The sequence below is a fragment of the Aedes aegypti genome, chromosome 3 (assembly GCF_002204515.2).
Source record: "Aedes aegypti strain LVP_AGWG chromosome 3, AaegL5.0 Primary Assembly, whole genome shotgun sequence".
Classification (NCBI taxonomy): Eukaryota; Metazoa; Arthropoda; class Insecta; order Diptera; family Culicidae; genus Aedes; species Aedes aegypti.
Window position 1 is genome coordinate 139518591 of NC_035109.1, and position 72089 is coordinate 139590679.

At 37.1% G+C, this 72089-nt stretch overlaps 1 protein-coding gene across 1 annotated transcript; it reads left to right on the forward strand.

Annotated features, from left to right (window-relative positions):
- The first annotated feature begins 1130 nt into the window (after positions 1 to 1130).
- Positions 1131 to 37456, forward strand: LOC110678702. The gene is made up of 2 exons (XM_021851916.1): positions 1131 to 2840; positions 35627 to 37456. The coding sequence occupies exon 2, from the start codon at positions 36243 to 36245 to the stop codon at positions 37434 to 37436; it is 1194 nt and encodes a 397-aa protein (XP_021707608.1). The 5' UTR covers positions 1131 to 2840; positions 35627 to 36242; the 3' UTR covers positions 37437 to 37456.
- Positions 37457 to 72089: the final 34633 nt, after the last annotated feature.

Consider the following 72089-nt stretch of genomic DNA (forward strand, 5'->3'; position numbering starts at 1 on the left):
GGTTATACACTAGATAATGAATCATATTACTCATGATTAACGATTAATCTCATACATAAACATCATCATTTTTATCATTTGAACATTATAGCAAAATAATCACAGTTTTTAATCGCAAATCGAGACTAAATTTATAATTAATAATTAACGTTCTAATTCGCACACTACTGGGCAATCGTATATCTATATGATTCAAATGCACATTTTTCTTAGTATTGCTATTTGCTGATCCTATCTCGTAAAATTACTCCCGGTACTTGATGGTCCCTTGAGTATTGACTCATGGAGATTCAACTGTATCTGGTTCCCATGGTAAAACGATTAAAAACGAACTTGATTCAATAAAAGTCAAGGAAGAATGGAAATTCATTTACAAAACTATTTAAAAAATATTTCTCCCTTTTTTCACAGAGTGACAGAGATCTCATAAGAAAATTCCTACTAAGTTTTCTAGTTCTAAGAACTGGAATCATTCTGTGATTGATCCTGAAGAAATTGCGAAATTTGGTTAAAAGACGGTTGAGAAACATTATTGTGAAATCGAAAATTTTTATCAAATTTGACATCAGGCACGTAAGAGTTAATCATAATCATTAATTATAATCATCAATCATACTGAGTTTAATCATCAATCATAATCATTAATCACTTCAAATTGGAATTTAATTATTAATCATAATCATTAATCATACCGTGGTTTAATAATCAATCGAAGTCATTAATCATAACTTCAAAAATTTTAATCATTAGTCATAATCATAAATCATAGTAAAATTAAATTTAATCACTAATCACTTAATCAATCACTGGTACCCGTTAATCATTAACGCTCTGAATGAATACTGTGAACCGATCCCAACTTTAGGAGAATGATTTAAAGCGTGCACCCGCGGAAAATTTTCCCGATAGAGAGCGAGAGCGTGAGAGAAAGAAAAACATCGCACCCTCTCTCAGAGCGGCAAGTCGCAGTGGGTCGGTCTCGCGCGCGAGGAAGTACGCACCGCACACGGTGTGCCTCCCGGTCCGGATTCTATGACTTTTAATTCGAGTGTCTTTCCCGCTGCTCATTTGCGTGAAATGCAGAGCAGCTCGAAGTGGTTCCATTCGGCGTCGAGCTCGGTGGCCGGTTTAGTCTTCGCTTGGCAGCAGCACGCGTGACAACGATTTTCTGCGTTTGCGGTCGCGAAACCCTTTTCACTTTGGTTGGTGCAGACGAATTTTATTATAAGCTGAATTTTATCATCGCTCTGAACGGAAGCATTGAAGTGTACGAATTTTGTGTCAGAGTGATTCCGAACGATATACCGGAAGATTAGGAGGGGTTAGTTGAAACTTAGCGAAGAATTTTCCATTCGGCTCCGAAGTGGATGCTGAATTGCGTGAGAATTGTTTTGAAGATCTGAAAGTCAAGGTGCAGTGACTTGGAAGTTGTGGAACTGGTTAACGATCGATTTCGGAGGAGGTTGAACAAGTGTTTTGTGTTTCTGGAAGTTTTTGAAAGATTGGTTGATTCAAAGGCTTGGAGTGATCCAAACAGGAAGTGAGTGAGTTGTGGTGCAATTCTGGAAGATGTCCCTCCGGGGACAACGGTACGGGTCTTCACGCGAGTGGGTCACTTTGCCACCGGTGACGGAAAATCGAGTACAATTTGTTATGTAAATCAGATGATTCTCGCTCGCAGTTTGACGAAGAGGACCACGCAGCAGTACGACGGCTCTCCGCGAGATCACACTTTTACTTTGGCTCACAGCGGTCGAGCAACGAGGACCAAGACCAAGTCGGCGACATCAACAGCGGCTTCTGTACCGAGAGGAGCTCTCATTAAAAGCCGATTGGATATTTTGAGAAATTAGTGTCGGACGGCTCTTATTTCTGTGTTTTTCGTCTGCGGCGGTGAACTGCGCGGAAAACTTACCGAGTTATTTTAACTCTTCCTTTTTATCCACCGCAGTAGACTACAGCTGTTGGGCGGAGGGTAGTTCATCAAAACTGACGAAGGCCTATTTCGTTGCGGCGGTCACAAACTCACGGTCAACTGTCGCAAATGGAAGATCCCCGCATCACGTGAGGCACGCTGCAATACGCTACAATTTTCGGGGTCCACGTCCAAAAAAACGTTGCATTCTGTGCGGGTGTACCGAAATTGTTATCAGTTATCGAAGGATTGTTTCGTGCGGCTTTCCGCAAGACCGGCATGCCGTTGGTGTTCGCGGAATTTGATTAATTAAACGAAACTCGAGGCGCAGTGGAAGTGATTTGTGCGCGTCTCTCATTCTCTTATCGGCCGAAGTCTCGGCAGCTGTGTAACGCATAAGTGGTGTGCGAAATTGCTGTGCAAATTTTACCGCGATTGTTTGTTTTTCGCCTTACGTAGAGAGCAACTCGAAAGGAAGAAGAGTTCATCGAAAAGGGGTTCAACGCCAACATCGACCGATCTGCTAATCATCATCCGGACGCGAAAATAGTGCGGCTGTGGTTGAAGAAGACGCTTTCGTACTTTGTTGCACGAGGCGAGACGAGGCGGTTCTTATCAGTGGTGGGAATAGAGCGCACCTTGCACCTCGTGCGCTGCTGAACAGCGTTCGGTGGTTTGCGTATTTCACGTTCGTCTCGAATATGCGTAGAGTGGCGCTCGGGCCGATCGGATGGTAGATAGTAGTGGTACTGTTGGGGCAAAGGCTTAGCAACTTTGTTGCGCGAAGAAACGAAGAGAAACGATTGCGCTGCGCGATGAGTGATGACGAACGAGACTATCGAGGACAACTTGTCGGTGGCACAATGAATGGGCGATGATGTGTAGAAGTGTGACGAAGAAAGGTCGCAAGTGCGAACTTTAAACGGTAATTATTTTGCTATACTTTGTGATTTATTAGAATATGATGTTTGTGGTGGGCTCCACTTAGTTAATAAACCATAATAATTGAGCACATCTGAAGGAATCATCTCAACATGTTTCTGAGATATTTGCCGATCGTGTTTTTTTTTGTGGAAGTCAGTCACAATCAGCCATAATTTCGTTAGCAAATTTGTTGTTTTTGTTGAAATTATATAGTATTATAGAATCGATGTAAAATGTACAGTTACAATTTCGCATTAGCAAATAGTTCAATCATTGGCATGCAGAAGGTCTTCGAGAATAATTTTCAGTATAGGTAGTGAGTCGAGAACTTATTAATATAAAAGTTGATGTTGTAATTGTCACTTTGATTCAAACTGCAACATTTTTTATCCAACGGGTCCACTGATTATTGCTTGAATTTCTCTCACTTTAAATTATTATCGTGCTTGCCACACTAACCTATAAAACTGGCTTTTTTTTCATAAGAATGTAATCGTTACATCATTAAAAATAAATAAAACAAAAATAATAAAATACAAAAATATCATGTTTGAAATTCCGAGAACATGGAGCATGTTGGATTTTTTTTTAAATTGGACAAAAATCTTATTTATTTCAAATTTTTGAGGTTAAGCCAAATTTTTAAAGTTTCCATACAGTTAGTATGGGGGGCCGCAGTTGTTCAGTATGACCAAGCTGAGGGACATGGTTTCGAATTCCACCGGTCGAGGATCTTTCCGGGTCGGAAATTTTCTCAATTTTCCAGGACATAAAATATCTTCGTGCTAGCCACAAGATACAAGAATGCAAAATTGATCAAATGGTGAAGAAAGCTCTCAGCTTATAACTGTGGAAGTACTCATAAGAATATTCGTCCCAGTTTTTCATCCCAGTTGGGATGAAAACAGATTTTTCTGTGTTTCTACCGAATCAGATGAGATTCGAGCAAATAATATGATGTATGAGTTTCACTAAGTTGTACTATTAACTTAAAAGCAGGAAAGCCCAACGATAAATCTGTATAGTTGTATGATCTTCAAAAAAAAAACTTTTAAATCAAAATGAGTTAATTTGGAATTTTGAAAATATGATAATGATTAGCAAGTAAAGCAGCTTGATTCTAGGCACCTTTATGAGTTTCATTAATTGTCAGAACTATTTTAAACATAATTCTTGCCAGAGATGATCGATTTAAGTTTCATCATGAGATTGTCGATGAGTAAGATATGTATTATTAAAATTTCACTGCTGTGTTCACTTTTTGATAGGGGAGAAGCATTATTTTCCGACCTACATCATCAAAACATCAATTTGCATTGAATCTGACAAAAATAATGGAATGAAGCAAATTTGTATGCTTTGGAAATCCCGAAATCATTTAATAATTTAGCCCACACTACTTATAAAGAATCTGCCCCAAAATTTGTAAGCATACTCCGGAATTTTAAATCCTGCAAAAGATTTTATGAGAATCATGATCCGGAATGTTTCAAACTCCTACTTTGGAGAAAATTTCGGTCAAAGTTTAGTGAGAATTCGGTATAGCATTTTATAAGAAATGTGCTTAGTTTGCTTTATCTCATTTCAGTTTGCCAATAACATTTCGAAATCCTATCTTGAAATCAATGAAATTATTGTTGAGTATTTTCAAAGAAATCTGCTCAAAATTATATTATTAATACGCCTGAGTATCTGAAAAATCTCACATAGGATAACATTGTCAAGGATTTAAAGAAATTACGTTTTAAATTCTTGGAAAACCCTGATCAGAAATGGAATCATTTTGAATATTCTGTGGAAATGCTGCCCACGTTATCTGTGATATTCGTGTTCAGAAATTTTTGAGAATCCTCTTCAAGATTTTGTAAAAATCCTGTCATTTTGTTTTTGAAGACCAGCCAAGAATTCTGCGTGAATTACTCTTAGAATATTACCCTATGATTAAGTGAAATTATGTTTGAAAATATAGCCTTTTGGCGATAGTTTTTGTCCAGATATCACTTATCGAACGTTGAACGAGACGTTTTCAAAACAAAATGTTATTCTAACAAGATTAATCTAATCAACTTGTATCTTTTATAACGAATATCAAATCGATCTTCTCAAGTCAGATAGATATGTAGAAAAATTTAAATCTAGCTACAAATCAACCAAAAATTGTGGAAATTTTAAATAAAGACTTTGAGTAATTATTAACATTAAATATTTAAGATGATTCGAAAAGCAATTTTAACGATTACCGAGCTAAAATATTTGCTTGAAACTAAATGAAACACAAAAACAGTTAGCCTTAGCATGTTCCAACTTCAACTTGGTGGAATAGCCAATGGGCGTAATATGAAAAGTATCTTCAAAACATCACAAAAACTACAATGCATTATTCTTTAAAAATAAAAAAGCCAACAATATTTTTGTGTGGGTACTTTCTGGAACGTTTGGTATTTTGGGACAGATGGCTTGACTCCGGGACTGCCCGCACAATATGGAACGTCTGGTCACATTAATTCAGCTTGAACAAGAGTTACTTAAAAAATCTTCACAATCTTATTGAATCATAGTTTGGATTCTTTCAGAATTTTGGGCAGTAATTTCAATCTACCCTTATAGAAATTTACACATTTACGTATGTACAGGTTTCACGACAAATCGTCAATAGGGTTCTCATAAAATTATTGACAAGATTTTCTCGGAACGTTGACAAATCTTAGTAAGATTCCACAGAATTGTAGGGAGGTTTGAAAAACTCACATAATCCTATCGGATCCGACAGAACTTTGTGCAAGATTGTAATAAAATTCTGGACAATATTTTAAAAGATTCAAGATTAAGATATTTTGAATTAGGGGTTTTTACAAAATGAAGTGCTGCATTCTCACAGTTTTTTTGTGTTCTGAAAGTAAGATTTAATATATGTCTTGATGTTTAAACATTCAAAAATATTTGAAATGTAAAAGTTATCGAAATTTGACGTATTGCCAAATAGGGAACCACTATGGCCATAACTGGTACACTTTCCCTATACGAATTTCTAATGATTTTGTAGATATACATTGAAAACATCCTATGCCACAACTTTTGAGCAGATAAAAAAATCCTAATATTTTTGCGCATTTCTTTCACCACTGTACCATCGCAGAAGTTTTTGCAATCCCGCACTTTTATTCGCATTTTCGCACTAATGAAGCCACACTTCGCAGTTCAGTAGTGAAAAATAAACACAATATCATGCATTGGTTTTATTCGTTGTCCATGTTACTATTTTCATAACAATAATGTCCAATTTTACGGATTTTTCTTTTTATTTAGAAGACATTCATTCATGAAAATATTCAGTTTGAAATAAAATCGCTAAAGGAACTAAAACAGATCGCGTTGTGTTAGGGAACATCAACTAAAGAAGGTATCGACATACAGGGTGGATAAAATATGCTAGATTGAAGGAACAGTGAATCGAGATAGAGAAAATATAGCGATACAAAATGTGTAGGGCAAATTTTATTGTATTTAAGTTTTATTAGAACATGAGCATGGTCATGGTTGACAGTCCACAATTGCTACTACGTTATTGATAGAGCAACTGTACTTGCACAATAAGAAGGCCGGCTTCAGAGGCACGTTCCCCGCCATTTGGGAGATTTGTGCCATTTCCAATTTCTAAAAACCACAAATTGATTACACATATTACGTAACAAGGGAATCCTCAAAATTTAGAGCCAAAAAAATGACATTTTACCCGACTTATTTTATTTTTCCAAACCCGGACCAGACCCCAGACAATAATTGTAAAGCTAATCCCGCCCCGACCCATCCCGAAAAAAAGCTGTTCAAACCCGACCCGAAATCCGAAAATGTTTTTTAAAACAAAAACCGAATAAAACCCAAGTTCAAAAAGATGATAAATTAATCTTTTCTGATGTATACGAAAGCTTTCCAGTTGTTACTCTGTTCACAATTCTCATCAAACCCGACTTTTTTCAAACCCAGGTCGGTTTGAAGGCTACCCGACCCGAACCCGAAATATTTTAAATTTTCAAACCCGGACTCGACCCGAACCTGTCTATTCTGCACATCCACGAGAAAACACTAGTAGTAGTGATGCCAGAAACGATCCCACTCGCTTGGCATTCTCCGAGCGCACTGCTTGCAAAACGCGAAATGGCAAAACAAAAAAACAATTTCAATTTCATTTTTTTGGGGTGTTAGTTCTATCAGGTGGTGTTCAGACGGTATCTTTTCAAGCTTTCAAAACACTGATGTTGATCATCATTCTATCGCTTTATGTATGATATAAAGCCAGCTTCGTCAGTGACCTCTTTTATTCGAATGTCAATTGTCCAGAGCTTATGCGTCAACTGAACTTGAATATTAGAAGACAGATACGTTATGAATGATCCCGTAAAAAGTGTGTGTGTCGTTTGTTGTCACCAAAGCCTTTGAATTTGATATAAATAGTGATACATTTAGACAAACTTTTTTGAGTATGCTTTCTTTGTAATATTAGATTTTTGTGATTTTAAATCAACTAAGTTTTGTCATTTGGATGTACAAAACCGGTTGACGCACGAACATAAATAAATAAAATAAACAAAAAAAGTTTTGATAAGGTATCATATTCTCAATTTGAAAAACCGGTTGAAAATTGAATGTCTTAAGGTTCATTGCATAAAATGAATAGGTCTTAGAGATTTCAATTTCATTGATCTTCGAAGCTTCGGTGTATCTTGAGTTGACAGTGGCATGTTACTGAAATGATGTTTTTTTTTTTCAGATATATTAAGAATAATTCGCATAACTTGAACAAAAGTAAAATTTAATAAGTGAATTAAAAAAAATGGATAAAATAAATTTAAATTTGAAAAAGTTATGAATGAAAACATTGATAGAGAGTTGAAGGTTAGTAGCAAAACATAAAAAACTGGATCTCGGGATTTCTTACACGAAAAAAATGCAAATTTTCTTCAGCTCTCCGAAACCGAAGGGGTCAATCGGAACAAAAATCTGATAGTTTTTCACTTTGCGGTCTTTAAAATCATTTCGTTTGCAAAAAAAAAGCCTTCAAAATTCTGCATGAGATTTTCAAATAGTGGTCAATGGGCGATCTCGGATCTTATATTTTTGTTCTCTTTGTTTACTACGGCTTTACATCTCTGCCGTCAGTAGAACCTTAACGTCGTAAGTGACTATCTGGATAGGATTTGATTTCTGGTCCAGGGCGTGAGAGGTATGTGTTCTAACTACCATTCAAGTCCCGTTCTCTGACATTAGAAGATCATTTTTTTCTTCTGAAGTGAATTGTTTGTATTCATCGTCAAACACGTGAGGTTTCGTTCTACTTCGTCGTAAGCGCTATTATTCGTCGTATCAAACTTAAATTGTTCCACTACGACGGATATTCCAACTAACCTACAACATAGATTCATTTTCCAAAAGTAATTTTGTGAAAGCTGTCATGGTTCGTACACTTGTACACCAAATATGCAATAAGACTACTGTATTTCGATAAGTAACATCAGTTCAATTATCCACTTTGCACTTTTTCACCGAAATCGCATGGACGAACATGATTTTTTTTAGCGATCGACACCAGCACACCACTTTATGATACAAGTTTCTTACCGCCCCCCCCCCTCTGTGTGACTTACTTCGCCGGTCACTTATCTTCACTATGGAAAACCTTAGTAGGTACTTCTTCACTGAAGGATTTCATTCCAATCACACGCCGTAAAGCTTTTACAATTGCATTAATTCACGAAACTTTATGAAATTTCCTCAACGACCGCGTAAAATTTAGAATGTAAACAAAGATGATTCCGTCGTACTGAGCAAACAAAGCTTGTGCGCATCAATGTGTGCGCGATGCTCGGCGTAAAAATACGGTTCCTTTCATTGTTTTATTTTCGCTGCACTGTGAGCAAATTTCATAATTGTTCGGTCAAAAGGAATTGTGTTTAAATGTTTGAGCTGAATTTCGATGGCGAACAATGAATTTTAAAGGAAATTAATATAGGTACTTCATCATGCTGAAGAAATGGAGGAGATGCCCGTAGGTCTATATATTCAGCCATTCCATGAAAAACCGATCTGGTGGGTCTCCGAATTCCGTGAAAATTTGCTTTTTTGTTCCTTATCCAAAATAAGGATACACGTATTTTTGGATTTTTTTATTAAGGTGACCATTTCCGAAATAGGGTGACCAGAAAAATCGCGATTTCGCAAAATTTTTATTTTTAAAAATATTATAACTTTTGAACCGTTCGACCGATTTTCAATCTTTTTGGACGAAATGAAGGTTAAAGATTTTGACTTTTCAGGAAAATTATAAAATTTCACAAAAATTGTGTTTTTTACATGAAAAAACTCAATAGTTTCCGTTTTTTCGTGTTTTGAAGGCCTCGGGACCAAAGGGGCTATCGCTGTTCTCATTTTTTCTTGAAAGTTCAATTTCATTACATTATTTTCATGGAGACGATCAAGATTTACCAAAATCAAATTGTACAATGCGAAAGCCGTTTTGAGAAAGAATTGTTTGGCATCGGTTTGTATCAGCATCATTCACTGCAATACTTAGGAAATTGCAGGTTCTCACTGATCAAAGCTTAATAACGGTGGATACTAGCACGTCGCCCTATTTGCAACTTTTCTTATGTTTAGGTTGAAAGAACTAAATTTTGCGTGATATCATTCTGAAATTGGGGACCTTGGAAATTAAGTCGACATTGAGTAAATGGGCACAACTAAGGAATTGCGTTGAACCAACCTAAAAGTGAGTTGAACCGCGTCTCCGTGTAGGGTTCGAAGAGTGTCGTTCTGCAAACAATAAATAGAGCATTCTGTAATAACTTCCCAAAAGCTTTAGTGTGGCACTGTTATAATCGGAAGAGGGCGAAAGAATGTGAAAAGTTACGCCGCAATTATCCTTAATTGATTAATTTGTGTTTTTTTTTATTCTAACATCAATTTTTTGTTGCATTGGCATGTATACATGTATTCTAGGGTTTTGGTACCGGGAGTACCGGTACCGAAAGTACCGGTATTACAGACCTATTTTTGGTACCGAAATACCGGTACTGGAAAGCATTGAGTACCGGTATTTTCGGTACTGATGAAAAATCCACTAATCATTTGAATCAATATTAATTTTTTCACAATAAATGGAACGTAAGTTATGTAGAATTCGTTGATGGCAAACTTCTTAGGTCGATCAACGAACGTATTACATAAAGGCTTATTCTAACCAGCATCTTTTCAGCACTGAAGATGTTTGATATCCGCGCATAAAAACGTTAGAAGCACCAATTATCGATTGTTGAATACAAATGAAGCTGCTGTTGATGAATATCAAGTTTTCTAGACAACTAGGATCAAATATAACGAAAGCTTTCAGGATACTAAAGCATTCAAAGGTGCTTCAATTAAGGCACAACGTGGTTTGACTGGTTATATTGTTCAAGGGCATTTTTAAAGACTGCCTAAAAATGTCCTTAAAGCACAAAGATTGATAGCAATTATTAGGAATAATTCGTGTATCACGAGAATACCAAATTTAACGATGCATGGGCAACAATTTGAGCAACTTCCGGACGGACTTAGAATGAGCTTTCTCTGTGTTTGAAAGTTATGTTACAAAAATTGAACATAGAACATGCTTTGCATATATTAATGAATGAAATGAAAGGCGATAAAATGGAAACAGTCCACAAGTTATTAATTTTGAACGGTTTTTCGCATCACATACAATATTACTCAGGACGTCTGCAACTTTTCCGAGCAACTGTGGACGGTTTAAGGATAGATTTGAATGAATGTGGTCCCTCACGTTAGACAGAACTTGTATTTCAACACAGATTTTTGTTTAGTTCATGATTCAGAACGGTTTACTAATTACTCTTTTTTTTAAGACCTTATTTTGTTAGTGATATAGTTCATAAAAATTAACAATAAGCGCCAGCAACCTTGTATTAATTGGCAAATTTGAAAACGTTGCGGTTCTGTTGTCCAATACTGTATGCTTTATATATATTACAAACCTTTGTTCCAGTACCGGTATTTTACCGGTACTACCGGTACTGAGAGTTACAGTACCGTAGAACCGGTACTGGTAAAAAGGGGTCGGTACTAGGAACCCTAATGTATTCGGAGAGTTGTGGCCTTGAGATCCAACAGATCGAAGGCTTAAAAACGATTTAGCATATACAGCAATGGTTTGAATTGACGTTTTGCTGGCTAATATCGAGCATGCAAGTTGTATAAGAGCACTATATTAGCACGCAATGCGAAATAAAGCGTTTTATGGTTACTTGGGAAGCCATTTCATTATACCTTTATGCAGTCCAGTACTGCCCATAAAAGCATAACTGTCCCATATTGATTTTCAAACCAACATATTTTTTCATCGCAACATTCACGTTTTTATATGCACTTCATAAGGCATATGAAAATTTATACACTTTGTTTGAAAATGTTGTGGAAAAACATGAAGATGGTGCAGTCTCATATTGGAAAATAAAGGCATAACAGTCTCTATATGAACTTTGAACCCCAATAGCAACTTCAAAACTGGAATCATGTTCAACTTTATATTTTTTAATGATCAATATTAGCGAACTGAGTAGTCTGTGGGATGAAGCTAAATGAATATTGCATGCAAAAATTTACTAGAAAATTATAAACATTAGTATGAAAATGCAAACTTCGAAATTTGAGCGCTGTTTTCTCAATGCCTACTAATTCCATATGGGACAGTTATGCCTTTATGGGCAGAGTACTACCACCCAACATTTGACGTCAAACGATAGCAAATACGCGAAAACCGATGACGACCTACATTCTGCAAAACCAAATACGGTCGATGCTCCGCGAAAAGCAAAGAAAACACAATTCTCATGCGCATTATTTAGATTTTAGTCCCATGAGCCAAAACCGCACGCAAACATCCCAACGATTCAACCATAATCGCTTCTCTTGCTCTGGTTTCTCCCGCGTATTCCTACCGCGCACCTACAACACAATCATAAACCACCACCGCTGCGGATTCTAGCAACTCTCGCTCCTAGGGTCAATGGCACTTAAGTGTGTACTTTCGTTTTCATTTATCACTTGGCTGTAATAGTACCCGTCATGTACCCAAGTCAAGTCATTCATTCGACCATTCATCCATCCATCCATCCAACCATCCCCCAATCCACGCGCTAGAATTCCGTTCGTCAATCAACCGGCAGACGAAAAGCCATGTGATGTGTGACAATTGCGCGTTCCGACGCACACACACAGACACACGCAAGTGGGGATTGGGGCACGAATTTCGCGACTTTTCGAAACGCAAACACAATGCCACCAACGACGACGACGACGGTCCGCAAGCAATGATGGGGGACAATGCGAAAAATTCGCACAAAATAAAACAATTACCGCCCCCGCCGCTGTTCATCGACTACTGACTGACCAATCACCGCAGTGCGGAGCGGGGCGACGAAGTTTGCTTATCACAACCGCGAACCAATACCTGCACAATGCCGGCACACATTAATCCATTGCGATGGGGCAGGTTTTTAAATATGCCCATGTAGCTCAATTAATAATTTAATTCAATAATCATGCGGATTGGATTACCGAACAACTTTTACCGGTACATTTCCTAAATTTTACTTTCATATGTGGAAAATTGAAAACCTATATTTTTATGAAGCACAATCAATTATATCAAAAAGGATCGTTTTTAATATTCCATTGTAGCGAAAACCTTTCACCATCACGATGGTCTATTTGATCCGAAAGGTTCCCCAATAATGGTCGGCTACTGTTGCCGATGCGAATTTCATTCAAGCGTGCGAAATTTGATCCACCACCGAAAGCCAAACCAAATCGAAGGAGTCCACATCGGATAGCTCAAAGAAAGAGTAAAGGCTGTGGGGCAGTCGGGGGTGGTTGATGCACAAAAGGAGCCACGACTTTCAATGAAACGATGGTGACGATTAAGAGAGGGATTGATGGAGACAAGGTGGGGGTGGTAAAAACCTAATGGCAATAAACATCACTAGACAGCTAAAGTGTATTGTCGGCTGACAAGTGGGTTCCTCTCTCTCCCTCTTCTAAGGCAGGTGCAAAAGGAAATGAGAAATGTGATGTGGCGGCTTATTTTGCGAATTGGATTAAGACGCGTGATGATTAGTTTGTTTTTGCTCCTTCGTTTCGCCGATGCGCGTCATGTGCGGTTGGTTTGGATGGATGGTTGGTGCTGACGAGTGAAGCTTTCACGGACATTTTAATCAATAAAAGACATTTGCTCAAATCCATAACCTAGATTGTGGGGGGCTGTGTGCTCTTAGGTGGCTATTTTGTTTTTTTTTTTCGGTTGAGGTTGATTTAAATTCCACTGAACTGGTGTGTTTTATATCAGTACAGTTGAACTAGTGGGTTCCTTCAGTACAGTTCCAAACAAAAAATAAAAACAATATAAACTTTATTTCATTTCTAATCGGTATAGTTTATTTCTGATGACCACATTGTTCAAAACTGCTGAAATGTTTTATATGCCTTAACACATCTCAAAGCATATTTTCAAAGCAAAAGTATTCAACATTACTTTACTAAGTAAATCTCAATATCAAAATATATTATTGAGGTCGAAAGAACAAATAGGTGACGGAAAAATAAAGTAAGTAAAGTCGAAAGTCAGTTTTGAAGAAAAGAGAGTTTCCCACGAAGCAAATCACGGGACCTTCATTAGCCCCTTTGGGAATTCCCTGATACAATTAAAAGAAGCTCTAAACGTCTTGACCATAGTATTAGGCAGCATTTAATTAATACGTAATGCTAAAATTAGAAATTTTTAATCCCCTTCCCCTCCCTAACGATTATCGATTTTTTTTTCGTATGAGTCACATCGCTTGTGCCTACTCCTTCCCTCTTTCCAATGTTACATATTTGTGGACGACACCTTATACCAAAACTGTTGGAAAGACTAATCTTGTTTTGGAATTTTTAAGAAGATGATTTTTGCTCCTGGGGTTCATGAGTATTTTGTTGAATAATTTCAAAGTGATTTATGTCTGTTTGATCGTTAAACGGTATATAACATGGGGAGGCGAATACTGGAACTATGGTGAATACCGATGTACTCACCATATTCAGCCCAAAAAAGTGTTTGGAATGCTGCTACAGAAAACCATAAGAAACGAGATTAGAGCATGCTTCAATGAAGCTCTACGGAAATGAACATGGGTCATATATGTGAATATGGACTTCTGTATCAATCGTTGTTTTAGATTTTGAATTTTGAACTCGACGAGGTGTATCTTGATCATCAATCTCACACGCGCCAATTAACACACGTTCAATAGTTGATTAGCAACCACAGCGTCTCTGATGGAGCAAAATCTGTGCCGAAGTATCGAATGTATTTGACGATCTGTTTTATTAAGCACTATTCATTGCTCACTCCATCTTGATTTTTGACGCAAACTTTCAAAGTAGCTTACGGTAATGAAGATTTCGTTCAAAATTTTAAAAATATTGTGAATTCAAATTGTACATAATTAACATACGATCCAGCTAGAGCCATCCACATACCACGTGGATAAATTAAACGAAGTAGGGGATACGGCCCCGAGATTTAGATAGCGTCGCGATAAAGCTAAAAAACACCTTATATATTCTGCGGAAAAACACGGTGTGTACCTGTGGTATTCTATTAGGCAGAATTATAGAGTTTCCTTCAGCTTAGTTTGTTAAACTGCAGGTCTAACATACACGGAGTTTGCTTTGTTTTCATTTCCTTCATGCAAATTTAGAAATATATGAAAGAACGAAGATTAGCGCAAGTTTCTTGAGGCAAAGATTAGATTTTTTCGCAAATTCATGTCTCAATTTGTCAATCAGTTAGACTCTTTGCCTTCTGGTTACAAGTTTATACAGAATGTCTGAGACCTAATTCAAGACACAAGTTTAAAAAATGCCAGTAAAGGGCGAGCATCATTACTATAACTAGTCATACATTTGAAGTACCGTAAAACGGGGAACTTTGATAGTTTTTTCGAAGAAAACTTGAATATTTATGCATGCTGTTTCAAAGAATAATAATTTATATTTTTAAAACAAGTACTGGCATCTTAGCTATCGATTGCAGTCGATAGATTTCCAAAAGATTTATTATGAATGGATATATAATTTTTCATATGATCGAAAGTTGGTTTTCTGTTTTGGGGTAACTTTGATAATGGAGTAGGAATCGAACAAAATTGAATGAATAACGAACATTTGTAGGGCATTGCATACCTCTAGGCGTTTAACGTTGTATGGAAATTTCTGACTTAGATTACAAAAATGGTCCCAATTTGTGAAAATGCCATTCGCTAAGAGATTTGAGACCGTATTCAAGTTCTATGATAACTAGGCTATCAAAGATAAGTGGCCAACTATTCAAAACTACGTCAAATAGTGATCGTAGAACAGATTGTTTGTAAACGTTTCGAAAATGATAAAATTGTGCCAATTTTTAATATTCGTATAAAAAGCCTCAAATGCACTTGATTCCAATTTTCATTGGACATGAAGAGTCATACTAATACTTTTTACTCTTGCATTCGTTTTGCTTAATTGATTAGCAGAAACTTCGTTATTTCGTTCAATATGTTGTGGGTCTCGCACTATCAAAGTTACCCGCATTATCAAAGTTACCCCGTTTTACGGTACCCCGGGGCAAATGAAAATCTGGGGTACCGTAATCCGGGGTAATATTGATCAGCGGGGTAATATTGATCGGTATGATCCTCCTCGTATAAAATTTGAATCATCATTGATGGAATATTTTCAATTCATGAATGGTACTTCTCTTTCTAACACTCATAAGCTAATGAAAATTCAGGTTTTTACGAAAATTGCGTTTCGCTCGTGCGTCAAATTGTCAACTTTTTAAATCAATGATTTCTATCACATGACACTACCGATGATTCATGTCTCACACGAGTTTTGAAAATGGTATGAGTAGAGAAAATGCAGTTGTTACTTAAAATGGCATCGCTGAAAACAATTCCGCGGTTAAAAGTGTTTTTATTTTTAAATATCTCAAAAAGTAAATGACTTGTAAGAGATTGACCTTCGTTTTCAGCTTCAGGGGCCATGATTTAAGCAAGTAACGACTTTTTCAATATTACCTAACGTTGTTTTACATAGGAGATCAATGTTACGCCATATCATCTAAATCATAAACAGCATATAGTCACGAACGGTAGGCGCCAGTGCTTGTTTTAAAAATATAAAACTTGCCACATTTGCATTTCAAATGAAAAATTAAGAAATATCCCAAAATCTGATCAATGTTACCCCAGATTACGGTAAATGGAACTTTCTGGCATAGCTCATTTGTGGTCAGGTTTTCAAGAGGGTATTCTTCTTGAGAGTTGAAGCCACAAATACAAGGAACGTATTGAACAAAAAAAATAGTTATTTTTATTTACATGTGTGCTGTGTGAGTTATAATTTCAGCATCATTTTCAACTTGCATAAAAATTACGGTACGAGTAACGTCTTGTGTTGTCTCGAAATGAAATAATTGTGTTAACCCGTATAGGCTTGAGTGAAAGAAAAAATACTAAAACTCTCACCGCTCAGTGAATACTAAACGGATTTCAATTATGTTTTGGCAGTATACTGTCCCACATATATTGTTTCTAAAAGTGGTCAAAGGATCTCGGGAATGTTCATGTGGCCGGAGTTATTGCGGTGAATCACTGGGTCAGGTCGGGTGACAAGGGTTATGGGCTTCTATGCCCCTGGAGGTAGGCTAATTTCAAGTCACCGATAATTTTCAGAATCGGCTATAATGTGGCCTCTACATTGAAGAATTTTAAGAAAAACGCATTATCGTAAACCTTCTGATAAACGATTAGATTGGATAACCATGACTCTTACATTTGATAAATCCTACAAATGACCATTTTCGGGTCCTCGGGATGCCACAAATTTATGATAAAGTGGACAATTTGTATCTCAAAATCTATGTCAAGCTTATGGGAACGCAAGTTAGTGAACTATTATGTTCGATCTCTACTTTTACTTCTTCAGGGCATTAAGTTCGAGTGGCCGCCTCCGGTGGTGTCCGGCCATTTGGCCGAACGCCGTTTGGCCGAATGCCGTTTGGCCGAATGCCATTTGGCCGAAAGGGTCATTTGGCCGAATACCGTTTGGCCGAATCATAAACAAAAAAATTTGCTACAACGCTGATGTATAGGATCCATAAGTGTGACCCAATAACAAATAAGCTAATAAATATGTCGATTTTTATTATGTGACAGGACGTCATGTTTGCCACTATATGAGCTCCAAGAGAATGATAACATCGAACCTTTAATTCAGGACGAAGCTGTGGACAACACACTTCTCGTCAAGACTTTGAGGTGATGATTGAAATGCCACTGGATTACCAACGGTCTAATAAGGTTTCAAGTGTTTTTAATAATTTCATCAGAAATTTTTCCTTCTTTTTAACAAAGGCTATTCTTTCGAGTTATACTGGTTCCATAGTTTAGCTTATATTTTAATTGGGATTTTTTTTTCCTTCTTTAAATAATCGGTAAATCTTTGTAGTTGAAATGATTTTATGCATTACACTTGCTTAAATTTTCATAAGAGATTTTTCCTTCTTTTGATCATAGGCTTTTCTTTCAAGAGAGAAATATTTTTCTTAGTTATTGGAATTAAAGCATATAATAAGTTTAATCCAAAACATATTTTTTAGCTGATGAAATGATTATATGCATTACACTTGCTTAAATTTTCTTAAGAGATTTTTCCTTTTTTTGATTATAGGCTTTTTTTTCAAGAGAGAAATATTTTTCATAGTTATTGGTAATAGTTAAAGCTTATAATAAGTTTAATACAAAACATATTTTTTTAGCGCAAGGGTTAACTTAGGTGAGATGTTATTCTCCTCCAAGATTAAGATTACAACATGAGAACTGAACACTGCACCGTTGCTTGAGTATAGCAATTAACGACTCGACGAACACTTACGTCAATGAAGCGCACTGTTTCTCCGTTTTGAAAAGAAGAAGCCAAGACTTGTTGATGCCAGAATTATGACATATATTACTTAGTACGGTTCGAGAGATCGAAGCAAGCCGATCCAGCATAAAAACGAATAAGTTTTAAACCGTTTTAATTACTGTCAAAAGCTAACTACAGATGCGATGCCAAAACATCTGCTGGTGGCTCTTACCGCTGGCATCGAAGTGAACAACAGCTTACATTTAGGATTTTTCAGCACTGACTGTTTCTTCAACTAACACTAGAAAGCTTATGTATATCAATGATGATTTATCTTTTTTATGAATAAGTTCATTGGAATTCATCATAAATCCATGCTAACTGTAGTTCACTTTTGTTTTCAATTTCGGCCAAACGGCATTCGGCCAAATGGCGTTCGGCCAAATGACCCTTTCGGCCAAATGGCGTTCGGCCAAACGGCATTCGGCCAAATGACCCGGAACCGCCTCCGGTACACTCTAAACGTTGCAAAACTATTAATTAACTAGCTTACCCGACGTGGCTAACCACGTTCCAACGAAATTTTAAGGGTGTGAGCCGTTTCACCGATTCGTTTAACTTTTATTTAAAATTTGACAGCTCGATAGTTATTTTCTTCCGGTTGAAAGTAACCCTGCTCTGAAGCATGATTAAACTTAACAGTTTGAAAGTTATTTTCCGCTCCCGAGAATTTGAGAATAACTAACCCTCTTGAGAACAACTAACTAACTACTCGACTGTCGAAGCTCAAATGGGTTGACCGCGAAGTTCAATTTAACCATTTGAGGGAAAATAACTATCGAAATGTCAAGTTTAAACTAAAAGTTAAACGAATTGGTGAAACGGTTCACAGCCTAAAGCGAAAAGTTACCTTAAATCTTTCAATTAGCATGATACTGATTACCTCAAAATCGCCTAAATTTATGCTCAGACAATACTCCATCGAGCACGTGGCCTCAATACTGCAGTAGTGTTCTAATCTATATAAATAAAAATGGAATGGTGTTTGTATGTCACGAAATGGCTTCAGAAACGGGTCAACGCATTTAAATGATTCTTCCTTCGTTTTGTTCGTCAAGGGTTCCGACGTGTTTGTGAGTATAAAAATCCCAGGATATTTACCGGGAAAGTCGGAAAAACGAGCGTGAACGGAACTGTCATTTTGTATGGGATGATCCATGTCGTTTTTCAACAGCCTACTTGATAGCAAGACGAAGTTTGCCGGGACCACTAGTCTTAAATAATTATAGCCTTATATGCTGTTGTAGTGTTTCTTATGTTGTGAAATATTTCAAAAGTTCCAGAAAATTCTATGAATTGGAGAGTAGAATCGCACCAAAAAATCTAGCATATCCTCCAAAATAGCTGCTAAAGTGTATGATTCATTGTCATTTATCAAAATTAAAGTTGTGAAAAGACCATCGACTCAGAGAAATACCATGTCGTGGAACAGGAATGTTTTAAGTAATCATCATAGTAAGCATAAAAGTTTGTATTAACTTAGCATCCATGAGTCGATATCGAGTCATTGAGCATAGACTCTTGGAGGTTTCAGTGTAAATTAATAAAACTCGAATGTTTGGTGCACATTCATCTCATTTAGATTTATCCTGCTTTTAAATATGTCGAACTTGTTTTTGAACCTGAGATGGAACTGGAGAAACCGTTTCACATTTTCAACTCACACCCGATTCAAGTTCGACTGAACTGCAATTTGCTTGAAGTTGATTTATTGACGTTTTGATCACCAACCAAATTTCAAATTCTACGAATTGGAATGAGCAAAGTTCCAGAAAACTCCAGTATATTCTGCCAAAGAGCTATTGTAGTACTCCACAATTTGCATTTGTAATGTTCTAATCTTTTTCGCCAATAGATAGTTCGGATTTCGATATGGACATTCAACCACTCATCTACTTTTACGTGTAACGAATTTGATGCGTTACAATAAACCTGAATTTTATTCGACTGAACTTGCTCTTATAGTATCAGAAAAACAATTCGACAGTGTTTGGCATGAATTTTTGACTGAGAAAATAAAAAAAAACATGAATTTTCTAATAAACATTGTTAAAATAATCCAATGTAACCAGACAAATCGTTCATTATCAGAGCACCAAGTCTGAAAGACTTCCTGTTAGAGTTGGTGTTCTTCAAGACAGCATTTTGGGGCCAATATTATACTACATATATTTTCACATCACACTTGCCTGAGTTATCTCAGGGATATAAAAAAATGTTTAAAAATGGCACAGGCCTCTCCAACAAAGGACGATGCCTGCGTGTCATCTGTAGTGGATTGCCATATATATTTTTCTTCTTACTTGTAAAAATGGAAGATTTCTCCTAATATTTCCAAAACTCAATTAATAATATTCCCCCATAAACCAAAAGCACTTTATTTAAAACCTTTATGTAGACATGTTGTCACGACTAGCAGGGTTCCTATAAATTGGAAAGAAGAAGTTAAGTATCTGTGGCTCATGCTAGATAAGCATTTAACTTCAAACATGTGACTGAGGGCATTCAAACCAAATGAAACAATTATATGAAATGTCTTTGTCCGCTTTGTAATATATATTCAAAACTTTGTCTGTAGAGCTTTTGATCTTCAAACAAATTTTCAGGCCAGCCATGTTGTATGCGGTTGTAATACCAGGAAGAAAGCTCTGCAGAGAATTCAAAACAAAATTAACATGAAATCAGAACTTTGACTGATAAACAAGATTTTGATCTACATGTACATTTTGAGGCAAAACGTGTTGTATACTGTGCCAAAAACATCAAAATTTTTAGTCAAAATTGTTGCAGTCTTCTATTGCCACCAGAGCCGGATTTACATATGTGGGGGCCCTTCTTCCAGAAAATAATTTTAGTACTTAAGAATAGACTATATATTTTTAATGTTCTAGGCCAAGTTTTTCATTACTTGAAATCAAACCATTCTATAACGTTAAAAAATGTTTTAAATCCATGATGAACATAAACCAATTTTTATTTAAATTATGTACCGCCGCGCGGGGTGACATTGGGCCTAGGGGGTGACTTTGACCGCCTTTTTTGATGTATCTCACGGCTAGTAGAAACGCCAAAAAACCTAAACTATGGCCATCTATTGGCTATTTGTAACGTAATCTTGAAGCTTGACACATTGTTTTTATTATTCTGTCATTACCTTGCTGTGAAAATATTGGCCCAAAGTCACCCTTATGGACCAATGTCACCCCGCACGACGGTACCTAATTTTTTTTTTAAATATTTTATTTATATTTTTAGGTTTTATCTTTTTAATGTTTTCGAACCCTCTCAGCAGAATTACAATAGAGTATCAAAAAAGTACATTTGAGTACCTTGTATCTTTTATATCCGCTCTAATTGATTATCATTGAAAGATACGCGTTTTTTGACTAACTTGGAGCCTTTTCCAGTGTCAGTTACTCGATTCCACTGACTGGTACAAGGTTGAGTACTACTTGTACTACTACTACTACGTAAACTACTTTTTTGATTCTCTTTGTAGATTTTGTATGTTTAGAGGTAAATGCAATGTTTTTGGGGCTTATTCAACACCAACATTCATTTGATGATTCCCTTCTTATGCTTATCCTATACATGTTTTAATATTCAAGTTGTTGTATCCGACACGAATGCCAAATGAATGGTAAAGTGTCGCTAATAAATAATAATAATAATAAGTTTTTGTATGTTCAACTTTGCTTAACAATTTAGAGTAGAATAAATAAGTGTTAAGCTGGTAGTAGATCTTTTTCTAGAGGCTTGGTCTCTATTTTAATCAAAATGGTATCTGAAGTCTCTTTCTTCCTTATTCTGATCGCAGTGAATCCTGATACATGCTACAGGCTCCAGCGAAAAATTTAAAGTCTTTACGTGGTTTTCCTAGAATTTCATTTCAAATGTCTCTACACTTCAAGAAATCTGTTAGTGATTTATTCAGAGATTTCATATGGAATACTTTCAGCGACGCATACGAGGTTCTCTTCAAAAATTCTCCTACCAATTCTCCCAGAAGTTCTTCCAGCGATTATTCACAGGATTTGTTCCAGGCCTTTCTACAGGAAATTCTTGTAAATCCTCCAGTAATTGCCTCAGGGATTACACCATTTTTTTCCAAAGACTATACTTGCAGTTCCTCCAGATATTTTTTCACTAATCTTTGAACTGAATTCTACAGTTGTTACTTTAAAAGGTCTTACAAAGATTGTTTGAAGATGTTCTAAACGTAAGTCTTGAAGGATGTACTATTGTGATATCGTTGTAAGAATCACCGGATAAAATCCTGGAGGACTTCCTTGTAAAATATCTAAAAGAATCTTTGGAGAAATTACTGATGAAATCTCTTATGTAATTTCTACGGTTATTCCTAGAAAATCCAGGTTGTATTCTTAAGATATCCGAAACAAAACTATTGGAGGAATTTCTTAGGAAAATTATTGAAGGAATTCCACGGGAAATATTCACTTGATGTACTCTTGGAGAAATCTTCGGAATAATCTCTAAATCTTTGGAAAAATACTTAAGTTCTCACTAAATTCTGATTCTTTTTAGGTTACGTTTTGTATTTCTGTTCCCTGTTTGGTACATTTTCGGTCTCATTTTGGTTCCGGTCTGGTATCTTTTATTAAGCTAGAGGTTTCTAAAGTTCCTATATTCAAGGCACTTAAACATTACCAGCCCTGCAGTGTGATCGATAGAGTCACTTTCAAAATAAATATTTAAATAATGAAGTCCTATAACTTGATCTGTACTTATGCATTCGAATCAAGTCTTGAATTTTGTTGAGAAAGCTTACGTTACAGTTGGAAAAGTCACGCTATAGAACGTTAGGAATTTAAGCAAAAGGACGGCACTCTACTTGTTTATCCAAATCTTTTTTGAATCTTACTTAGAGTTTTCATTTCTCGTGAAATTAACAAAACCCCATTCTGAATGTTCTAATATGATTTTAGTAATTTTATTTGAGTTTATTTGCATAACTTTTTCCTATTATCCCGGATTTGTTTAAAAAAATAATCTTTCAAATCATACGATTTCAAAAATTTTGTACAATTTCATTGATTCTAAGTATTCGTAAAAGTTCAACTATAAATAAATTTGTCAAGATTTGTGGTGGCCCCTAAAATGTGAGGGCCCGGGGGCCATGGCCCCCTCGGCCCCCACGTAAATGCGGCCCTGATTGCCACGATAAGTGCTTCATATATGTAAGGGTAAGTTTATAAAAGAGCTTAAGGCGGCATCCATAAATTACGTAACGCTCTAGGGGGAGGGGGGGTAGGCTCAAGCGTTACGACTCATACAAAAATTTAAAATTTTTCATACAAAAAGCTTTACGGAGGGTGGGAGGGGGTCGAAAATTTCCAATTTTAGCGTTACATAATTAATGGACGCTGCCTAATTATGTTTTTCAGCAAAATATCATAACTGCTACGGGAAGTAAAATGTTGTACGTTTTCAACTCGTTTCCAATAACAGCTTATTTTGGTTTTACCTAAATAAAACACCTAGATGTAAGAAATAAAAGTAACGTTAGAAGTCATAAAAATAAAAAAACGAAAAAAAAACATATAGAAGAGATGAGACAGTAGTTTTCCACTTGCTTATCGAGGTCACGCAAAGTATCCCTTCCGGTAAAAGTCCCCTCCCCTTCACCATACCACATCACAATCAAGCGCCAACAAAACGAAATGACACGCATTTAGCGAAAATTATCAGGATTTTGGGCAAAGAATTAATTTACAAAAGCCTCCCGGAGGAACGACCGCCAACCTTGTCAAAAGAATTTTGACCGCTCTGGTACAACTCTCCGGACACTCTCTCCATGATTTACGGCGCATCACCGAGAATTTATAATCTTTTTCCCTTCCGACAAGACAGCTTAATAACGCGCTAATGAAGCATCTGCGCCGATTTTTCAATTAAACTTTCCCCAAGCAAAGGAAAGGGCTGCACGCCAACCGTAGATGGGAAGTCACGCATGCATTGCTCATCTCATGTCCTCAGTGTCAGTGTCATCCCCAAACGAAGATCGAGCAGATTTTGGTGGTGGTCGACAGTGTGCGCAGAAACGAGGTGGCGGTCAATGGATTTCTGTTTTGCGTGTTAAATCACACCCATCACTTCGGACGCGCACACGCACGCACCTTCACTTCGTGCCAATCAGTTCGGCTTCCAGCTTGCCATTATCCGGTTGGATGGTCTCCGGAGTCCGGACGGTACGTCGATTCGGTACTTTACATACCAACCACGCGTATGTGTTCTGTTGTTCTCTGGAGCCTTTTCATTCTTTTCGTGAGTTAACATTTCAGAACACGATGAAGTTGACGCATCGTGATCGGAAGATTTGCGCTAACATGGTTCTGTTTTGGCAGCTTTTGCAGCATTGAAGCAGTTTTCTTTCCGCTACAATCAGATTTTCTTCATGCACCTTTTAATTACGACGCAGGAATTCTTTGTATGGAGTTGGATTCTTCTTCTTGGCATTACAGAAACTGCTACCAAGCTATATTTCAAAAGATAGATGAATGTTTTTCAAAATTTATTTCAGCAACAACATTTCAAAGGGGCGTAAACAACATCTTTTCACATCGTGTTGGAGCGTTTTCTTGCCCTGCATTGCAACTACCGTAACAATTAGAAAGAGAATATGATCCTTTTTCCGATAGTGAGAAGTCTAATGCAGTATTCAGCTTCGAAGAAAGATGATGTTTACAATAGTAGTTACTAACTACTACGCTAAAACTTCGATTATAATCGAATATGCATATAGGTTCTTTTTTGTCGACGAGTACTAGTATTCTAACAAAAATATCACAATATGACACAATAGTTTAAATATGGGGAAATGTGCCAAGTTTGAATCATAACCTGACCCAATAAAAATGTATCGATAGAGGGGGTAAAGTTACAATCAGCGCCAGCTAATATAAATATACAACAAAGCTCTTGCAAGATTCGAGGGTTATTTTTCGGCTCGGAATGAACCACTGCGACCAGTTTTCTTCGATCTTTCATGGTATACCTGTGTCCTTTGTTTAGTGCATGTCGTTCTACTCCATTACTATTGAGAAATAATGAAGAAGTCATTACGTTCGTGATAGTGAAAACAAGTACATTTAAGCTGTTAAGTTGATCTTTTTTTTTCAATACAGCAAAGATTAGTTGGCCTGGAGAGTCTTGTAACACACCTATTCATGAACATTTATTCTATATACGGAGACTTAAGTGCGGCGTTGCACAGTGCGTTGCTCCATAGACAAAAAATCAAATTTCAAGTTATTTTATTCGGCAATAATAAGTATTCACAAGTGCTAATAAATAGCATCCACAATTGAAACAAGTATTGATAAGATATACAAAGCACTAAAACTACTACAACAAGCGTCGAAAGTGACAGATGTCGGAGTAGCAGAAAATTAAATTTTATTGCATGTTCTCAGCATTCCTTTTAACCAGCACGGAGAATGCTGAAACCAATCTATTCAATAAAAATCTAAAAAAGAACATGACTTAAAGTTGGTAAAGTATACTTGATGGAATAAGCACACCAATTTTAACTTTGAATACGAGAAATCGGCACGATGAGTTGGCTATGAAATCATACTTACTTATGAAAAATGTCTTACTTATGAAATACTAACATGTAACTTTGATTATCGATTCAAAAAAAGTTCCACCGAGTTCCACCCTAAATTACTCACAGAAATGTTTCTTAAAGTGTCCTCTAAGAGGTCTGAAAGATACAGCTGCAACTCCCTGCAACTCTTCGAGATTTTTGACTATTTTTAGGTATACTCCTTAACCAGCACAAGTATGAAAATGAGTTGTTTGTGATAAAAAATCCGAAAATTTTGCAACGCTATGTGGTCTAGACTCAACCAGACATAACACCAGAGCACGTTTATGCTTCGAATAATATATTTGAAGTGACTCACTTTCAGGATTTCATTCAAATTTTATATTAAAAACTGTTAAATAATAAAAAATGCAATTTTTTTTGCATAAATTCGTATAAGTCACTTTGGCGGCTACGAGTGAGAAGAGATGAATTTGCAAATACATTGTTGCATTATTATGAGCAATAAAAGTACAAATTGCGAGGTTATTCTTGAAAAAAAATGAACTTGGCGCTTAGGACAGTTTTGCGATTATGCATATATTATATGTCATTTATGCAAATTGTAGCTCTTTTGATCAGAAACAACTTTCCCTTCCATACCAAGGTGCTCAGATGGCTTGATCTTCCAGTTTTGATTTTTGTCCCGCATCTCCATACATTCAACGTTCTCAGCACCTTTTAGACTTTCGAGCTATTTATCTGATGTTTTTTTTTCTCAACCAGCGAACCTCTTTTAAGTGTCGTGACATAAAAACAATATTGGAATTACTCTAATGGTTAAACGCTGTGAATATTTCGGTAATTCCTTTTTTTCAGAAGTTCAACAAAGCAATAAAAAATGTCACTTGTACACAGCATCAGTGTCGTGTTTCTGTTGGTAGTCAACTGCGCAACTGCTGGAATTTTTAGTTTTTCAGAAGTCTTTTTAAGCGATCTTCCAAAGTTATATTTTTTTTTCTCAAAAACATCTCTAGAATTATTCAATGAATTCATTCAAAAACTTTTGAAGATACTTTTCAAACGATTTATCTAAATATGTGTACGTCACTCTGAGGAAATTGGCGTTTTTTTGATCAGTTGACGAGAATGAAGTATGAAATTTAGTCAGAAGAAAAAGTTGTATGTATTTTACAGCTGGATTTATTATGAAAAACATTTGCCAATAATAAAACAGCCACACACTGGAATCGAACCATGAAAAGCAAGAGTATAGAGCGCGTGACACACTCACACGTCCATTGACGCTCCATAAATTAATTGAAAGCTAAAAATATGTTCATTCTTAGGATTGAAGTTAAGATAAATCGAAGCCAAATCGGAGATTTTCAATAGCAAAAATCTGGAGAGACAAACATCACTTGAAGCTGAAAACTTGATCGAACCAGCGATTTACTAAATCGATCATGTTTACGGCTTAAATGAATGTTTGTCTCTCCAGATTTTTGCTTTTGAAAATCTAAGATTTGGCTTCGATTCATCTTCACCTTACTGGTCCATAGGTATACGTTGCAGTACGAATAAGAGCTGATTACATCTCTTCCCTTTGATCAATACCTCATTTTTGCAAAATGTCTTATCTAAAAAAAGGTTATTCTTTCACTGAGGCAAGTGAAACATTCCAAGTATTCCATTATGAGTTGGTTTGGGTCCCTCTACTTTACTCGAATCTGGGTAATGAGGAAGCGGACTCTCTTGCCGCGGTGGGTGCTATGGAAGACGGTTTCAATGACAAACAAATCATCCCTAGTGATTGTTTCATAACAGCTTGTCAGCACGCCTCGATTAGATGTTGACGAAAATGAAATGGTGAATACCGTAATCCGGCGTTTTCAGCGGGATAACATTGATCGCAATTACCCTCCTCATAAAAAGTTCGAATCATCATTTATTGATGAAATGTTTTCGATGCATGAATGGTTATTCGCATCCTTCTATTCATGAGCTAATAAACATTAAGGTTTTTGCGAAAATTGAGTTGTGTTCATGCGCAAATTTTTCAACTTTTGGAAACAATGTTTTTCATGAATCATATCTCACAAGTGTTCTGAAAATGATATGAGCAAGAGAAATGCGGTTGTTACTAATATTGACATCGCCGAAAACGATTCCGTTACAAACCTATCATAAATATGTTCAGTTCAGCATAATTAACGAATTACTATAGAGAATGCCGAATTTTTCTTAGGAAATTGCCTACCTTTGGGCGTATACCACAATTCAAGGTGTTTTTAATTTTGAAATAACTCAAAAAGTAAATGACTTGTAAGAGTTTGGCCTTCATATTCGGTCTCAGGAACCAAGTACAGTAACGACTCGATTTTGTCTACCCCGGATTTTAGCATCCTTTCTTCCCGATTTTGTCAGCCTAAAATTTATATTTATTTTAATTAGACTAAACACATCTATATTGGGTGCAATATCTATATAAACAAACAATATTGGGTGCATAAAGTCAATTATGACCATGACCACGTCTATACAGTCATCTAAAGATCTATTTTTTGAAATTTGAAATTCTTAATAATCATCCAAGGATTACGGTACTTAGAAAATGAAAGTAAAAAATAATGTTTATATTAACAAAATCATAAAACTAAGTGCTTAAGTTAAGAAAAAAACTTGAAACCAGTCGAAAAGTTTTGTTTTATCCCGATTTTAGCTCTTTTCCGATTTTTGCAACCCTAAATACAGCATGGGACTGAAAAAATCGGGACATTACTGTAATGATATTTTCAATATTACCGAACGTTGTTTTGAAGGGTGAGCAATGTTACCCCATATCAGCTAAATTAAAAAAATCACTTACAATACATTTTTAAACATGTTTCAAACTTTCACTAAACACAATACAGAACATAAACACGATCAATGGGTGTCAGTACTTGTTTTGAAAGTATAAAAATTTGGACATATGGATTTTGAATTGAAATTTATAGGAAATAATCCAAAAAAGATCAATGTTACTCCAGATTACGGTACTTACAAAAGTGGTTATATTCTATTCCCTAACAGGTAGCGACGAAACTGTGGTTCAACGTGTTGGATTTAAGTCGAAACTTTTTTTTAACCCTCTAGTTATCGTGCGGTTTGTCACTGTTGAAGCCACAACGCTGCTGTTGTAATCAAAAAGCGACGTTGTACAAAATACAGTTCAACCACAGAAGTGTTAAGGTAATATGTCCAGTGTCTACTTATGTTCAACCTCTACTGATCAGGCTCGCTGCAGCTTGGTGCTGAACAGCAAGATATCAAACATACAATATATACCTCGAACATATTATAGGATTCAGATTTCGAGCTAAAATTTCAAAATTCTTAGAAAAATCTTTGATGTCAAATCATTATAAAATTCACATGTACATAAAAGGAATGTCAGCTTTATCGCAAATTTACAATATAAATCGTGTAAAATTACATAACTTACATGAATTTGTTTCCTTGCTCTAGTACGAGATATATAGCGGGAATGTAGTAATATTCACATTTCACAAGATTTGTCGTGTAAATAAGCGAGAAATTTGGCATTCCCTTTATTTGCTTGATTTTATTGATTGTACGCTGCACTCTGAATGGAGGTTTATTAACGTGCAGCATCACTCTGCACTCTGAATGGATCTTTATTAACGTGCAGCATCAGTTACTGCTCATGTTTGAAAGCACACTCAGAAATAAAAATAGTCACAGAATTACTAAAGTTTATGCATTAATGACTATTTTCAACCTGCCTCTCTTTCATTCTGCTGTAAATTTTCACACTAACTGTCATTTCAACAGGGTTGAACCATTTCGACTGGGTTCAACCCAGGCGAATAGGGTCCTAAAGCCCTGTCCCAATTTTAGTGCCAAACGCTTAAGTTTAAGCCAAAAACACATGTTTACTCAATTTTCTAATGTTTTCCGTTGATTTAAGCCCAAAAACATTTTTTTAGATTTTGTCACATCCTTTGGCTTAAACTCAAATTTTGGGTGTATTTTGTTTTCCGTGTCCCTTACGAAATGTCAGATAGGAACAACCCCAGTGGTCGAACTAAAACCCCTGTGGTGTTTTTGTCGACTAAGCGAACGTCAAACATGATCTTAAGTGTCAAAGTTCATTTATGGACCAAATTTTTAAATTACAGTTTAAACATAATATAGCCATTATTTGAGCGGGAAAAATTGCTAAAGTAGTTACAGTAACATGTTTTTTCGTGTTATTAAATAAAAACAAGAATTCATTAAAAATTTTAGGACCCAATTGACAAACAGGAATAAAATTCCCTACAGAATGAAAGAGATACAGATACAAAATAGTCATCATTTACTAAAATTTTGTAATTCTGTGACTACCCGTGTTTCTGAGTGTAGTATGTATTACATGTTCGAAAGGTTAGATGCTACATGTAGTAAAGTTAAGCGATTTTCACTCATACCACCCAATGACTTCTCCGACGTTTTCTACATTGCGTACTCCAATATTCTGATTACGTCAACCGCGAAAAATATAAATGAATCATTTATTGAACTTTTGATCTCTTCTTAGTTGCTTGAGAAGAATTACACGATTCTGAATGGTGTCCATCGGGACGCGTTCTTTTGTTCAGATGAGTCACCGCGACCAATATTTAAGACCAAAACGCAATGATAGCGGAACGGCAACGAGAAGCGGAACCGGTTCGCCAGCTAGAATCACACCATCTCGACTGAGCTGTCAACGAATGAAAGTGAACCAACACGGAGTCGACAAGCACGTTATAGTTGATACTGGTGAACCGATTCCGCGTTCCGTTACCGTTCCGCTATCATTGCGTTTGAGCCTTTAGATCTATTGTGGCATTACCGTTAGCCTTAGTGTAAAGTGTATGTCGCATTACTACACTTCCATTCCATCGAGGAAACTAAAGTGAAGAATTATAAATATTTTTTGGCAAACTGTATGGACTTCGGTAGATATTATTGCAAGAATTCAAGGAAAAAAATGGTGAAATCCCTGAAGAAATAATTACTGGAGCAATTATTAGTATCACTTGGAAAACTTCTGTTGCATTTCGTGGAGAAAAATTTTGAATTTACGAAAAAAAATATTCAAAAATCCACCCGGTACTTGTGGAAATAACTTGGCAAATATATGGAAGAATTTGCGTAGAAACGTCAGTTTGCTATGTATATACACTACCCGTCATAAATACGGACTCACTCAAAAAAGTATTGCAACACACAGCTGAATAATGAATCACCCTGAAAAGTTTAGCATCACCTCAAAACAGGTTAATTCACATTGCTATATCTCGAGATCCTTACGACTTACAAAGAAGCGATCTTCAGCAAAGTTGTTCAGGGGATCAGGAAAGCGATCAGTTTAGTTCGCGATTTTGCCGTTAGGTGGCGCTAGTGAGCATGTAAAAATGAGCATTTTGAACTAGTTCTAGCTTGTGATCCATAAGAGATAGAAAGTTCGGGTCTTCGACAAAGTTGCTCAGGGGTTCAAGGACATCCGGAAAGCAAACAGTTTAGTTCTCGATTTTGCCACTAGGTGGTGCAAGTGAGCATGTAAAATTGAGCATTTCAAACTAGGCACTTTCAGACCTGCAGCACTTGAATATAATGCGAATCAAACCTGAATCACTTGAATATGGAGCGAATCCGACATGAATCACTTGGATATGAAGCGAATCAAACAAGAATCACTGGAAATAAATCCTAAATCTCTTGAATATGAAATCAATCAGACCTGAATCACTTGTACATAAAGTGAATCAAACTTGAAACATTTGAAAATGAAGTGAATCACTTGAAGTCATTTGAACATCAATGAATCAAACCTAAATCAGTCGAACATGAGTGAATCAGATAAGAATCACTAGGATATGGAACAAACTGAATCACTTGAAAATGAAATGAATCAATTCAGAATAACTTAATAATAAAGTGAATCCGACGTGAAACACTTGCGGGTATGGAGAGAACTAAACTTGAATCTATTGAATATAAAATGAATCAATCCTGAGTCACTTGAACATGGAGTGAATTTGATATGATTTTTGTTTACTCCATATTCAAGTCAAACCTGAATTTCTTGAATATACAGTCGACTCTCCACAACTTGATATTCTATAACTCGATATACTCTATAACTCGATCGATTTTTCGATCCCCTCGAATTCCCATATATCGCGCTCTCCATAAGTCGATATTTCTATTACTCGATATCTCAATTAGTCGATGTCACGTGAGAGGAAAATTTCCCTCCATAACTCGATATCCATTTTAAAATCCTTCTTATACTGGGAAACTTGGATTTATTCTGGAAGTGAATAAATACTTGCAAGTTGTAATAAATGTTTAAAACATTAAAATAAAAAAAAAATTACGTAAGGAAAAAAACATGGGACATTTGTTTGTAAAATAATATCAACAAAATATTATTGCTTTCTTACAGAAGTAATCATATATGTATTGGAAATACTGAAATTTGTTTCTTCAATTTTGGGATTTTTTGCGTTGGTATATTCTAAAACTCGATAATTCTTTAAGTCGATGGTCTCTTGAATATCGAGTTATGGAGAGTCGACTGTAGAGTGAATCAAACCCGAAAGACATGAATATAAAGATAATAAGACATCAATCACTTGGATATGAAGTCAATCAAATTTGAACCATAAAGAGATTCTGACTTAAATAATTTGAATGTGATGAATATGAGTCCTGACTGAGTCACTCGCACATGGAGTCAGTGCTGTTAAATGTCAAAATTTTGGAAAATTTAAAATGCTTATAGCTTCCTTGCATGCGCAATATTGCATCAGCAAATATTGGCAACCAATAGTAATTCGGAAAAGGTCACCGAGAAAAGCATTTTCCGATGACAATTTCCACTAGAAGCAATGATATTAGCAACATTCAAATTTCAAAGTCACGTGAAATTCATGACATTTAACAGCCCTGCATGGAGTAAGTCATACCAGAATCACTAGCATATGAATCAGATATGATACACTTGAATATACATTTGATCAGACCTGAATCACTTTAATTTAATATGATTCCATCCCTAATCACTTCAACTTCCAAATGTCAAAGAATATCTGAACAGCATTCTGGAAATTCTATCTTATCAAATTCATAGTGTTAAGGTACAGTCATCCCTCCACTGTTTCCTGGATGCCCTTGACTTTCCGAACAACTTTGCCGAAGATTCAAACTTCCTATCTCATCTGGCTCGAAAAATAGAATTTGTTTCATACATTTAATTAAATATGCATACTAGTGCAACCTAGTGGCAAAATGAGGAACCAAAAAATTTGATATTTGGATGTCCTTTACTTTATTTCTGTTCTTTACTTACCGAAGACTCGAACTTTCTATCTCTCGTGGATCGCAAGCTAGAACTAGATCAAAATGCTCAGTTTTACATGCTCACTAGCGCCACCTAGCGGCAAAATCTCGAACCAAATTATCTGTCTTCCGGATGTCCTTGACTTTCTGAACAACTTTGATGCCTTGACTTTCTGAACAACTTTGCCGAAGACTCGAACTTTCTATCTCATGTGGATCACAAGCTAGAACTAGTTTGAAATGCTCAATTTTACATGCCCACTAGCGCCACCTAGCGGCGAAATCTACAACCTAACTGTTTGTCTTCCGGATGTACTTGGCCTCCTTAACAACTTCGCCGAAGTCTCGAACTTTCTATCTCTTATGGATCACAGTCTAGAAATGGTTCAAAATGCTCAATTTTACATGCTCACTAGCGCCACCTAGCGGCAAAATCGCGAACTAAACTGTTCGCTTTCCGGATGTTCTTGAACCCCTGAGCAACTTTGCCGAAGACCCGAACATTTTATCTCTTATGGATCACAAGCTAGAACTAGTTTGAAATTCTCACTAGCGCAATCTAGCGGCAAAATCGTGAACTAAACTTTTCGCTTTCCGGATGTCCTTGACTTTCTGAGCAACTTTGCCGAAGACCCGAACTTTCTATCTCTTATGGATCACAATCTAAAACTAGTTCAAAATGCTCAATTTTAAATGCTCACTAGCGCCACCTAGCGTCAAAATCGCGAACTAAACTGTTCGCTTTCCGGATGTCCTTGATCCCCTGAACAACTTTGCTGAAAATCGCTTCTTTGCAAGTCGTAAGGATCTCGAGATATAGCAATGTGAATTAACCTGTTTTGAGGTGATGCTAAACTTTTCGGGGGTGATTCATTATTCAGCTGAGTGTTGCAATACTTATTTCAGTGAGTCCGTATTTATGACGGGTAGTGTATGTCTAGTAAATTCCTTAAAGGAATCTCTCGATGAATCCTGGACATTTCACGAAAAAAATATCTAGATGAATTTTAGGAGAAATCCTCTAGGAAATACATGTATAAAATCTGGAAGACATGGAAGAAGGGATTCATAGGCTAATACGTAATACCTTAATGAATCGTAGAAAATCCTACAGAAATCTTCCTAACAATATCTGGAAAAAAATATTGAGGTTTCTCTTGTGAACAATTGAAGGATTTTCTAAAGATTGATTTATAAAAGAATGATGGCAAAAGTTATCAGGAAATTATTGATGGAATACTTTTTCAGGAAGGAAGTTCTGTAGAAATCGTTGACGGAACCGCTGGAGAAATTACTTGATAAATGCCTATTATAAACTGTTACTGTTGTTGTTGTTGTTGTTGTTGTTGTTGTTGTTGTTGTTGTATGAATTTCTTTGAAGATCTATGGAAAAATCTTCAAAGGATTCAAAGGAAAGGAGAGATATCTGAAACAATCTCTTGTACGCAGAAACTTCTCTAACAGCCTTCTCTTAAACCAAATTTGTGGGGCTAAAACCCCAGAAGGGGGGCAAAAGTGCTGGCATGAGAGAATTTAAAAACAACGTAATGAGTCCTTCTAGAAGAAACTCATTTTAGTTAAAGATATACTCTTTGAAGAATTCTTATTTCAACATCTGTTTTTGCACACAGTGTTTTATCTACACCGTGTCCAATATATTCTCATACACTTTTTCTTTTCTTTGGTATAACTTTACTGAATGTAGGAGAATTCAATGTTGTAGTATTTCATTGTAGTCTGGTAGTATTATATTAACGTAGAATAGCTTGTTTTATGAATAAGAAAAAAATAATTGCTATGATAAGTGATGGAATGTCCATTGAAGTCGTGTTTTGCACTTAAAATGAATGTTTGTTCATATTGGTCTGGTTTACAAAATAAAAATCAGAGCATTCACAAAAAAGTTTCAGAAACTTTAAGTTAATCATATTGCGTTCTGAATAGATAAATATTGATAAAATTTGATAAATATATGTGCGATAACTGCAGATTGAAATTGAGCTCTGCCTATGAGCGTGCCGCTGGAAATATTTTTCGTAAATTCTTAAGTTCATAAAATAAGTTTATAATTGAAATATTTCCAAAATATTTCCTGTAGTGAATCAGTATTATAACCACTTTCAAAAAATATTATCACCAATGTTGTCAGTTAAACAAGCGCAAAGTAATGTTATCTCGAATTTGTATGAGAATATACTGGACACGGTGTATTTATTGTATTATTTAGGCTGATGCAAATATTAATTTTCTTTTATGTCCGAGACCACTTGGAAGGTACGAGAGGGGGATAAAAATAAATAAGGAACAAAAAAATAAAATGCAAAAATAAGTTAATTCCACAATTTTTTGCTTAATTACTTTATAAAAAAAATGTGACAATAAATAAACCTCATGCTTGACATTAAGTTAGGTTTACAATAGGGTATTTATTTCAACGGCTTCTTTGTCTCGAAAACCTTATAAAGTCAAACAGCAGATGTTGTAATGACGACTTTCTTGGCTTTCAAATCTTTTTAATACCTATAGAAAAAGTCGTTGATTAGTATAAAAAATGGAAGTGTTGCTTACACTTTGTGAATAATGCCTTTTAAGTCATCTTTTAAGAGGGAGGCTTCTTGTACTTGTCCTTGGCATGGCTTGGCTCTAGAGCTTCGAACGTTACCGAAAACGGGACGTAGCGTTATTGTTTAATTTGAATTATCGCATTCTAGTTTATGTATTCTAGGAAAAAAAAACCTATCTCCCTCCCATTCCTATTGGGAACAGCTCTGTCAACGGCAATCTCACATTTTCCACTTTTCTCCTTGATTTATTTCCAGAAACTCGTGCAGACAGCAGACAACGACGACGACGACACATCACATCGGAATGAATTCTCGTTTTGAAGTGCTTATTTCTGTGAGTGAGTGCCCCGAAATTTCCCGCTAAGATCTTACTTAAACCAGAAGCAATTGTACGGTGGAAAACAGGGGAATAAGAAGAAGAAGAAGCAGAAGAAGGAGGAAAATCTTAGTTTAGAGGGGCGCTCTATTTGAAGGAATGTTGTTGCCTCGTGTCAGTGTCAGAAGGTGATGGGCAAAGTAGTGCTGCGTCGTACCAATCGGAAGTGTAGAATTCGTGTCAGTCGGCTAAAAGTGTGGCGACAGTAGTTTTTTTTTGCGGGTTGGGAGCCGGGAAAGCGGGAGTTGGGGCGACGAGTGGAATTCTGAGTGAAAGAGAGAGCCATGGGCGGTCAACGACTGGGGACGTATCTGCCGTACTATCGTAAGCGTGAAAACCAAGTGTTCCCCGGTCGACATCAGCAGTCCGGATTGATGATAACCTGAAAGGCCACCTTGGAGAGGGGGGTGAAACTAGATTGAAATTTATTAGTTTTGCGGAGAAGACCGATTTGTTAGTTTTCGGGGATAGGCGTCAACAGGTGTCAATTTGTTGATGCTCAGTGGAAGACTTCGACGGAGGGCCCTGGCCCTGCTAGGAGCCCTCCTGCTGGTCATTCTGATATGGCCTCCGTGTTGTGCTACGATGCCGAAACCACTGCCGGCAGTGCTGCCAACCGTTCCGGAGATCGACCTTCCCTCGGACCCGGTGCCAGCTGTTTCCATCGCCAGTCCCCTTCAACACCAGCAGCAGCAGTCGTCGTCAAGTGCCAATAAAAGCCGCAAAATGAGCGAACTCAGCCGCTTCATGAACGTACTTTTGGTGGGGAACTACGAAGACCGAGGCGACGCCGGAGAAAGTGAACAGCATCCAAGCTCTACGCAAACAGCCGTCGACGACCAAAACCGAACCACGCTAAATTTACGACGGCCTGAAAATAACACCGCCGGTTATTTAATTGAGCAGTCGATCGATAAAAATAAATCAAATGTACAACAAACCGCAGACTATGCTGCTGCTGCAGTGCAACTGGTAAAGTTAGATAACGACGATGACGCTCCAAACGGTAATCCCGCCGCTGAATCGAGGATGCCCGAAGCTCGTTATCACTCGGAGGCACCACAACAGCAGATAACGCACAATCCCACCATTTACAGCATTCTGCGCCACAGAATAGCTCCCCCACTAGCAACGTCATCGTCATCGGCGGCGGCGGCAGCAGTTCCCCAAGTTCGCAGCGTCTCCGTCGAAGAACCTGCGATGCGTAATGGAAACGAGGTCATCGACCGCGGCGACGACCAAAACGCCGTCAATCAATCAGTATTCAATCCCGCCGAAGTGGATGACCACCGAAGCCGATCGTGGCCAGTTCTGTCGAGGGTTGGCCGGAGTGCCTCTCCGCCCCATCACCATCGGCATCAGCACTATCTAACAGGTAATGGAACCCTAATGGCACCTGGGACCGGTCGGGGACGGGGGGCAGGACGACATCATCATCAACCACATCAAATGCATCAGCAGCAACATCAGAATCAGCATCGCAATGGATCTGCTGGCGGGGGTGGTAGTGGAGGGACGGCGGCCGGGGATTCGTCCAATCTAGAGCGCAACGAACGATCGGCGAATCTGTCGCACATTACCGGCGCGAACCGCAAGATACAGCTCTACATCAAGAACCGATACCTGCAGCTGCTAGCCGACGGGACCGTCAATGGGACGCACGACGATCAGAGCGATTTCAGTAAGTAGAACGATTTGTTTTGAGGTTTTTGCGATATGTTTTAATTATGAGGGTTTCAAGGGGGTTATATAGTGACGAAAATAGCCTAGTCAATGGTTGGAAAATAGGGTGGAAATCGTGTTTGCCATCTTTGACATCTAGAAATCTTGTCTTCAAAAGTGTTAAAACAGACGCAAGTTGATTTAGCTTAAATCTTTCATTTCCATGTTTTGATGAATTTTTCATCATTTTACAAATACCGTGTTGATTCATATTACGGACAGGTTCAAATTCCGGACACTCTACTTGGCATGGTAAAGTTTTCTCATGAAATGCTTCAATTTTTGCCGTTCAATGATTCTCACTTTTGAGGCTCGTTTTAATGAGCATTTTTCATAAATATCAATGAAAATTTATAATACTCAACTGCCTTAGACGTCTCTTTGGTGTTTTGGCGATTTCAAGCGATGGTTTGGCTCTTCTATTTATGATTTGCTTAAGTTGACCGGAATTTGAATCAAAGTGTCCGGAATATAAGACAAAAGTAATGAAGCGATCGGAATGAGAATCATGAAAAGTCTATACATTTTAATTTACTTAAAATTATTCATGTTGGGAAATCAAAATCTTCACTCGTTATTCAAAAGTTAAGTGTTTTGAAGACTTGGTAATGCGGAAGAATCATACAGAATGATTTGTCTTATGGTGAAGAAGAATCGAAACCAAACCACAAATTTTCAAGAACACAAATATGGAGAACCAAGTATCCGTTTAAGCTGAAAACTTAATCGATTAGTCACCAGCTGGTGGTAACCAATCGATTAAGTTTTCAGCTCAAACGGGTGTTCGGTTCTCCAGATTTGTGCTCTTGAAAATTTTAAGTATGGCATCGATTCATCTTCACCTTATATGCTTTTTTTGAGTTGTACAGTATGGCCCATAAAAAATGCGAGAATCGTCATATCATGTTAAACATTAATTTTTATATTGAAAATGGAAACGAAACAAAATTGTTATTCATTATTTGTATTGTTCAATCTGTTTAGACTATGTTTTTCGCTTTGGACATAATTTTAATCTGTTACGTTCTCCTTACAAGGGAGGAATTGGAAGCATACCTATAGAGTTCATCATGCAGACATTGAGTTCAATATCTTTCTGATGAAAGCTTTTAAAACATCAACAATAGGGTAAGATTCTTCACAGGCTTTGTGCGGAACATACACTCCCGTGCAAAAGTTTGGGTTCACCCCCTAGAAAAGTGTTCTGTACATATCTCTGTGATTACACGTCCAATTGAAACTCTTTAAGCCGCATTCGAAAGGCAAAGAGTTATTCTTACTTCGTATGTATTTTTCCAAAAACTATTTTTGAATTTTGTATACTAAATTTTTACTTAAAGAAGTGACATTTTTCAAAAAACACTCTGAAAAATCATATCTAATTTCCTCAGCATTGGATCGACCCAAATTTTAAATCAAAGTGTCATTAGAATCGTTATTTTATATTCTTTGAAAAGACCCAACAAAATTTTGGCGGAAAAATCTGGGAAGTTTTCAAAATCAATGAAACAGTCAGTCAAGTCATCGTTCAAAAGTTTGGGTTCATTCTTCAGTATGGTGTATCGTGCAAAAGTTTGGGTTCACCTAAACTTACTTAAATCTGTGAAATCTCAAACTAATCATGTACGCGCCATTATTTGCGCACAAAAAAGCTTTAAACTATTAAAATCGGTTGAAAAATGGCAGATATATTGACAAAAATGATGTGCGTGCGGCTCAGGTGAACCCAAACTTTTGCACGATGACTTCACTGACTGTTTCACTGATGTTGAATACTTTCCAGATTTCTCTGCCAAAATTTCGTTAGGTCTCTTCAAAGAATATAAGATTGCGATTCTAATGACTCTTTGATTCAAAATTTTGTTCGATCCAATACTGAGGAAATTAGATATAATTTGTCAGTGTGTTTTTTAAAAAATGTCACAATTTTAAGTAACAATTTAGTACACAAAATTCAAAAAATGTTTTTGGAAAAATACATACGAAGTAAGAATAACTCTATGTCTTTCGAATGCGGCTTAAAGAGTTTCAATTGGACGTGTAATCACAGAGATATGGACAGAAAACTTTTGTATGTTTTTTAGGGGGTGAACCCACACTTTTGCACGGGAGTGTACGCCCATGTCAAATGATAGAATGTATTAATACTTGGAGCGTAGGAGATTTGAACATATTTTAAAATAAATGGCTCATTCTGGACAGCCGGGGTTAGAACCTTCATATAAGTGTAATAAGCGGCTCTGATTTGCTAAAAACTCATGAGCTAGTATTCATCTAACTTGTCTTGTCCAAAGGAACAAACTTCTTCCTAAATAAAATCTCATAGACCTCTATATTCATTTTTTTTATTCATATATAAAAAAATAAAGACATATCAAAGCCATAAGACAAAAGTGCTTCCAAAACCATGACCTTGGCAAAATATGTTATTGTGAATATGAAAACCACGTTGACTGAGAACTTATCTATCCTCTGATACCAAGCAAACTTATATTTTCAACAATTAAGTGAGATTTTCGAAGGTGGAAAGTTGATCACCAGAGTATACGACGGACACACGCTTTTTCTGAAAATTAGAGAATAAGACCTTCAAACTTTTCGGTTTCAGTGCATTATTAAGGTTAGTAATGAAAATACGTTAAAAAATTCTCTATAGAGCGAAGTAATGACAAAATTGTAATATATTATCAGAAATTACATACACTTTTCAAAACAATAAATATAGCGCATGTGAATGTTTAATTCAATGTTCAACAATTTAAGCATTTTTTATGGACCTAACTGTACTTCCCTGAGGCCTTAAGTGTCCGTAATATCAATCAACAATATATTACATTTAATTTATCTTAGACCGATTGAAATATTTATTTTGATCAGTCATTGTCTCAATCCAGTAGCGCAATAAGGATTCTAGGGGGAGGTTTTGGACTATAAAACGGGAGTCAAAGTAGACAAATTTAAACGTATTTTTATTTTTACAAAAATCGAAACAACATTTGCAAATTTTACTTTCTCTATGCATATCTTTTTGTATAAAATTAAACCACTTCAAAGGATTCTCTTGCTCAAAATACGCCCGTGGTGGATGAAAGGAGGTTTTTATTTGTTTAGGTTTAATGCCCATTCGAAAGAAACCTGCCTTTCAAATGCACGATTCTCAATAGAACCTTAAGGGGTAGTAATAAACGTTGCTTTTATTATTAGCAGTTGGCCGAAAGAAAATAAGCATTGCAGATTTTGTAACATTCCCAGCTTATAGACGAATATTTTGACATTGATATTTCATAAGGAGTTATCTGCGTTCATCGATTTTCTTTCACCGTTGCTCTATTTGCATTATTACAGAAAACCGATTCACTTTACGTAACATGTTTTCGTGCTGTAGGATGAAGAGTCACGAAATCTTGCTTTATGGACAAGAATTTTTGGTTTTTGTTTCGAAATTAGTGAAAGAAAGGATCGATAAAGAGAGATCACTCATGTCAGTTAAGCCCTTATAATAACAGAGTGTCGATTAGTGTTTGTTCAGTTATGAACGAAACAGCCATGAGCTTTTTCAGCACTATGATTTTATTCGTAATCATTGAAAGCAAAAGCAATGCTTGTCCAACAATTCACGTGTTCCGAATGTCGTGAAATTTGGCTAAATGGTGCGTCAATTAAAATATTGTTGAAGCCTTGGATGCAACATGAATCATTTGTTTAGTAACCCAATATATCTACCTGTATGTTTCAAAAACCTAACGTTAAAAGTCTGTAATATATTCATCAGTTAAAGTGAGCAAATTATTTTCTTATGAAACTTTTCAGGGTCTATTAATAAGAAAGTCACAATTTCTAAGAAAATAACTATTAATACTATTAATACAGGATTCGAGCAGAGTTCTGTTCAGGATTTTAACAGAATCCTAATCAGGATTTGAGCAGAATCCCTTTCAGGATCCGAGCAGAGTTCTGTTCAGGTTTCGAGCAGAATCCTGTTCTGTTCAGGATTTGAGCAGAATCCTGTTCAGCATTCGAGCAGTATCCTGTTTAGGATTTGAGCAAATTCTTGTATAGGATTTGAGTAGAATCCTGTTCAGGATCCAAGCAGAATCCTGTTCAAAATTCGAGCAGAATCCTGTTGAGGATTTGAACAGAATCCTATTCAGGATCCAAGCAGAATCCTGTTAAGAATTCGAGCAGAATCCTGTTCAGGATTCGAACCGTATCCTGTTTAGGATTTGAGTAGAATCTTTTTCAGGATTCGAAAAGAATGTTCAGGATTCGAGCAGAACCCTGTTCAGAATCCTGTTCAGTATTCGAGCAGAATCCTGTTCAGAATTCGAGCAGAATCCTGTTCAGAATTCGAGCAGAATCATGTTCAGGATTCGAGCAGAATCCTGTTCAGAATTCGAGCAGAATCATGTTCAGGATTCGAGCCGAATTCTGTTTAGGATTTGAGCAAAATCCTGTTCAGGATTCGAGCCGAATCCTGCTCAGGATTCGATTAGAACCCTGGTCAAGTTTCGAACAGAATGCTGTTCAGGTTTCGAGCAGAGCCCTGGTCATGTTTCGAGCAGAATCCTGTTCAAGATTCGAGCAGAATCCTAATCTGGATTCGAGCAGAATCCTAATCTGGATTCGAGCAGAATCCTAATCTGGATTCGAGCAGAATCCTGTCCAGAATTCGAGCAAAATCCTGTTCAGGATTCGAGCACAACTCTGGTCAGGTTTCGAGCAGAATCATGTTCAGGATTCGAGCAGAATCTTGTTCAGGATTCGAGCAGAATCCTGTTTAGAATTCGAGCAGAATCCTGTTTAGGATTCGAGCAGAATCCTGTTCAGGATTCGAGCAGAACCCTGGTCAGATTCGGAACAGAATCCTGTTCAGGTTTCGAGCAGAACCCTGGTCAGTAGGGTGCCAATGGAATGTATGGGAAAAATTTTGCCATCGAATTTCAAAAAAAGGTAGGGCTCAAAAGTTTTGTCTTCTCGAAAAAAGTCCCCATGCTAAATTTGAGCTCAATCGGACTTCATTAAGTGGACCCCCAAAGCGGTCAAAGTTTGGCTTTTTTGACCCATGAAAAATATCCAAAGGGGGGGGTACATGAAATTTCCGAAATCGAAATTTTTTTTTTGATGCCAGATGTCTTAGAAATGCATGAAACGTCGAGATCTGGTGTTATTTGGAAAAATTTTTTTTTGAAAAAATCGACCTTTTGGGACTTAGTAAATATTTGAGTTGGGGGAGAGAATTGAATTTGAAATGAACGATTTGAATTCAATTGCTGAGAAATTCAAGGCAATAGTATTGAAACATATCCTGTATGATTGTTGGCCACTGAAAGCATATGATATGTGATATTTCATTAGGGTGGTTCATTTACTTTGTATTAGAGTGGTCCTTTTTGTTAAAAAATAAAAAAAAATAAAAAATAGAATTTTAATTGAATATTGAAGACAATAGTATTGGAACATCTCTCACATTATCGTCAGCCATTTTCTACATTTAATATGTGGTATTTTATTAGGGTGGTTCACTTATTTTCCATTACGGTGGGCCTTTCTGTCGAAAAATCATAATTTGAATGGGATATTAAAAACAATAGTATTTTATCACCTCTTTCATCATCGTAGGCCATTTCCTTCATTAGATTCGTGATATTTCATTGGGAAGGCTCACTTATATTCAATTACGGTGATTCTTTAAAAAAAAATGAGTATTTGAATGGAATAGTAAATACAAGAGTAATTAAACATCTCCTATGTCATCGTAGGCCACTGTTAATGTATAATATGTGATATTTCATTGGGGCTATTGTCTTCAGTTTTGCATAAGGGTAATCATTTAATTTGTAAAATATTCTCAATAGATCTAACAAATCAACTTTGTTTGTATAGTTTTGAATCATGATTCTTCATTGGCATGCAACTCTTCGTTAAGCTATTTTCATTAAGGGTTTCTTTTGAATAGTTAAAATAAAACGTTCCAATCATCAGTGAATTCAGTGAAGCACAACTCTAACTGCCATAATCAAAATACAGATAAAAAAGGAATGAAATAATTTTTGACGTATACAAATTATGACAATAGCTTGATGGGCGACGATGAAGGGCAACAAAAGTGTTTAGTTTATATTTTCAAAAGAGATTCTCAGCCTTGGGCTCCTTCATTCCCGAAACAAAAGTACGTTGCCTTCTGCTTGCTATAGTACACGCGATTCGGTTGTGACAACGTAGGTAATTCAAGTTTTGACAATCAGTTCTCGTTTATTCTTCAAAGATGTAACAAAGTTCCTTCAAGAAATTTCGTCGGAATTTCATATGGATTTTTTCGTTGGAGTTTTCAACGGAATTTTCTTTGGAGTTTCCTTTTGAATTTTAATCGGAATTTCCTTCGAAATTCCTTTTAAAAATTTTTATTTGACTTTTCTACGAAATTTCCTTTTTTTTTTCTACGGAATTTTTATCAAAATCGGAAATTTATCCTGAATTTGCTTCGGAATATCCTGTGGAATTTTCTTCGGTATCTTTAGAAGTGCCCTTTTGAATTTTCTGTGGTATTTCCTTCGAAATTTCCTATGAAGTGTCCTCCGGAATTTCATTCTGAACTTTTCATTGGAATTTTCTTCGAAATTTACTTCGGAGTTTCTTTTTGAGTTTCCTTCGAAATTTGCTTTGGAGTTTCCTTCCGAATTTCTTCTAGAGTTTGTTTCGGAATTTCCTGTGTTATTATCTTTGGAGCTTCCTTCAGAATTGTATTTGAAATATTATTTGGAATTTCTTTCGAAGCATTGGAATTTACTTTGGAAATTCCTTCGAAATTTTCTTTGGAGCTTTCTTCGGAATTTCATTTGGGATTTCTTTTGGACCTTTGAAATTTACTGCGGAATATTCTTAGAAATTTCCTTTACAATTTTCTTTGGAATTTCCACAGAGTTTTCTTGAGAATTTCCTTACAAATTTTCTTTGGATATTCCATAGAAATTTTCTACGAAATTTCCTTTGACCTTCCTTTTTTCATTGCAATTTGCTTCGGGATTTGCTTTGGAATTTTCTTCGAAATTTCCTTAGAAATTCCTTTTTGAATTTCATTCGGAATTTGCTTTGAATTTTTTTATGGAATTTCCTATGGAGTTTTCGGAAATTCCTTTGGAATTTTCCACGGATTTTTCTTCGGAATTCCCTTGGGTTTTTTTCGGAATTTCCTTTGGAATTTTCTACGCAATTTTCGTCAGAATTTCTTCTGAAATTTGCTTCGGAAATTCCGTTGGATTTTTTTTAGTCTCCTTCGGAATTAACTTTGGAATTTCCGTCGAAATTCCCTTAGGAGTATCCTTTAAAATTCCTTTGCAGTTTTCTTTGGGGCTACTTATCAAATTTTCTTCAGAATTTTCCTAGGAATTCCTTTATTACTTCCTTCAAAATTCTCTTTGAAATTTCTTTCGGAATTTCGTTTGAAGTTTACTTCCAAATTTGTTATAGAGTTTCCTCGGAATTTCCTTTGGAATAACCTTTGGAATTTCCTATGGAGATTTCGAAATTTTATTTAGAAGTATTGATTGGAATTTTTTCCTTTGGACTGTTTTCCGTTGAATTTTCGCGGAATTTACTTTGGAATTTCCTTCGTATTGTTTTTTCGGAATTTTCTTAGGAGTATCCTTTAAAATTTCTTTGTATTCTTCGAAACTTCATATCTCATTTACTTTAGAATTTCCTTTGTAATTTCTTCATGAATTTCTTTCAGTAAGTTGCTTCAGGAAGTTATTTTGGATTTCTTTGGAATTACTTTCGGAATTTCCTTCTTCAGTTCTTCAAAATTTTCTTCGGCGTTTCCTTTGGAATTTCTTCTGGAATTCGCTTCGGAAGTTCCTTTGAAATTTCTTATGGAATTTCCTTTGCAATTTCTTTTAGAGCTGGCTTCGGAATTTCATTTGGAATTTTCTGCGCAATTTTCGTCCGAGTTTTCTTTGGAATTTGCTTCGGAACATCCTTCAAAAATCCATTCGGATTTATTTTTCTGGAATTTCCTTTTGAATTTGCTTTGGAATTTCTTTCGGGATTTGCTTTGGAATTTCATTTGGAGCTACCTTCGGGATTTGATTAGGAATTTTCTACGTTATTTTCGTCGAAATTTACTTTGCAATTTGCTTCGGAATTTCTTCTAGAGTTTTCTTCGGAATTCCTTTTGGAGTTTCATGCTAAATTTGATTCGGAATTTGATTTGGAATTTCTTTTGAAGCTTTGAAATTATTTCGGAATTTTCTTCGGAAGTACCTCTATAATTTTCGTTTCCTCTGGAATTTTCTTCGGTATTTCCTTCGGAATTTTCTCTGGAATTTCCTTCGGAATTTTCTCTGCAATTTCCTTCGGAATATCCTCTGGAATTTCCTTCGGAATTTCCTTTGGAATTTCCTTCGCAATTTCCTCTGGAATTTCATTCGGAAATTACTTTGGAATTTCCTTCCGTATTTCCCCTAGAATATTCTTCGAAATTATCTCTGGAATTTCTTTCGGGATTTTCTCTGGAATTTCCTTCAGAATTTTCTCTAGAATTTCTTTCAGAATTTCCTCTGGAATTTCCTTCGGAATTTCCTCTAGAATTTCCTACGAAATTTCCTCTGGAATTTCCTGAGAAATTTCGTCTGGAATTTCCTTCGGAACTTTCTCTGGAATTTCTTTCGGAATTTCCACTGGAATTTCCTTCGGAATTTCCACTGGAATTTCCTTCGTAATTCCCTCTGGAATTTCCGTTGGAATTTCCTTTGGAATTTCCTTCAGTATTTCCTCTAGAATTTCCTTCAGAATTTTCTGTAGAATTTCCTTTGGAATTCGCAAAACTAAATTGGAAAGGTCACGAGGCTCAATGCTTGATCTCTGAGATGAGTGCATCTGAAATCACGAAGTAGCAAGCGGATTTTGTATAAGACGAGGACTCCAAACTGGTTCAGCTTAGTGAAGTGTTGCATTCCGAATGAAAATCACGCAAAACTTTTCAAAAGACCTTTCTAACAATGAGAGGCTTTCTAGAAAACTCTTTTGTTGTTAACTAAGTTACCTTTACATTTTTCGTCGAACATTACGCAAATATTATGTAGTAGTCCACACCATAATCTTTCGGTCTGTAGATATTAAGGTTGAAATTTTTACAATGATACCATAATTAAGGAAAGTGGACGAGACTTTTTCGAGAAATCATGGTTTCAAACTATACGAAAAATGATACACCCTAATGGAAAATAAGAGAAACTCCCTAATGAAATATGTTAACAGTATCCTACGATGATGTCGCATATCATTACTCTCTAAACAAAAATATCACGAATCTAATGAAGGAAATGCCCTACGATGATGAAATAGGAGATAAAATACTATTGTTTTTAATATCCCTTTCAAATTATGATTTTTCGACAGAAAAGCCCACCCGAATGGAAAATAAGTGAACCACCCTAATAAAATACCACATATTAAATGTAAAAAATGGCTGACGATAATGTGAGAGATGTTCCAATACTATTGTCTTCAATATTCAATTAAAATTCTATTTTTTTTTTATTTTTTAACAAAAAGGACCACTCTAATGCAAAGTAAATGAACCACCCTAATGAAATATCACATATCATATGCTTTCAGTGGCCAACAATCATATAGGATATGTTTCAATACTATTGCCTTGAATTTCTCAGCAATTGAATTCAAATCGTTCATTTCAAATTCAATTCACTCCCCCAACTCAAAAATTTACTAAGTCCCAAAAGGTCGATTTTTTCAAAAAAAAAATTTTCCAAATAACACCAGATCTCGACGTTTCATGCATTTCTAAGACATCTGGCATCAAAAAAAAAATTTCGATTTCGGAAATTTCATGTACCCCCCCCTTTGGAGATTTTTCATGGGTCAAAAAAGCCAAACTTTGACCGCTTTGGGGGTCCACTTAATGAAGTCCGATTGAGCTCAAATTTTGCATGGGGACTTTTTTCGAGGAGACAAAACTTTTGAGCCCTACCTTTTTTTGAAATTCGAAAAATCGATTTTCATTGGCACCCTACTGGTCAGATTTCGTGCAGAATCCAGTTCAGGATTCGAGCCGAATCCTGTTTAGGATTCGAGCAGAATCCTGTCCAGGATTCGAGCAGAACCCTGGTCAGGTTTCGAGCAGAATCCTGTTCGGGAATCGAAAAGAATCCTTTTCAGGATTCGGAAAAGAATCCTATTCAGGATTCAAATAGAATCCTGTACATGATTCCAATAGAATCCTGTTCAGGATTTTAACAGAATCTTGTTCACGATTCCGGCAGAATCCTTTTCAAAAGTCCGCCAGAAATGCTTATCTGGATTCAAACAAAAATCCTGTTTTGAAATCCGACAGAATCCTATTCAGGATTGCGACCGAATCATGTTCAGGATTTCGACAGGAATCTCTGGGAATCGAATCCTGTTTAGTATTCAAAATAGGATTTCGACATAATCTTGTTCAGGTTCCGAACCAAATCTTGTTCATGATTCGCAATAGAATCTTGTTCAGCATTGGAAACAAAATCCTGTTCAGTATCCGAAACGAAATGCTGTTCAAGATTTGAAACAAAATTCTTATAAGGATTCGAACATTATTCTGTTCAGGATTTGGAACAGAATTCTGTTCAAGATCTTAAACACAACAAGTTCAGGATTCTAAACAGAATCCTGTTCAGTATCCTATTAGGGTTCCGAAAAAAAAAAACAAAACAGACATCTGTTATGGATTCTAACCTGAATCTTGTTTAGGATTTTGAACAAAATCCTGTTTAGGATGCAAAACAAAATCCTTGGATTGGATTGGATGAGAATCGTTCTCAGTATTGATGTCTTCCTACACTTAGAAGGTAAGAGTTTTTTTTTACGAATTTCTTAAAAAATGCAGTTTGATCATTTTGAACAATCTCATGTCCCTAACTCGCACTAGCGGTACACTCGCTGCAAACCGCCCAAAAAACTGCCCCACTCACGATGCTTATGCGTGAGTGAACCCCAAGTGTAATAGCATTTGTTTTCCGTTTTGTTTAACAACACAATCACTTGAAACTGTCGGCTGGGCTAGTCGTCTTACCAAGAAGGGGTAAGTGTGGAGCAAAGATCACATCTCACACGGGGGAGATTCACTCCTCTCCAGTATAAATAAACACATGTTCTGAGAGGCATTACTTTCCGCCATTCCACCCATGGTAGGTTCTTGAACACGCGTTCAACAATGTACCCTTCAGCCAGCCACAACGAAACGGAGAACTATCAATTTGTGTGTAACTTCTTCTTTTACAATCGAGCTAGAACCACGTGGCTTTGGGCAGACGACTTTGGAGAACCATTAGCGACGGGTGGAAAACTGTGTGGGGAGGGGGGAGCCTTCCAAAAGAAAAAATAAACTTTGCTCGCCGCCCATTCATGCTCCGGTTCTGATGCGCGGACACCTCTTAGCAAGATGACGACGCAAATATAGGAATCGGCTGAGAGGGTTTCAAGTTCTGAAGACGTGCTTCAGCCGGACCCACACGCCACCCCGAAGGAGGCAGAATCCGTACGTGTATCAGCTTTGGAAGTGCGAAAATAATTTCCCACACCACGCGTTGGGCAGAAGCCACCCAGACGTGGATGGCGGCAGATGAAGTTGAAGAGGTGTTCAACAGCAGCATTCAGACGGCCGACCGGTCTCTCTGAGCAACCGTGTCAGTTATAATAATGATATTAACGTGATTGAAATCGATCGGTGCGCTTGAGTGCTCGATGCGGTAGTTGGGTTCTGAAGTGTACGATGACTGAAACTTGAGTTGAACGGATCGAGTAAAACGGACACACTTTAGCTAAAGAGCCAATAAGGATATCACTTGACTGGTTTCTTGTGATGCTTTAAATAAGGATCATTTATTTCTATGAATGAGTTTCAGTAGCTTGAAACAATTATCTCCATTGATTTATGAAGGCAGTTATTCGGAATGACGTTTGGACTCAATGAAAATACTGAGCTTTTAGTTTCAGAGTTTTTTTACATTTATTAACGAGACTTTAAACACTACGATAGTCTATCTCGGAATCAATGGTTTCAGTTTCCATTTGAAGGAAGTCATCACTATGACCTTAAAATTCATAAGAGGATGGGATTCGATCTCAGCTCCTCGATGTGAGAGATATATGTCCTAACTTCTTGAATAGGCCAACATTCACAGATTGTAAAGGAAAAGCCATTAACACTTCAGTCGTCGCGCTGTTGTATTTTGTACAGCAGTGGTGAAAAAAAACCTTGCTTATCTTACACAGCATTAGCGTGGTGGTTCTGACAGCGGCAAACCGCGTTAAGTGAAAGTTGCATAAAAGTCAAGTATCTCACATTTCCAAGAACAAAAATCTAGAAAAATAGACAAACGTTCGAGCTGAACATTTGATCGACTGATCACCACCAGTGAGTGAACAATAAATCAAATTTTCAACGCAAACGATTGTCTGTCTCTAGAATTGTGGTCTTGAACCATAGATGTTTGAGATTTCGATGCATTTTCACCTTAATGCTTCCAGTCACAATTTGAACGAGGCATCACACTACACAGCTAAAAATATTTTGTAAATTTTAGTTTATTTTCATGCACATATATGGAGCATCAAAATAAACCTAAATTTCAACGACCAATCCATTATTTTTCAATCGAATTCACTTTAAATTTACACGATCATGTAAAATTAAACCATTTTTAGTTGAAAATTGAATGTATATTCATTTAAATTTACATGATGCTGTAACAACACACGAATTTGATTTATTTTTACAGTTGACTTCAGTTTACATCACAATGAAAATTAAATATTTTTTTCTGTGTAGACAATGTACTAGTATATGCAGCAACACTGTTGGTAAGGTCACACTCAAATATCAATGAATGAGCTCTCACGTGAAAGCTAACTCATTTTAGATTTGCATCGCAAAACTCTCGCGTGAGATTTTGATGCAAAACTATTTTTTCACGATGCCATTAACTAATTATATCATAAAACTTATCGGATATCTGTCAAAACCCAATTTTATTGTTTATATCAGAAAGGTTTTTTTATATTTTTAACAAAAAAAAACAAATAAAAAGGGCTTGCGTGAAAATTTTAAATGCACAACACCCAGTGGCAAACAGTCCACGAAGCACCCAATAACTGCAAGAGGAATGGAACCCTCAAACTCAGAACATTCGCCTTAAATTTTGTTAAATTATTTTCAGTTCTTCCAGCAATTTGTCCATAGAAAACGATAGACGGGGTTGGTGGTCCGATGGCTACCGCTTCTGCTTCATATGCAGAAGGTCATGGGTTCAACCCAGGCCCGTCCCTTTCCTCGTACTTTGTAGTTGTATATCTCTCACTTGCTTCTATCTTCCATTCTAAATATATCACACTCAAACTATTCGTTCATAGCAAACGTTAGAACCAGAGACGGACAAGAAACCGTTTCCCTAACGCTTTCATTCTTCCACGCGCACGCCTTTCTTACGCCTGATACATAGGCAGTCTGCTAACCACAAAAGCAAACCTCTCTGCCATGCCTTTCCCTCAATCCATACACTCCCGCATGAACTGACGTGGATGCAGTGGAATATACGGTCTACGTGGGAGTCAGTTCAATGCATCATCAATTCCTCCCCTTCCCCTCATTGGTCTGCATTCTGACGTGGCAGGTGCCATTGTTGCCTAAAAATAGAAGATCACCAGCACTTATACACTGAGGATGCCTGTTAGTCCCAAGCAGTCATTCGGTTGGTTCCTTGTGTAAGTGCAGCTGATCTGGCGATACTGGAGTGCATCCACGGGCGGCCAATCAAGCTCAAGCTCAAGCTCAAGCTCAATTTGTCCATAGAAAACGTTCAAAGACTTACATAGAAAAGTATCTGTAAATTCTTCCATTAGTTTTGTTTCAAATGATTTCGATGGGAGTCGTTTGAAGATTACTTCAGAAATACCTCCAAGGAATACGTTTTTCCCTCTGTGTCTATTCGTACACAGATAAAAATTCTGGAATTTTCAACTAACCTAAATATAAGAACGTGAAAATTTATATTGCATATCCAGGTTTTTATACGAAAGAGATAATTTTGTTGCATTCAACTCGATGCAACAGTTTTTAATTTTGTAGTATATTAAGCTTTTTCTACAAAGTATTTAATATGAAATGTTTGTCGAATCCTGAAATCCTGAAATCCCTCAAGAAATTTCTCATGTAATTACGATTCCGGGTTATTTGGCCGAAATTGATTCTGTTTTTACACGGGGGATGCGTACCGTGTTTTCAGTTCAAAATTTCAAAAACCGTGCAAAAAAAGTAACAACATTTCTCGTGTAAAAAAATCCGTGCAAAAACAGAATCGTGGGTAGAGTACTACAGCTAGCATGTGTTTGTAATGAATTTCGAATAATAACTTTTTTCTTAAAGAAAGATTAATCATCATTGATACAAACAATAAGCTCTTCGATGATAGTTCAAGAAACAGTCAGTGCTGAAAGAAGTACATCCTAAATGTAAGTAATTATTCACGTCTCTGCTAGCAGTAATAGCTGCCACACACTGGGGCAGAATCGAAAAAACGCGGAAACAACCTGTAGTTCTTCGGATTGAAGAGATAGAGGTTTGGTGTCTTCAGCGAAAATGGTCCTTTCAATGAGACCAATTTTTTGAGATAAAGTCATATATTTTTGTATTATTCGCATAAATGGCTCATATTCCATTTCGGCCAAATGACATTTTAGGTGTATGGTTTCTTCGGAAAAGTTGTTCATTTTTTTATGCTGAAAATTATTGCTGAAGACGTCAAATTTCCAAGGCCTACTATTTTTAAAATATAGACAATTTTTGAGAAAATGGTGCTCAAAAACGTAATATTTGAGTTTTGCATGTATTTTTTCAATTAAAATGCCATATATCGCCTATGACTATGAAATGTATTGGCATAAAGCAGGTCTGGTAAAAATTGGATGTTAAAAATAAAATTTTGTTTGATTTTTCAAAGAATATTTCCAAAAAACAGGGATATTGCGTATAGGCCATTCTTGCGATCGGGCAAGTTCGGGCAGGTGTTTTCATCGTCATCCACTTACGAAACGTCAGAGCATTATTGTCTTTTAATTTCTAGGATATGATATTTAATATATTTTTTCTATGCGATCTGAAAGCTTATAAAAAGGTTAAAAATTATTCTACATCACAATGAAGTAGTTTTCCAATGAAAACAAAACTTCAAAATAATAATTAACGTTCTTGCGGTTCACTGGTAGCTAAATTCACTCAAATATGTGTTATATACATTGCCTTTACATTGCTCTTTTCGCAAAAATGACCTAAGCGCCAGACTCATATCAAACCATTTCGGTCGAATGACAATTAAGGTATGTATATGATTTCTTCGGCAAATTTGATCGTAAGCCCACTATTTTTGAAAAACTGATAAAATTGTTTTGAGTACTATATTTGGTTTCTCCGTACTACGCTCAGTACCGAAGTTTGGCAAACTTGTGTTACACTTGCACTCGTTTGTTTGTTACACTCTCAGTATTTTATATGTTTGTATATTACCTAACCTGCCATTAAATTTTAGGCAAATGGAAGCAAAATGATCGGCTTTATTTCGTCTTTGATTAGAGTGAATGCATCTGTGCATTGCGATAAGTTTTCGTTTTGGAATCATTGGCTGAAATCACGCACGCGGTATGAATAACTGTCCAACATAGAAAAGCTGTGCAAGGTTTGACATAGTTAACCGCAAGAATATTCATCATTATTTGGAGCTTTTTTAATTGGAAAACTTCTACTTCAAGCATGTTTATAGCTTAGTCAACTTTCAGATAGCATTGACAAAATATATTAAACATTATGCCCTTGGCTAAAATGGATAAGTGGATAGCGATAAAAACACCGGCCGGCACTTGACTGATCGCAAGAATAGCCTTTACACAATGACCCTGTTTTTTTATTGAAACTTCCGTAAAATAATCAAACAAACAAACAGCTCTATTTCATGCCAAGAAATGACATAGGCCTAGATGATATATGGTATTAAAGCTGAAAAATTACAAGCAAAACAATAAATAATTTGTACAAAATTTCTTAAAATTTTGTCTGTTTGTCAAAAATAGTAGGCTTCGGAGATTTGACATCTTCAGCAATTATTTTCAGGATAAAATAACGATAAACTTTTCAGAAAAAAAATAGCTACCTATATATCGAATCGAACGATATTGTTTGACATAATGAATCTGGCGCTTATGGCATTTTTGCGAATAGAAAATACATAATCAATGTATGTGATAAATATTTAAGTAAATGTAACCACCAGTAAACCGCAAAGATGTTAATTATTATTATGAATTTTTGTTTTCATTGGCAAACTGCTATAATCATTTTGAAACTTTTTATAAGCTTAGCATACTTCCAGATCGCTTAGAAAAAATATATCTGTTTTTTGGAAATATTCTTTGAAAAATCAAAAAAAAAATTATTTTTACCATCAAATTTGTACCATACCTGCTTTATGTCAATACATTTCATAGTCATAGGCGATATATGGCATTTTAATTGAAATAATACAAACCAAACTCAAATATTACGGTTTTTAGCACCATTTTCAGAAAAAAATGTCTTTATTTTAAAAATAGTATGCCTTGGAAATTTGACGTCTTCAGCGATAATTTTCAGCATAAAACAATGAACAACTTTGCCGAAGAAACCATACAACTAAAATGCCATTAGACCGAAATGGCATACGAGCCATTTATGTGAATAATACAAAAATATATGACTTTATCTCAAAAAATCGGTCTCATTGAAAGGACCATTTTCGCTGAAGACACCAAACGTCTATCTCTTCATTCCGAAGAACTACAGGTTGTTTCCGCGTTTTTTCGATTCTGCCCCAGTGTGTGCCATCAGAGTTTTTTCATTGAATGTGTAGCCAGCTTTTGACAATTACTAAAACGGTTCACGACATGTTCGTCTTTTTGCAGGATTGATCCACTTCAATCCCTCGAATCGTTCTAACAAAATTTTTTAATAGTTCTAGCAACTAGTTATCATTTCCAACAAATATGAAGGAAGGTTTTGTCTTGAAAGAACAGCTTATGATCAAAATAAGGTAAAATCTCTTATGAAAATTTATACAAGTGTAATGCGAATAATCATTATATCAGTATAACTTTTTTTAACATCATAAAAATCAACAAGTTGATTAGCTTATAAGTTATTAGGCCACAATTATGAATCCTGCACATCTGCGTAACAATTTGATTATTTTTTGTTTGTTATTCGACCAAATGACCCGTTCGGCCAGATGGCATTCGGCCAAATGACATTCGTCCAAACGGCATACAGCCAATTGGCCATAGACCAGTAATTACTTTTATTTTTTTTTCTCGAAGAGTTTTCTCTGGAATTTCGGGAAATACTTCCTGACCAGAATCACATAACAAGATTATAACACATTTCTTGCAACGTCCGTTTATGAATTTTGCTTCAAATGTGTAAAAAAATCACTTGATTTGCATCATTGATTAAACTCCAAACCATATTTTTTCAAGAAAACTTATTATGTTTTAAATTCTTAAGAAATTACTAATCATTCCTCAAGAAATCCCAAAATTATTTGACTAATTGCCGACAGATTTGAAACAAACTTTTTGTAGCCAAGGTTGTTGGCTTCAGAAACTTTGCTTCAAATCTCTTGGAAAGCAATCATATAATATATTAGAATTTGTTCAGATTTTCAAAATAAAATCCTCTTACAGGATCAACCATTACTTTTATGCCTATTTTTTATCCACAAATACTTAACCTTTCAAGAGCTCAAATCATTGATTCGGCAATATCTCATACTGAGATTTCCACTTATTATTTTTCCCTAAAATTTTAATATAAATTCTTTTGCAAAGTTCAATGGAAGTTCTTCACATATTCAGTCAAACCTCCATGAGTCGTTGTTCCACGACTCGATATCGACTCATGGAACCATATTAGAAACTAAATTTCCTAATTACTATGATGGTCGCTCGAAACAGCTTTTCAAAGGATTTCTATGAGTCTATGATCCCTTCAATATCGACTCATGGAGGGTTGACTGTATTTCCACAATACATCTCAAATCGCGCATATCTTGTTTTCTGGAAATTTCGCTTCAAACCTTCACATTACGAAAAATATGTTCAAAATGTCTCTTGTCTTCGAATCGAATCTTCAGGGGAGATTTGTTGGAAAACCCTAAGAATACTTTTGCTATTGGAATTTGTGGAGAAAGATTTATCAAATTAGCTGGGAAGAGAGGGGGTCTGATTTATTAACATATTTAAAAATATGGGATGAAGAGTAGAGATCTTCCTCAAAACACTTTTTGAAAAATAGTTCCATCGATTATTGGCAGAATCCATATTCTGGTATTCCAATACTGTGCAATTCCAGGGCAAAATCTCTTGAAACTAGAAAAAAAGTTTATTGTAGGTATTTTGAAAAATTAGTCCTATACGTACGGCTGAAGATTTCTGAAAATCCACCAGGCTTTCATCAACAAATTTTAGATATATTGCAAAAAAATCCTCCAAGATTTAAATTCAGTAAAAATTTATGTTGCAAATTCACATTTAAACATCTTTGGTAATGTTCTTAAAAAAAAACTGGAAATACTGGAATACTGGAATACTGGAACCAATCTGTACCTCATAGTATCATAAAACTTCTAAGTTCGACATTTTTTAAGATGTTAAACACAAATACCTTTAGTGAAAATTGCATTCCTTTTAATCAACTACCGAAAAACTAAACATTACATATACCTTGCCATTGGATTAAATGGACAAATTGATGTGAAGTTTGCGAAAAAGTTACACGTCTTCTCGGTGAGAATCGAACTAACGACTTCCTGTTTTAGATAGGGCGCTTTACCCCTATGCCACGAGAGTACTCGTGGACGCAGAAGTTAACTTGAATTCGATTTCATCTCAATAATGTTTAGTTTTTCGGTAGTTGATAAACTTCCGCTCGGCTGGTTAGCGGTAAACCACGAATCACAATTAATTAAAAGAAGTATCCCTTTTAAAGCCAATCATTGTCCACCAGAAAAGACTTGGATAAAAGATCAAGAATTTTTGTAGTAAATCCTACAGAAACCACTTTAGCTTATCTATGATGTATATATCATGACCCCACAGTTATGGATCAAATAGTGTGGAGTCCATCCTATAAAATTCAATAAAACGACATGGAAAACGGAAAAATTTAATTTGAAAGCACAAATTGAATCGATTCAAATTGGATCTTCGGTTAGTAAACTGTTTTGAGTGTAATATTTACACAGGATTGCATAAAAATTAAAAATTGTATCGGTTTCTGAAAAATGTTTCACCAAAATGTGGTCTTCGGCAAAGTTGTAGCTTGGAAAATTTCACATGAGAAGAGTTTTTTTCATTTTTCCATAGATTATTATTTTGAGCAGTAAGAGGACTGAACACAAAAGCTTTGCTATTTTCATAGCAATTTCCATATAAACTTCATATTGCGTGTGCACAACCAAATTTCTTCCAAATCACTTCAAATTTTGGGAGAATGATTTTTATCATAATTGATACCGTTTATGCATAGGGGAGCAAAAATTTCAAAATTTGCATCAGTCTACTGTGTAACGACGGTCTCGCTAGCACATTTCGCATAGACGGTAGGGAATCCATCATTGACGTGACCTTTTGCAGCCCGTCGCTGATCACCAATATAAACGGGAGAGTTAGCAAAGAATACACCCACAGAGACCATCAAGCGATCCGCTACTGCGTTGGCCAGAGAAGTTGTGCAGTATGGCATGGAGAACGAAGGTGGAAGACGAAGCATTTCGACAAGGATCTTTTTGTCGAAGCACTCCGAGCAGTAAGCGACACTCCAAAAATTGGTGCAGGAGAGCTGACAGAAGCGTTGGCGAGAGCGTGTGACGCAACTATGGCGAGAAAATTGGACCCAAGGAATCAACGACGTCCTGCATACTGGTGGAACGACAGACTACCGACTGGCCAGAGCCGCGTTCAAACGCTGCAAGGAGTTGTGCCAGGAAGCTGACGTCTATCGAGTAGTGATGGCGAAGATCAAGGGCCCAGTTACCCCAGCTGAAATGTGTCCCGACAAACTGAAGGCGATAGTGAACCATACGCTGACGTGGATGAAGAAAATGCCGGTATACAAGTGTCGAACGCCGAGCTGATAACGGTTTCGAAAGGATTGAAGCTGAAAAAAGCTCCCGGACCAGATGATAGCGCTAAGGGCAGCAATCTTGGCGTTCCCAGATAGCGTTGCAGAAGTGTCTAGCGGAAGGCTGCTTCCCAGACAGATGGAAGGTGAAGAAGCTGGAGTGTTGCTGCCAAAACCGGGAAAACCGTAAGCAGATTCTGCTTCATATAGACCAATATGCTTGCTGGATACTCTTGGTAAACTTCTGGAGAAGGTCATCCTCGGCAGGCTGATGATCTACACGGAAGGCGAGAACGGATTGTAGAAAAGGCAGTTCGGATTCCGTAAAAAGACTTCGACGGTGGATGCTATTCGGGCAGTCATCGCGTGCGCGAAGAAAGCGTCCAAGCAGAAGAGGAGGGGCCATCGATACTGCGCAGTGGTAATAATAGACGTCAAGAACGCGTTCAACAGTGCCAGTTGGAAGGCTATCGCCGCAGCCCTACACAGAATGCGGGTTTTTGCGAATATCTGTGTAAAGTTCTGCAAAGCTTCTTTCAGAACCGGGTACTGGTCTACGACAAAAACCAGGGAAGGATGTAAATTGATGTCACGGCGGAAGTTTCACAGGGATCCATACTAGGTCCAACATTGTGGAACATGATGTACGATGGAGTGCTAACCTTGTCACTGCCGAATGGAGTCGAGAGCGTCGGGTTCCCAGATGACGTCGTCGTTCTTGCGATAACTGGTGAGACTTTTTGGTTACAATGGCCAAGTGTCAGTGGACCCACAGGCTCATTCCGAACGTGTCGGTGTTGACGACCAGAAAACATAGAGAAGTTAATTTCCTCCTGACCCAGTTTTTGTCAGGCCATGGATGCTTCCGAAAATATCTGCACGTATTCGGACACACAGAGTCTCCACATTATCCAATCTGTCCAAATATCGAGGAGACCCCAGAGTATATTATATCCGACGTCCCTCGATTCAGGGATATACGAAGCAAGATGATGTCAGAAACCGACTGCCCGGTCTGCTTCGGAGTAGACTACGTTCACCGTCGGGGACTAGAGTAGATCGCGTTGTTGCACTGGCAAATGATCGTTGGAGCGCCTCTGATCCAGAAGCTTTCAACCACGGGAATCGCAGGATCGACCGGTTCGCGAGATCATACGCCGCCGGGGAAATCTTCGTCGGAGTAAGATAGTTCCACCGCCGAGGACTACTCTGAATAGTACGTAGCGTATCACTAGCTTGAGTCATTGGAGCGCCAGTGAACCGGAAGCCATTCTCCAATTAGAATCGCTGAACCGACTTCGGCAATTCACCAGCCAGTATCGAAGCATGAAGAAGCGCGTAGCCTGAGTAAACTAGCTCCACCTTTTGTGGCCGGCTCGAGACGGCGAGCGAACCAATCTACTAGGGCGTTCGGGTTGGGAGAGAAACAAGTAGCTTATGCGCCACCTCCTTAGAGGACCACTTGTCGATTTATATTGCCCGGCAAACTCAAACCTCAGGGCGAGTCCTGTTATCCTATCAAACTACCGAACGATCTAGCAAATGCTCCGTGTAGTCAAAGTACTCAAAACGCTACCCTCTGACCGGCTCAAAACATAACCGACAACTCGACTTTCTACCGTTAACGAATGCACGTGGTCGACGGGTATCATCACTGGCCAAGTTCGTCACGACCACAATTCCCTTTCACGCTTCAGGACCAAAAATGGAGGACTGAGATTCCCAAGCAGTCCGACTTGGAGTACAACAAACAACTAAACTACAACAACGAAACAACGAAACGTGGGAAATATCCTAAGACCAGTGCATTCAATTACGGGGACTACAACTCAGCAATAACTACAACATCTAGGGAAACGCAAAAATACTAATAACATTTATTCAATTCTAGTTTCCTAACATTCACTTCTACTCGGGTACCCACTTTCACATAACGTTCTCTTTCCTCTTCCTCTCCCTTCTACTTTCTCCTAACTGTGCGGATTTCTAGCTATCTACCTTTAAACTTTAAGCAAACGCTCCGGAGCTTTCAAACGCTTCCCAAAGCTTCCAAACGCTTCACCAACTCGAGTAAATGTACAAAAATAGCCTTTCTACTTACAGTCGGCTTCTGCTTTACCGGCCGCTTGTTCGGCCGAACTTCTGCTTTGCCGGCACGTGTTTCTCCTCCTTCACGTCGCCTACCCAAGCGGGTGAACAAAGGCGTCCAAATGAATAACGGGATTTACTGGTTCAGTCGTCGACACGATGAATTTCCCTGAGGGTGGGAAACGCACAAACTAGCTAGCTGGCTATAACTTTTACACTACCTATCGGGAGGGAAATTTAACAATTATTACACAGAACATTAAGACACTTTCCACGTTTATACCTTCAAAAACACACCGCGAAACTACTTAGAACAAAACTTCACACTCCTGCCTCTTCCACGGGTCAGATCAAAGTGGACGAGACAGAACTTGAGATGCCTCAGAAAGGTCGCAGTTTATGTTTTCGGCATTCGTACCGGAAATCGTGGAACGATCTTATCAAAAGTCGGTTCCCGATTATCCCTTGAGCCGATCAGTGAATATTGTCTTTTTCCCTCTCAAACATTTCGCATTTAGCTAGATCGGGTCCATTCTTTCCCTCAACGTCTTATTCTTTAAATCTAACGACAAGTGGTCCCGACGGGAGAGCATACTCAATCCCAACGGCCCCTGGCGCATGCTTCGTGAGATGAGTTATGTTCGCGCTAAGTGAGTGAACGATAACTTGTACGAGTGAAGCTCGATGAAGAGTTTATTTGTGCGAGTGATTCGGGTTCACTCTTGCATGCAAGTTCAGTGCAAGTGAACTATACTGCTGTTCGTTTGAATCGTAAATGAATTTATATTGCTGTTCGTTTTATTATACTTCTAGCGTGACAAAATATAATTAATTAATGACTCTAGCAAATACCGCTACACTTTGGGGACTAGGCCGAGTAGCATCGATCGTAACAAACCAGTTTTGGGACGTCGGGTCGCACGTGAACCGGAAGTCATCTTCCAACCGGAATCGCTGGACCGACCTCGGCATCCTGGTCAACCAGGAGAGCTCGAAAAGTAGCAGTGGAGAACGGTCGCGGTAGGGCAACGAAATGAACATCAGCATCCAAGAGACGTTCAATACGGCTCTGACGTGAGGCCAGTCCGAGAGAAGTATGCGCCGTCACACAGAAAGCTGTCCAAAGCCCCGGCGAGCTTTTCATCCGCCAATTGGGCTAACAAGAACTGACGAAGTGCATGAGCACAGCCCTCTCCCGATGAAGTTGCGTGTTGTAGCTCCGGGGGAGATCGAGGCACAGGAGCAGTAGGGAAAGTTCCACATCGTGCCAACACACAACAGGTCAGGCTTTTGAGGCTTTTTTGTACCCTACTTGAGCTTAAGCTTGAGCTTGATTGGCCGCCCGTGGTTGCTACTCCAGTATCGCCAGATCAGCTGCACTTACACAAAAAACCAACCAGATGACTGCCCAAATTTTTATTTTCGATTTAAGTTTTATTTTTCGTTATCTAAAATCGTTCTAAACACGTTTTGGGCATTTATTTATTTTTATTCACAAATTTTTAAATTTTGGTTTTTGATTTTAATAATTTTTATTTTTCAACATCCCTAGCTTTTTTCATTTTTTCTTGAAGCCTTTTCTAGTTGTTGATTTTAAGCAATAATAAAAATTTAAATTGTTACGGTATTTTTAAAAATATTAATTTTTTTTTTCGTAGCGTATTTTATTTTCCGTGTCACTAACGGAAAAAACAGGTTTGAAATGATTTTAACACTACCAGGCTCTTCGTTTGTGATAGGTTAATCGTAGAAAAATATAAAGGGTACGATTTTTTATACACGTTAAATGAAGCCCAGGCATTTGTAGGTTATAAAAGAATGCAATTTTTCAAACAATTTCTAAAAATATAAAAAAGATTCAAAAGTCATAAAAAACTTTTCTTATATGCGTGTTATGAGTCAAGGTATAAGCCAAAAATAAAATCATTTTGATTTCCGAGCTACGAAAAAATACACAAAATTCCAAAGTGTACCCCGTCTAAAGGCGGGGTTGGGTATTAGAGGGTTAACAAACACCCTCAGTGCTGGTGATTATCTATTTTTAGGCAACAATGGTTCCTACCACGTCAGAACGCAGACCAATGAGAGGAACGGACTGTATATACCACTGCGTCTACACCAGTTCATGCGGGAAGGGTGAAGGGGTGGGGTATTTTTATGTCAGAGAGGCTTGCTGGTTTGGTTAACAGACTGCCTATGTATGGAAAGGCGTGCTATAATGATGAAAGAATGGAAGCGTAGGGAAACGGTTTATTTCTGTCCGTCTCGGGTTATAGCAAATGCAATGAAATGTGATAGATCAACTGTGATATATTAAGAGTGGTAGATAGAAGCAAGTGAAAGATACAACTACAGAGTACGAGGGAAGGGACGGGCCTAGGATTGAACCCAAGACCTTCTGCTTTTGAAGCAAAAGCGATTGCCATTAGATCACCTACCCCGTATTTTGAGGCTTTTTTGTACCCTACTGAAAAAAAAACCTTCTAAGAGATCCAGAATTAGTGATCTCAGGGAACCTGATGCATCTGATAAAAATCCCTTTAGAGACCCTTAATTTGACAACCTGTAGTTTCACAGCAAACAAGTAATCTGAACCATCCATATATAGTTAAATAGGTATTCACGTGGGTTTTGAAAAAAGATTCTAAAATCATGTTCGTATCCATACCCGGTTCTGGAAACCTGAAACATCCGAAATAGTTATTTATGCAACAAGTTGCAAAATGATGATTTTTTCAGCACGAGTTGTACATTTATCCAACGAGGCTCGCCGAGTTGGATAAATACAACGAGTGCTGAAAAAATCGAGTTTTGCAACGAGTTGCATACAACATTTTTTGCTATTTCGAAAAATGCCGTTTCAACTCGATGAACTCTAAAAGCACAAACAAACATTGCAAGAGAACCCACATGGGCATACAGCCATGCGTAGTTTCAATTCAGTATTTTTCAATCACGTAGGCTGTGACACAGTAGTACCCATGAATGTCACAATTCTTCTCGTTCCCATCGGTAACATGTAGATCTATATTCCCTATGGACCTATGCACGGATTCACTATTTGACGTTTTAGCGGTGCCGTGTTATTTATGTAGCCATGGCAACCAGTGAATTCGGCACCGCTCAAACGTCAAACTAGTGAACTCGTACATCGGTCCATTAGATGAATGAACAGGTAAGAAAGCACAGTGACTACAAATGCTGGACGATCCGACCCCACATCAGTATCGCCAACTTGTGTCGGAGCCTGATCGCACAACGGATGTAGACTCTAGTGAAGTGACTCGCCGTGTAAACCAAATGGAAAGTCACTTCGCTCGAATCGAGAATTGTCACCTCGCTATAGGACACCGACAATTCTCATATCACGCCAGACATTTGATTAACATTAGTCGCATCACGTCACCCGTGGTGAGAACGACTCGTCTCATACGCCGCGCACAATAAGCATGGCATGAAGAGACTAGGACACTGGGTTGTTCGGTTGACGCCTACCAAAACAGTACTGAAAAGTGCTACTTTTCAGCACCGAAAAGAGTGCTGAAAAGTAGCACTTTTCAGCACTGTTTTATTTGGTAGGAAAAGTAGGCCGTTATGTTGATCAACTTCACAATGAAAAGTTGATTGATTTGCAACGGAATAGCAAAAAGTAAATTTCCATCGTAGTTTTGTATACGTACTTCACATCGGTACTATTCGATTGATGGATATTTTGGCATACAAATTCTCTGTAATAAGGGACAAGTTACCGGAGCACATTCCTTGAAATTTTGGCCCAGTACGGTCAATTAGGAACCGGTTCTTGGGTCCCGGAAGGTAGTCATTCTGGACAATTCGATGAAATATCTCGGACTTATGCGCCAAAACCAAAAAATGGAATCCAAATCTTCATGATGTTTTATGTTTGGATGTTTTTGCCAAGAAGATGAATGGACGGTAATTCTGGTCCTTTTGGAGAACGAAAATGAGCACCGGGAAACCTGTATTATGGGACCAGTAAGCTTCAACACCAAAACTAGGCATGCGACGGTTCAATCTTCTTAACTTTGAATATCTGTGACTTTTCGAGCTAAATTAAAGATGAATGACTACTTTGGTTCTTCTAGACATCCAAAATCATCCAGGGATGATCACCGAAGATACCCGTTTTGTGAGACAATTCAATTTATTTGCCAAAACTAGGCATTTGGCGAGAAAAATTTCAACATATTTTGAAGTACGGTGAAATGTACAAGGCAACCCAAAGGATAAGTAGGTTTGAAAGATTTGAGTCAAAAACCTTGATTTGCACGACAGTCATCGAGTGTTCGACTCTCTTCTCCCTGAACCGACTTCTATTTCACAAGAAGCTTCATTTCTAACGACAGTCACTTTTAATTTGTCTTGATTTATTCCACCGCTAACCGCCCGTCAATTATGGGATTTTAATTTTTCCGCCACGTTGCCCCATAAATCACCTGCCCAATAACGGTTACCCAAAAGCGGTCCCCTTCAAACGCGCTCGACGATCGTCATCACTCCTCATGACCGTTCCGTTTCTTTTATGATCGACAGTCTAAGAATACCAGCGGGTTCGTAATTCAAAACAAATAATGTCCCATCAAAGCCGTCATCGTCAAAGCAGGGGAATGGCGTTTTATAGCCACCGCAATTGCCGCTGACGGCGCGACAAGGTGGAAAGTCAAACACCGAGACGCTGCCATAAATTTTGCATTATTTTCTAACTCTGTGCAAATTGTTTACTTTTTCTAGAGCGCGCCACACTAGGGTGGTTCAAATTGTAAAAGGAGGTTTGAAAATTCCATCTTCCACATCTGCCTTACAATCGTTATGATGATAATAGAGTACTGTAAATTTTCTAGCCGTGTTGGTGAGAATTTAAAGGTGGCCGAAAGACGTTAGAGATTTAGATGAAAATTTACATGAAGAAACTAAAATAACTTCCCATAGAAACTAAAATAATACTTCCCATACTAAGGGAACTAAAACAACAATGGTAAAAAATGGTAAAACAACAAACAATGGTAAATAAATCCAGTTCGTGTTAAATTGTGCAGAAGTTTGATAAGCTAGAAAATTTCTCCATGCTAATTCTCGAATAAACTTACATCATCTTTTGGCCACCTTTAAATCACAACCGATAATGCTGAAACTCAATAGAACCCAATTTTTGACGTAAGGATTGTAAGGAACCTATGTGAGATATATTTTTCAATTTCATCGGTATGATTTAAACCGCCCTAACGCCACACGTTGATCACCGTCATCTCGTGCGTAGGTTATGTGGGTGTGCTCCTCTTTCAAGCTCTTCACTCAGGTTGACAATCATCGCCTCCATCGACCGACGCGATAAAGATGAAAGTGACCGAAAAATAAATCAAAACAAATCAACAGTGACTTCCTCCATTCAGTCGATTCGCGCCAATAGGGTTACCAGAACCCCGCTCGGAGCGATTTGGATGATGAAAACGTGCGACTCGAATTGGTGACCCTATTGCGAAATACGACTGAACACACGCTACAGAAGTGTAGAACGAAAATAGTTCTTCCACGCGGAACGGATCCCGCGATCTAAATCAGAGCTGTCTGTCAACAAGTTGTCATCGGTTTAGCATTGGCAGGTCAGAGATGCGTGGTTCTGGTCGGTTGACTAGTTAGGCATGATGTTCTTCTATACACAAAAAAATAGCTAGATAGAAGCTCCTAGGAGCCACTGACCTGTACGGACAGGCAGAAGACTACACACTTTGGTCTTCTAGTCTTACTTTAAACGATGATTTCACTCAGTAAAAGCACTATTGGCAACAAAGAAGTATTATTCGAATATATTTATTTTAAAATTTGAACTTTGTATACAATTTTGATTTTCGAGTTCTTGATCCACGCCATGCGATTTCCAGAGATTAGAAGGAATCTCAAAGGGTTTCTTTTGTAGTGTTCACCTATCTAAAGCGGTATTCTTTGTTTTACTTTTTTTAAAGTACCTTTTACTTGTTTGTATGGGATTTCTATGCTAAAAAAGCCAAAGCTGCATAAGAGAGACTTCCCGGACTGTGAATACAGGGGAACTAACCCATTCTCGGCAGTCTCAGCAGTTGGATTTTCGATAATGCACTTATACCACATCAGCCAGCAAAACTAGCAAGATATTCCCTAAACACACTTTCTCACTCTTCATTTACTGATTGATTTCGATAACATTTTGTATAATTGTAATAATCACCCATATTTCTTAACCAAAAACACGAGGCACTTTTTCTACTATCGGCAATTCAATTACTATTGTCGGCAACTAAACTGTTCACTTCGTCAATCGAAAATTCAGGAAAAAACTGGTATATGTATTGGTAAATTTGCATATTTGTTTATATCGTGTGCAACTAAACGTCACCCATTATGCTTTACTTGGTGGAAGAGCCTATTAAAACAAGGCAGTTTTTTAATTTCAGGGCTGGTAGCGGTCAAACTGCAGAATGATAGTGATTTAGTGACCAAAACGATCAACATAGTGACGAAATAGTGACTAAAAGGTGACCTAAAAGTGACTTTGAAGCTACAAGTATTAGTCATAAAAATGACTATAAATGAAAATACGTTCTGTGTGAATGTTAATAAACCTATATATTGGCTGAATTTAGAATGTAGAGAACTACAGAGAGAAAGTTCATTTAAGATTTTGAAGAAGAGGTACCAAACGAATTACTTGAAGCATTTTTAACAAATATGAGGACTAAATCGAGGAAAAAAATAATTCACTGCTCGACAAAATAAGTCGATATGAATGCACAGAGATGGGACACCCCGGGCTTGAAATTATAAAAATAAACAAAAATAATGGCGTTTTCAGAATGTTCGTGTCTGCCCTAGGTCATTTTTAAAATATACTTGAACATTTTGCATTTTTTATTTAGAAATCTAATCTAATCAATAACCCGACACAGTGTTTTACATTCAGGACAGCAGAATTCATGTGCCATGTTATATTTTAAACTCGAAATTCAGTATGAAGAGTTGTACTAAGATTTGCATGGAACGCCCCCCCCCCCCCCTTTTGTACCCTCCCCATTTTTAAAGCATAGCAAATGATGGGATATAAATGATTGAAATAAGCGATTTTAGTGATACTGCAATCCACAAACTATCTCTTCAGAAATATCGTGGCTTATGAATAACCCCTTGACCATATTGTGCAGCCGTCCATAAATATAGTTGTTCATTTCAAAGGGGGATCTGCTCAAAGGTTATGGTTTGTATAAATAAAAATAAAAAAATGAAGAGTTGACCACAAGGGAAAGGGGATGAAAAATACCAAAAATATAATCACGTGGTTTATGAAGGGCCCTTGCAGGCTATTATGTTTCATATTATAAATTTTAAATCAAGGGGCAATCCATAAACCACGTGGCTTTTGTAATTTTGTATATGGACAAAAGGCGACGCCGGGGAGAGGGATCTTGATCTAAAAAAAAAATCCACGTGGTTTATGAATGTTCCCTGACAGATCAACGGACTTTGAACTAAATTTTTAATCAATCCTATGCTTGTGTGATAACTATACCTTCTTATGAACATCCTATCAACATTGAAGGATATACAATACTGAAATTGAAGCTTTTGGAAATCGGTATATTTCACATTGATTAATTGTAAAACAAACAATACTTGTGCCTCCTGGCTAAATTTATAAAAACCGATTGATTTTCTGTTGTTGTCAAACTTGCTTTTTTCAAGTGGGTAGCTAAAACTCATCTTTTCAAACATCACTTCACATTTGGCCGTTGCGTTGGTTTATACCTTTATTTATAAAAATAAATTTACGACGTGATATGCTTCTTCATTGAAGTAAAAAAAAACAAAGTTTTAATTGCAAGGTGAAAATGGATAACTCTAAGTGTGATTTGTTTAGAAGTCTCTTGTGTAACATTTGTGGTTTTACATGCCAAGGCACAATCAAATAAACTTCACTCCACTGTTAATTGGAAAGTACAAGCAGCACTATAGAAGGGATCCACAAATCAATGATTTGTCTAAACTTAATCATTGTGTTTGTTGCCATTAAATGCTACTCAAGAGGGAACATCGATCAATACTTGCAGTATCTATGATATTATCAGTTTCTTCGTAGAAGTTTCTTGGTATATTAGAGCGCATCTTCTGATGAAAAAAGTTTTGTGATCAATCTAGTGGAGGAACATCCAGAAAAAGAGACGGGGTTGGTGGTCCGATGGCTACCGCTTCTGCTTCATATGCAGAAGGTCATGGGTTCAATCCCAGGCCCGTCCCTTTCCTCGTACTTTGTAGTTGTATATCTCTCACTTGCTTCTATCTTCCATTCTAAATATATCACATTCAAACTATTCGTTCATAGCAAACGTTAGAACCAGAGACGGACAAGAAACTGTTTCCCTAACGCTTCCATTCTTCCACGCGCACGCCTTTCTTACGCCTGATACATAGGCAGTCTGCTAACCACAAAAGCAAACCTCTCTGCCATGCCTTTCCCTCAATCCATACACTCCCGCATGAACTGACGTGGATGCAGTGGAATATACGGTCTACGTGGGAGTCAGTTCAATGCATCATCAATTCCTCCCCCTTCCCCTCATTGGTCTGCATTCTGACGTGGCAGGTGCCATTGTTGCCTAAAAATAGAAGATCACCAGCACTTATACACTGAGGATGCCTGTTAGTCCCAAGCAGTCATTCGGTTGGTTCCTTGTGTAAGTGCAGCTGATCTGGCGATACTGGAGTGCATCCACGGGCGGCCAATCAAGCTCAAGCTCAATCCAGTGGAGGAACATCCAGAAAAAGTTTCTAAGAAAATTCTGTAGAAAATTCTAAGGAAGATCTAAGAGAAATTTCGGAGGATATACTTAAGAAAATTCCAAAGAAAATCTCGGAATTTACCGAAGAAACCTCCAAAGGAAATTCCGAAAGAAATTCCTAATGAAATTCCATTAGAAATTCTGGAGGGAATTCTTTAGGAAATCGAGAAATTTTGAAGGAAGCTCCAACAGTAATTCCTACAGAAATCTCTAAAGAAGCTCCAAAGGAAATTCCCAAAAACAAAATGAAAAGGAATTCCGAAAAAACTTCTCGAAGAAATTTTTTGAAGGAAAGCTCCAAAACAAATACCAAATAAAAATCAAAAAAGCTCCAAAGGTAATTCCAAAGGTAATTCGAAAGGAAACTCCAAAAGAGATGCCAAAGGAAACTCCGTAAGAAATTCCAAAGGAAATTCCGTAGAAAATTTCTAAGGAATTCCCGAAGGAAAATCCATAGGAAATTTCAATGGAAATTCTAGATTAAAATCCGAAGAAAATTCCAAAGCTCCAAAAGAAACTTTTAAATTAAATTCCGAATAAAATTTCGAAGGAGATTCCAAATAAAATTCCGTTAGAAATATGAGATATAGAATTCATTGCGTTGAAGTATGGCAAAAGGATTGATTACAGCAGTCGGTTTCCTGAGTGAAGAGCATCTGTCACCTGTACACTTGCATTCATTCTACCACTTGTGAACTGACACTTGCCTGTGTAAGTTGTGCGTGTATGCGTGGAGAGTGATCCCTTTTAAAGCAATAATCGAAACTCCACATTGGCGATCCTACCAGTTTTCTGCTAATTTGCGGAAAGATACCTGGTATTTCTATATTTTTCTAATAGGAAGGAATCACTCTTCAGCGTTGCAAGAGTAAAGATAGTGCAAATAGAAAAAAAATTGAAGAACAGAAAGTAATCTCCGGTTCTCCTCATGAGATTTGTTTTCTGCATGTGCGAAAAAAAAGTGTGACACAATAAAAAGTTCCTGAAGTGACCGAAAGTTTACGTTAGTGTGTGAAGTGAATAATATGGAGAAGATTAAGATCTTGTTGATATGTCAGATCGAAAAGCTTACAGCGTGTTGTTTGCCGTGGAAAAAGGAAAGTCCCGGCAAAGTCCGCTTCCGGAATGTTCCAGCGTGTTGTTTGCCATGGGAGAAGATGATGCACGGCAATGTCCGCTGCCGGGAGTTCCTGCCTGATAGTCGTCGATAAGGAATACAGCGAGGATTTTTCGATTCTGTCATTTTGCTTTGTGCAAATGTCAAATCGAAAGCTTATGGCGTTTACGTTTATTGATAGGGCGAACCTAGTTTTGCCCTGGATCCGCACTAACAGCTGTCAAAACGTTTTTTTATTGAGTCGGGTCGAGCCCGGAGTATTTTTTTCTGTTGTCTCTTATAAAACGATAGCGTAGCTCACCCATACGAATGTGCATATCAACAAAGTACCTGGTGCAAATGTGGGGAAATGAACCACGGCACACAAATTCAACGCATTACTTGCGTATCATTCTGAAGAAACTGATTTACACTTCCTTTTTTGTCTGTTATCTATGGTTTGATTTTCCGACGAAACATTTGCTTTTCTTCAGCTCATTACCATCATCAGCTTTAGCAGATTTCGTTGCGCTTCATGCGCTTTGTACTGCTTTCTCTCGTAGGAAAAGGTAAACATCCCAAACATATAGGTGTGTGAGTGAAATTTTACTCTGGAGTATAAATTATGCTCCCGATAAGGGGCTCAGATAGCCGTAGCGGTATACGCGCAGCTATTCAGCATGACCATGCTGAGGGTCGTGGGTTCGAATCCCGCTGGTCGAGGATCTTTTCGTAAAGGAAATTTTCTAGATTCCCAGGGCATAGAGTATCTTCGTACCTGCCACACGATATACACATGCAAAAATGGTCAATCGGCAAAGAAAGCTCTCAATTAATAACTGTGGAAGTGCTCATAAGAACACTAAGCTGAGAAGCAGGCTCTGTCCCAGTGGGGACGTAACGCCAGAAAGAAGAAGAAGATCTGTTGATAAAAGATTATTTTTATATTCTTTTATTTTGCTCCCTTCAAACGACAAATTGAAAAGTGAAGCTTGGTGTTTGCAAAGAAGCAACGTCCAGACAACATGTATTAATCGAGACTTTTATCTAGCATTCAAGGTATGAATTGAGATTCTGAAAAAAATGACTTGTGTACTAGCGTTAATTTGTTTATAAGAGGAGAAAATTTGATAGTAATGATCTTGCGTAAATCCTCAAAATGGTATGTAAGACCAGCCGAGATATGGTAAGAAAATTTTATTATATCGACCGATGAGATAAAAAAATGGTGGGATAAAAATAAGTAGGATTTAAACAAATTTAAAAAGATTTGGTGATCAAAATAACTTTTCTTCAAATTTATATGGATTCATTTCAATGTAATATGTCGTAAAAAGTGTGAAAATTCACTAGTTCATTTTTCGAAATTTAATTGCAAGGAGAAGTAAAAAATTAATATCAGCTGTCAAACAATATCACCATAACATCCAGTGTGAACGGGTTTCGTGAATCAATTGTATCACATTGCTTGTATCATGATACAACTCCGTAGTCTGAACAAGACGTTACTCACAATAACTTTACAAGTTCTACTTGAACTTTTCAATGCATTTGAAATCTGAATAATTTATGCACCAACATTGAATACAGTTTTCTGGCAACCTGTTGCCGAAGAAAAAAAAAGTGCAATAATGTTGTTTTGTGATTTTAAAACGTTAAAATTAGGTATTTTTATGTACTTTGGGAGATGAATCAAGTGTTTTTCATTGCTTTAGTGATCGGTGCATTACAGTTATAAAAAATTGCAGATTTCTTTTACAGACCAGATTTACCTTACAAAATAATGTTGATGGAATTTCAATAACTTCTGGATACTAGATCAACAATGGATTTGGAACTCTGATAAACATCAACACAAAAATATTGAGAACCAAAGGAAAATCAATTAGAAAAACTTCACTCAACACGGATGATGTAGATTTACCAATTGAATAACGAACATTTCCACCATCTTACCCACCTTGTCGACCAGCTCATGAATCTTGTTTGGGCCTTGTTCTCATTCGTCAACCGTCTTGTCGGAGATTGTAATTGGTTTTGCACTGTACACCAAACAGCCGGGAGCCATTATCAACTCAAAGCCTCCAGCCAGGATTGCAACTTTTCTTCTGCCGATTCAGAAGTAAATTTATTTTTATTGGTCCTTTCGCAGTGGGGTGTCATTTAGGCGATATCGTTTCAAAAGCGATTTGATGGACTACGAACCTGTGCATAGTGTTGTATCGGGGAAGCCTCGAAGCTTTACGTGAATTAGCATGACTTTGCGAATTTATCATTTCACGATGAAGGAAAAAGAACTGTTTTAAATCTCGAAACAGCGGCGCTGATGAATGGAGGTTGATACCAAATTAGCGATGCAATAAAGCAAGTCGAAGAAAATGTGCGGAAGAAAGGTCTGACAAAGCGATACATAG

Coding starts and splice junctions, on each gene's coding strand:
- LOC110678702 (XM_021851916.1), top strand. CDS start 36,243: ATGCTCAGTGGAAGACTTCGACGGAGGGCCCTGGCCCTGCTAGGAGCC.